The sequence below is a fragment of the Bos javanicus genome, chromosome 22 (assembly GCF_032452875.1).
Source record: "Bos javanicus breed banteng chromosome 22, ARS-OSU_banteng_1.0, whole genome shotgun sequence".
Classification (NCBI taxonomy): domain Eukaryota; kingdom Metazoa; phylum Chordata; class Mammalia; order Artiodactyla; family Bovidae; genus Bos; species Bos javanicus.
This window is the reverse complement of record NC_083889.1, coordinates 45,808,227-45,880,315: the sequence shown is the minus strand read 5'-3', so window position 1 is coordinate 45,880,315 and position 72,089 is coordinate 45,808,227. Positions and strand designations below refer to the sequence as shown.

General features: G+C 41.7%; 1 long non-coding RNA gene across 2 annotated transcripts; it reads left to right on the top strand.

Moving 5' to 3' along the window:
* The first annotated feature begins 35,718 nt into the window (after nt 1–35,718).
* Nucleotides 35,719–51,540, top strand: LOC133235302 (uncharacterized). Of its 2 annotated transcripts, XR_009732527.1 has the most exons (4): nt 35,719–36,258; nt 38,215–38,402; nt 39,252–39,410; nt 47,346–51,540. It is a non-coding gene; the product is annotated as an uncharacterized LOC133235302 (long non-coding RNA). The 2 variants fall into 2 exon arrangements; XR_009732526.1 differs by lacking the exon at nt 47,346–51,540 and having other exon boundaries at nt 39,252–42,338.
* The last annotated feature ends 20,549 nt before the right edge of the window (nt 51,541–72,089 follow it).

Genomic DNA, 72,089 nt, shown 5'->3' with positions numbered 1-72,089 from the left:
ACTTCTCTTTGAAACAGAGACAAGCCAGGTTTCCTCACCTGAAACGTGAGATATATTCTCTACAACAGTACTACTAAATAGAATTATAGTAGAAGTCATGTAAGTAATTTTAAATTTTCTAGTAGTCACATTTTAACAAGTAAAAAAATAGATAAAAAAATTTTAATATTATATTCCGCTTAACCCAATATATCCAAACATTAACATCTCAACATGGAATCAACGTAAAATTTATTAATGACACATTATGTTTTGCACTACATCTTTGAAATATAGGGTGTGTCTTATTCTTAGAGCACACCTCAATTCAGAGGCTAAATTTTCTTCAGTCATATTTATATATATTTAATTTCATAAATTTTATGGGTGAAATAGTAGATTCCTATACCCAGGTTATTCCAAACTTAAAAGTTTTCCAGTATCTGAAATGAGTGTCAGTTTTTAAACTAAAATTTACTAAAATGAAATTCAAAATTGAGCTCATGAATTAGAATAGCCACACAGCCACATTCAAATGCTCCGTAATCACATGTACCTAGTTAGCCATCCTATTAGAGAGGGCAGTTCTGGGCTCTTCTAGCCCTGAAGTTCTAAATCTTGAGAAACCTTGCTTCCATTTCCTACACAAAGATATAAAAATGATGACAGAAGAGGTAGGTGGCTTGCCTGGAAAGATGACAGATTTGTGGTTGAGAAAATGGGCAGAGGTTCAAATGCTCTTACTTGGGTGAATTGGGCAATGGTTTAACCTGTCTGAACTCCAGATTGCTCACACATGAAATGGGGATTATAACACCTACTTCAGAAGTTATCAGAATGGCGCAACGTGAAGGTAATTGTAGAGAACCGACTCCAGGACAGGAATAACAAGTGCAGAATAAAATGCAGCCTAAAAGCTTCTGAACGGGTGGCCCCAAATTTATGCTTATCTCCATTTGACAAACACAAGCCTTTCATAAAGAGTTCATCTTTGATCGCAGAGACAGTGTAATTGCCTAATAAGCCTCTAGTCATGCCTTTGGGACCGTTGGGAAAAGTCCAGTGACACTCTGCAGTTAGAAGTGGTTGCCACTTGGTGATGGAATGAAGTTTAATGCTCTTTTTGATACCAGGCTTTTGCACATGATGTTCCCTTTTTTCTGGAATGCTCTCTCTGGTTCCCTCCTTTCTGCCTGGCAAGTTCTTACTCATTTTTCAGAACCCGCTTCAAGTGTTTCCTTGAGTCTCTTGTAAACAGAATTACTCAGTGCTTTCAGACATTCTCTATTGTTTCATATTGAAAGTCATAACAGCTAAGAGGTTATGTGGTGACAGTACTGTCTCCTTAAATAGGTTCATAGGTGGGCTATGATAGAAGCAGACAATTTACTTCAAATAAAAATGAAATTTTTTTAGGGCAGTGGGATAGTAGCCAAATGACTAATAATGATAATAATGTTTGGTATTTCACATGAATTGTTTTCTCTAATCCTAAGAACAACCTTATAAGAGAGATACTGTGATTCCCCTTCGGAAATGAGGAAACCTGGTCGAGAAAACCTGATTTTAAAGCCATGCTCTTGGCCACCAGGCTGCCCAGACTTGCCGTTTTGGAGAACTTGACAAACATCTGCTGTTGTCTTCCCCAAATTCACCCTTCTCTTCTCCTCATTAGGCGAATCCTAGAGTTGTTTGAGGTATCAGCGCATCTAGTTAGAATCCGCCACTGCTCCAGACTCCCTTGCCGCATGCACAAGGCCCCTGGGACAGACAGCTCTAACAGGCCTTTGCTCCTTGCTCTTTTTCCTTTCTCCAGCCTAGAATTTTCAGTTGATGCCTAGAGGCACAGCAGCCTTCTTGTGACTATTAAGTCATTATTCTAAGGATCACAGGACAGGAAGCTAGGAGGAGCCAAGATATTTGAAATTTTGTCCAGCTATACCTCCCTGGGCTGCCACATCCAGACTTCCCATTAGGTTATCAGCATTAAATCTCTATTCAATTCAGCTGCTATAATCAGATTTCAGCTACAAACAGCCAAAGGTAACCCTCATTATTAATAAAGAGAATTTAGAGCCACCAAGAAACCTAACAAGCTACATCAGACTTCTTCCTCTTCACAAACTGCTACTTGTTAGAGTATCTTCTAATTTGCATTTGCTGCAAGACCTTATCATTTCAACTGAGTGGACAGATTTCTTATCCTCCTTCCACAGACTGGTTTTGTTGCCTCTGTGATATTTCCCAAGAAGGGTATTTTCTTGGCTGACTGGAGTCATTCTTCCTGGACTATCTGCATGCTTTCCCACCAGCAGCACAGAGGTTTCATCTGTTAAAACTGAAAATTGCGTGATCATGGTGACAGGGATTCCTGCCTCCCCCCACACCAAAGGTCAAGCCGTGTGGAAGCTGGGAGTCCCAGTCTCCAAAGCAATCAGATAGGCAACTAAAGTCATGTCCTGGGGCAAGGGATTGGCAACCTGCAGACCGAATTCCTCCTGCATCCTGCTTTTGTGAGGAAAGTTTTACTGAAACACAGACATGTTCATTTGTTTATGTGATGTGTGTAGAAGTCTTTGTCTTGTACTGGCTGAGTTGAGTAGTTTCAACAGAGACAGTATAGCCCATAAAACCTAAAATATTTACTAGCCCTTGACTTCCACAGAAAGTTTATTGACTCTTAGCATAGCCATGGAAGACAGACATATCCAAGATCAATCAGGAATAATAAGAAGAAACAACAACAGTTCCAGCCTCCTTTTATCCCACCAAGCACAGTGCCAATTAAATCCTTGCCTCAATTCTGAAAGGTACATTTGAACTGATAGTTTTGTATATAAGGATCCTGAGGCTTGAAGGAGGTTAAATACCTTCCCTGGAGTCACATGTCATGATTGATGAAGCCAGAATTCTAACCCAGTTCTGTTTGGATCTAAAAATGACAATTTCAAGTATGAATCATTAGCTATCATACTATATTCCTCCTTTTCCGTTTAATCCAGTTCCTATGATAAATACTAAAGGCAATGCAGAGAGTATTTTAAATTTAAAAAAAGATTATGAGAAAGAAGAAAATCCACTTAGTTCAGAAAGGTCCAGATCAGGATATATGTCCCAAGATAGGCAGCAGAAAAGGAGATGTGTGACCCAAAATGGGTGAAATGAAAGTGCCAGTGATGGTGGAGGGATGTTGTTTCTCAGTTCAAACCAGGCCCGTCAGTGTCTGTCTATGCAGATGGTCTGCCCTAATAGCTCGCCTTTCATCAGACCACACAATGTCTGAAACACCACCATTAGCCCTCAGCTGAAAGAAGAACTATCACCAAAGGATGGTGCTGAACTCGCGGGATGCCTCCGAGGACCTAGGTCACAGGGCCCTAGTGCCCAGTCCTCAACCTACTTCTGTGCAAGTTATCAGTGACTCTGATAGGTGTGAGCCCTGACTTCATGCTTGAAAAAAAGAGAAGTGCCTGACAGCTGTTGAGATGGAGGACATATGCTGAGGCCTCGGGATTTAGAGCATATGTTTAGCCTGGGAACATCATACCACAGGAGAACACATATGGAAAGAGCAGGGTGTGTCTGAAGACTTAATGTAAGTCTGATGTGAGCCCAAGTGTGGAGACGGCCACTGGAAAAGCTAATTTGGTCTTTGGCTTCACATTAGTTGGAAGTATGATATCCAGAGCATGGGAGGTGACAGTTCCATTTAACCCACCCCAGGAAGAACACACCAGGATCTGAGAAGGTGGAAATAAAGGATATGAAAGGTCTGGAGATCAACAGCTGATCCAAACATTTTGAGAACCTACCATGTACAGGGCATAATGGTCTTTGTTGGATATGCAAATGGTTTTACTTTTGAGCAGGGTATACGGACAGCAAATCAATGATTACACAAACATGGAATCAGGCCTGCGCCATGAGGGGAAAGGACACAGTGATGATGTAGATTATAACAGGATTCTTAGGTTAGACTGGATCTCTGAAATGGCCTATGAGAAAGAAACTTGAAACTCAGACCTGAGAGGTCAGTGGGAAGCAGCCTTTCAACTGAGACGAAGAGCAATCAAGGCAGAGGGAACAGGAAAGGCAGAGGCCTGGAGTAAAGAGGAGAAAGAGGCCGCAGGGCATTTAGGCCAGTTTAGGGACTGGATTTCAATCCAAGCTTAGTGAAGAGCCCTTGAAGGACTTTAAGCCAAGACAAGATAGGGTCATTCTGTATCTTTACTTTTTTTCTGGCTTTAAAGGCATTTTATCATACACATATATATACATATTTTATTATATATATACATATTTTGTTATATATATTTTAAGTTTTCATTGGAGTATAGTTGCTTTTCAGTGTTATGTTATTTCTACTGTATAGCAAAGTGAATCAGCTCTATGTCTACATATATTCCCTCTTTTTTTTTGGATTTCCTTCCCATTTAGGCCACCACAGAGACTGTTATACAGAGTGAAGTAAATAGGCAAGAAAAAAACAAATATTATATATTAGTACATGTATGTGAAAGCTGAAAGAATTTGTGTACACAGTCTTATTTACAAAGTGGGAATGGAGACACAGATGTAGAGAACAAGCATCTGTATCTTTGCTTTGGCTGCTGTGGGGTTAGAGGAAGAACCAGATCAGAAGGGGAAAGGCCAGCTCTAAGGCTACTGCACCAGTCCAGCCTAAAGGGAATGACAGTAGAGCCATGGATGCATGTCTGGAAGCCCTGGGAATTGAATCCTGGAGAAACAAGTCTTTGTAGGGAATGTAGAACTGGTCTTCCTATCTCCAGACAGCAAAGATGTGGAAGAGGGACTGGTGTCTCTCAGTCCTGCCAAAGAAAGCATCGGTAGCAATGGCAGAAAGCCAGTGGCGGGGCGGGGGGGGGGGGGGGGGGTGGGGGTGGCGGTTTCCACTCAGCCTTGAGAACCTGCAGGCAAGAGTCACCTGGATGCTGCTTTCCAAAGCATACTGCACAGTGGGGCTTCTGATGTCTTGTTCTGTGGCCTTCTAGACCCAAGAAATGCTCCAGCAGAAAAGAATTCCATACCTAATTGAACAAGACATGCCGTAGACTCTGTGTCCTTGGAGAGTCACCTTGTACCTAACCACATTCTTCAGCAGTACTAAGCCCTGCTGCTAAGAAACTGATTTGGGAAAATTTAAACCACTATTTACTAAACTTAACTGCTGTGGAACTAAAACTACCTATTAATACTCTGTGAAACCAGTGGTTGCTAGGACACACTTTGGAGAACACTGCTGTAAAGAGTTTATACACAAGTTTAAGGGTGAGTACTGAAGTTTTATGTCTGCAATCTGATGTTCTGTTAGGCTTTACTTTATTCTTCCAGTTCCCTTTTACAAGGTGGGTATTTCTAATGGGACGGGAGTTACAGTGCTGAGTGGACCATAATGCATGCGAAGAGTAGTCTAGACAAATGTAGATTTAAACCTTGACCCTCCCACTTCCTAGCTGAGTGATCTTGAGTCATCTCTTTAACCTCTGTGATGTCAGTTTCCTCATTTGTAAAACGGGAAAAATGTTAGTGCCAACCACAAAAGTTGCAGAAAGGACTAAATGAAGTACATAAAGGGTAGTAAGCATTCCATAAATGGAAACATAGGGTCAGTCAGGAACGGCCCTGGGGTTTACCCAATGAAGCAGGCCAGTGGTTCTCAGACTTCAGTGGCATCAGCATCATCACATAATCTGGAGTGCTTCTCACCACACAGTTGTGGGACCCCACGCAAGAGTATCTGATTCACTAAGTCTGAGGCCCCCTATTTTGTATTTCTAACAAACTCCCAAATGATGTCAGTACTGCTCGTCCAGGGACCACACTTTGAGAACCATTGAACTAGGTTGGTGTTCAGTCTCCCCTCCAGTTTTTTCTCTATTCTGGAAGACAGGATCAGGCTTAGTTTGCAGATTGTTAATGTGTTTGTGCTCAGTTCAGTTCAGTTCAGTCGCTCAGTCGTGTCCGACTCTTTGCCACCCCGTGAATCGCAGCACGCCAGGCCTCCCTGTCCATCACCAACTCCCGGAGTTCACCCAGACTCACGTCCATCGAGTCGGTGATGCCATCCAGCCATCTCATCCTCTGACATCCCCTTCTCCTCCTGCCCCGAGTCCCTCCCAGCATCAGAGTCTTTTCCAATGAGTCAACTCTTCGCATGAGGTGGCCAAAGTACTGGAGTTTCAGCTTTAGCATCAGTCCTTCCAAAGAAATCCCAGGGCTGATCTCCTTCAGAATGGACTGGTTGGATCTCCTTGCAGTCCAAGGGACTCTCAAGAGTCTTCTCCAACACCACAGTTCAAAAGCATCAATTCTTCGGCGCTCAGCCTTCTTCACAGTCCAACTCTCTCATCCATACATGACCACAGGAAAAATCATAGCCTTGACTAGACGAACCTTTGTTGGCAAAGTAATGTCTCTGCTTTTGAATATGCTATCTAGGTTGGTCATAACTTTCCTTCCAAGGAGTAAGTGTCTTTTAATTTCATGGCTGCAGTCACCATCTGCCGTGATTTTGGAGCCCCAAAAAATAAAGTCTGACACTGTTTCCCCATCTATTTCCCATGAAGTGGTGGGACCGGATGCCATGATCTTCGTTTTCTGAATGTTGAGCTTTAAGCCAACTTTTGCACTCTCCACTTTCACTTTCATCAAGAGGTTTTTGAGTTCCTCTTCACTTTCTGCCATAAGAGTGGTGTCATCTGCATATCTGAGGTTATTGATATTTCTCCCGGCAATCTTGATTCCAGCTTGTGTTTCTTCCAGTCCAGCGTTTCTCATGATGTACTCTGCTTATAAGTTAAATAAGCACGGTGACAATATACAGCCTTGACGTACTCCTTTTCCTATTTGGAACCAGTCTGTTGTTCCATGTCCAGTTCTAACTATTGCTTGTGCTCAGCCATGTCCAACTCTGTGCAGCCTCATGGACTGCAGCCCACCAGGCTCCTCTCTCCATGGAATTTCCCAGGCAAGAATACTGGAGTGGGTTGTCATTTCCTCCTCCTGGGGATCTTCCCGACCCAGGGACTGAACCCACATCTCGTATGACTCATGCATTGGCAGGCTGATTCTTTACCACTAGTGCCACCTGGGAACCCCATTAGGTTGTTAATGAGACAAGTCTAGAATTATCTTCTTCTTACACAGTTTTATTCTTGGGGCCAAAACTTGGCTCTGAAAGGGAGTCCCCTGTCCCACTCCACAGGTGCATTTAGAGTTGGGGTGAGGGGAATGGGAGACACAGGAAGTACAGACACACTCCAGGAGGGGAGAGGATCACACTAGCTCACATGTCTTGAGGGGCCTTTGGAGTAGATGCTCAGATTCAAAGACTGCCTCCAGGCCTTGGCTTGGCTCCTGGAGAAGCAATTAATCTTTGGTTCCATTTTCAACCATTTTTCTCCCAGTTCAGAGCCCCTCTGGGGGATTCTCCTTCTCACTGGAAGCTCCTAAAAAGACAAGTCCATTTTTCTGGCTTGTCTCCATTGTTCTCAGACGTGTTTATATTGGTTAAAAAATATGCCCATATTTTATCCTAGATTCAAAATGTTTTTGCAAGTTCTGACACTTTTCCTGGTACCATGTTAAAGACATCGGCAGAGCAAGAGATGATTACAGTAGAAACAATATTTATGGATTATTATATTTATAAACACCTGACATTTATATAAACAAGGGAACTGGGATTCTTAACAAGGTAACCTCTCCAGTTTGGCATTCAAATGGAAAAACATGCTTTTTGTATTTTTCCTGCACATACAGAATCTCATTGAAAGTACTTGGCACCCAGACAGTATTTTTATAAACAGTGGTTTTAGTCTCTGGTGAATTCTAAATTAGATACAACACACGTGATATTGCCATAGTTAATAATTCTCCCTGGTTTATTTTCATTTAAGGAGTGATGGATGTCATCTCTATGTTGCTAAGTCCCCTTGAAGGACTTTGCTATGCAGGTTGTGATGCTGAACCGAGAAGGGTGCATGAGGAGACAGAGCTTCATGAAGGTCACTGTCTTATCCAAGGTCACAGAACTCATAAGTGGCACAACCCCAACTGAACCAGAGTTTGCCTTAGTCTACAGTATCTTCCACCCAGATTATAATCAAAATACTTTGTAAAATTGTAAGTTCCAATTTGTCTTGTTTTTATTTCCTGACCTTAAACAGAAAAAAACCTTCAATAATTAAAAACATATTTTTTCAGTATATATGTATATTGCATTAGATGGTAGAAAGATACATTTATTAAGCCTCAGACCCTGGTCTCAAATGGAGCCATCACCATCTAGCTAGATGGTGTGTATAACTTGGGCAAGTTGTTTAGACCCGCTGTCTCAGTTTCCTTATCTGTGAAATGGCTGGTGGTTGTGGTAGGTCATGAGGAGAGAAAACACCTTCCTTGGAGACCTCTGGAAGTGATTAAATGAGATGCTGTTTGTGATGTGCCCGGCACGCAGTGGAAACTCACTTCCCTTTGCTATCCATTTTGTTTCTCATTATTCCTCACCGTCTCCCCCTGTGCTCCTATGAAGGCTGGGGTTTTCATCAATGGTTTGCCCCATTCTTTAGGAATGACTTCTTTTCCAAGCTCTGAGGCTCCCAGGAGGTACACAATCCTGTAGCCAAGCACATTCACCAAGACTCATCCATGTGAGTCATAGATTTTCTCTCTAGGATCTGCGCATGGTGAGTTCATTTCAACATCTTCTTAATCCCATGTCACTAACAACAGTAGAATCAATAAAACCCACGTGTGATGGGAGACCACAAATCTATTTACCTGTTTGAATCAGGCAAGCATCTACCCTGTTGGCTCTGTCATTAAACTTCTGGGAAAATGCTTTCCACACCTGGAAATATGAACTGGAAATCTCATCATGAGAGATTTTTCCCGATAATTCCCAGGCTTCACTACATGGTGATTCTCAGGAAATTTTGACCTTGCTTTGTTTTGTTCTGGACTAGAGTCAAAAGCATCTCTTAAATGAAAAATCATTTTCAGAAGGGCTAAAATGTAGGGCCATTCATTGTGATGGCCACTGGATACTTTTCATTCTGATCAGCCTCTTCATCCGTAGCATTAAAAAAAAAAAAATCAATGTCAAATTGACTAGAGGCCAAGTTGATTGACTATGGGGAAAAAGTGTATGAAATAAGAGATTAGGTCATTGAGAGCTTGAAAAAAGTATAGAAACTGAAGGAAAAAAATGGCCTTGTCTATGTGGGGTTTTTTGTTTGTTTGTTTGTTTTTTCCAAACTGAATACATTTTCCAGGCTCACAAGTTTAATTAAAGTCAAAGGAGCATCTCAAAGGCAACAGAAAAAAATAAAGCAGACAAGACATTGAGGTGGCTGGGATAAGAAACTGTGTAGAATGTTATAGAAAAACAAAACCAAAACCTAGGAAAGGAAAGGGAAGATGATGGGAGAGGAGAGGTGGGGGTGGGGAGGGGAGGGGCAGAGGAGGGAAGGGCAGAGAAAGGAGGGAAATACGAATTTGTCAAGTTGACCACACGGAGTGAACTTGGTTTACATCAGCAATATTCAGAGGTCTCTTTTAGGCACTGGTGCTTTGCTTAGTTTCTAGATGGTCACAGAAGCTAAATTATCTGTCTCATCTAAGGACACCCACTAGCAAATGGCAGAGTCAAGACCAAACACTTCTGATTCCAAAGCCCATGTTCTTTCTAATCTAACCCACTGCCTTGGCTTACCATTTATGCATTTCAATTTTTAGTAGTGGAGAAAGGGGTTAAAAACAGCTTTATTTCCATTTCTCCCTATAAGGGCAAATTTAGGTTCACTCAAGCAAAGTCCGTACATATGTTGGTGCAGTGATGATAACAGAGCTCACATGAGTTGTGCTCCTTCCTTGTGCCAGGTCTGGGCAACATGCCTTGAAGGAGCTATTTCATCTTTACAGCTCCACAGTGTAGGTACCATCATTTGGGATCTCCTTTTACATGTGAGGACGCTGAGCCCCGCTCCCCCCCACCATGTTACATATACATGTTCTAGGCTACAAAGTTATTAGAGAGGGAGCCAGGCTCGGAAGCCACAGGTGTGACTTAACCTGCCTGCCTCAGTCATTGTCCCATCCAGGCAGTTCTTACTGAGCAGTCATTAGGAGAATGCTCTGAGAGTTTCTGACAGTACTTTTGTTAAGAGATATTGATTTGTTAATTGTTTTAACTCACTTTTTGTCTTCTCCTTTTATTTACTCTTATCCTCAACTGTCATATCTGTGAAACTATGATTTTGATGTGCTAGTTTCAGATCTTTTAATATATAAGAAACTAAACACACATTAAAATAAATGAAAAAAATGATACAATAAAAAAAAATTCATCTGTGTGCCACCTACCATTAACTTTTATGCTCTGCCAGTGGTAAGAATATAGTCCTCCATCACTGCTCAGAAATGTCACTTATTAATGAGGCAGAAAGAGATTGGACCGTATCCAACACCTCTGAGTGGGGAAGAAAGAGGCAGGACTCTGACCCGGACTTGAGGATTCCACTCCAGACCTTGCCCTCCACACCACCAGCCTCCCTCCTGCACCTCATCTATGTTGCCTAGAAGTCCGGGGATGCAACAGGGAGCTCCAGAAAGCTTGAAGGTACAACCGATCCTGTCGGTCTTTAACATGTTGGTATTTTGTTCATCATGGATGCTTTAGGCATTAGTCTTGATTCTTTAACAAATATTACATGAAAATAGTGTGTGTTTTGATTATTAAATGTATTTAAATGTTTTAATATATAAATATGCAATGCAGGAGACCTGGGTTCAATTCCTGGGTTGGGACGTTCCTCTGGAGAAGGAAATGGCAACCCACTTCAGTATTCTTACCTGGAGAATTCCATGGACGGAGAAGCCTTGGCAGGCTACAGCTCATGGGATCACAAGAGTCGGACACGGCTTAGCGCTGTCTTTTTTTTTTTTTTTAATGTTGTCTTTATACCAACATAGACAAAAACATATTTTAAAATATTTTTTAACAGAGAAGGAGGCCCATGAATGTCACCACACGGCCCTTATGAAGCTGATTACTTCCTACCTCCAACACATCTCCGCTTCTCCCTCAGGACCAAACAGGGTGTCCAACAGCAGTTCATAGCCACTTGACCTTTCAACTGCAAAACATGAATGAATTCTAAAAGCTTTATCTTGCTACATTGTTTCTGAGAAACTCCATTATGTATCATTTTCTATTTCCAGTGACTCACTGATGCTTATAACCCCTCTTGAAATCTCCTCGGCTTTTCTTTCTGCGACACTTGAGTCTCCAACCTTCTATCCATGATAAACTATCCATCATAAGCAAACTATCTAGCCTAAGCATTTTTGGTTACTGCTTTATTTTGTTTTAAGGGGAGGAGGGCTTCCACCAAACCAGATGTGACTGTCTCTAGTTTCATTCCTTAATGTACGAGTTGCAGGTTCCTTATAGAACCTCGGGGTAAATCACAAACAAGAATTAACACATCACCAACCCAACTTCCTCTTCTCAGCATGTCTGTTTCAGGTTAGAGTGAAGGACAGACTCAAATATCAAAGGCATATTGCCCCTAAATTAGCCAATCAGCTCCAAATACAGCTGGAAATAAGAGCAGGGGATAATGTTTTTCAATCAGCGGACAACCCTTTGAAAGTTTAATTATAAATGCTAACCGTTTATTTCAAGCTAAATGAAATTTGCCACTTGTACGTAGGCAATGAACAGTGTATGTCACCCCAGCCCAATCTCTGTCTCTTACTGCCTACAACAAGGGGAGTAAAAATTATGTAGATCCCCATTCGCTGACTTCTATTATTGCATTTTCTTTTAAGGGAATAGAAAATGCTTGCTACACAATTGTTGGAAGAAATCAATTTTCTGAGCAGCTCTTGTACAAAGAAATTGGTCTGGGTTAAACTGACAAGGCAGATTAGAATCAGTGTCCTTGAAATTGGAAATCACATTATCCATCAATGAGGACTGTTTTCCAGGTCAGGGGAAGAAAGGAATGGTCAGTTTGAATGGGTCTCAGGTGTCAGGTCTGGAGAGAAGCAAGGTTGTTATCTGTTCCTGTTAGGGAAACGGTGATCTCCATCTCATGGGTTCACACTCTGGAAATAGTTGCAATGAATCATTTTCAAGGCAAGCCTGCAGAAGCTTCTGCATGGGTGCAGTGAAGTCTTCCTCACCCATAAGACCCCGCCCCACCCACCCCACCAGTCCCAGCTCACATGTCACTTCTCCTCGGGTAGGAAGATACAGTGGACAGGTATAAAGTTGTCTGCCCAAACCATCACCATCCTTAGGAAACTCTTCCTCCCTCACTTCATAGAAGAGCTCCTCCCTTTAGCCTTACCCTCTTAGCCATCACATCATGAGATGTGATGACTGGCCAGCTTGAGTCAAGAGCCATCCCTTGGGTGAACATCTAAGTGAGATTCAAAGTGTGATATGCCCATTGATTTGCAGATTCCCGTGTTCCTTGGAATCAAGTCCAGAAATGGAAATCTGGTGTAGAACTAGTGAGGCAGTAAAGTCCAGCCTTTGAAAACAGAGAGACCTGCCATGTAAGTAGCTGAGTAACTTCATGCAAAGCCTCCCTCCATAGTTCTATTTTTAGAATGGGAACAATATCTATTCTGTAAGGTTTTATAAGGATTACAGTTACTGCTTGTAAAGTTCTGAAAATACTGTGGCTACTAGAAAAAGTTAACCGTATGTAGTCTTACACCAGATTATCAAAACTCATCAGCCAATGATGATAAAGTGGGGTCATAATTTTGTTTCATTCCCAAATGCCCACGATCCTGACTCCAAGTAGTGTAGCACCTGGGTGCCAGTTCTGCCCCTCTGGAATCCCCGAAGTGCTTCCAAGTTTCCCCAGTTGCTGTCCTTTGGTTCACAACATGGTCCGACTGAGACCGTCTCTAGGAGGCAGCCTCTGTTTGGTAGTGTCCGCCGTGTTTCCTGCCCTTCACTGTCACTGCACAGTGTGCTCTTTATTAAGTCACCAGAGCCCAAGCCAGAGGTGCTGGCCCTGATGTCCCCTTGTCATTGCTCCCTGAGGTGACGCAGTGGAGCTGGGTTCTGGAGGCGATTAGGAGAAATGACTCTCCTCAGCTACCTGGACCTCTAATTCATTCTTTATTTCCTGAAACAACTCAGCAAATTTCAAAGAATCAGCAGCACTCAGAAATGATTCCATCTCCATTAATCCACACCCTCCAGAAAATACAATCTACCAAATATGAATTAATAGTTTCAACAATAGAAATAGAAACCTTTTGGGAACTGATGGCTGCTTTTCTCCACGCCTAGCAATACCCCTCACTCCACCCTAACAATTTCAGAGGTTCTAGGGCTCAGTCTCAGCCAGGTCACATGTGGAATCTGAGTCAACTCTTTATTCATCAAAACAAACCCAGAGTATAGACCCCGCCCACAGCCAGTGACCACATGCTTGGAGGACAGAGGACAGATAACATGGGTTTGTAGAGATCAAGGAGCTCCAAGAAAGGATGTGAATATGATTTTCTGGAGAGTATGTAAATCAATTTTTCTCCCTCTCACTTTCTTACATATGCTCTATGATATTTAAGGTTTTCTAACAGTAAATACGTTATGTTGATAACAAGGTCAAGGTACAGCATTAGTATAAGTTGTATTTCAATTTGACTTTATAAGAATATATAGATACTGGATCAATAAATAATTTGTGTGTATTGAAGTATTTTCCATATACTATGTTGTTGTTCAGTCACCCAGTCGTGTCTGACTCTTTGCAACCCCGTGGACTGCAGCATGCCAGGCCTCCCTCTCTGTATACTATGCTATGCTAAGTCACTTCAGTCATGTCCGACTCTGTGTGACCCCATAGACGGTAGCCCACCAGGCTGCCCCGTCCCTGGGATTCTCCAGGCAAGAACACTGGAGTGGGTTGCCATTTCCTTCTCCAATGCATGAAAGTGAAAAGTGAAAGTGAAGTCGCTCAGTCGTGTCTGACTCTTAGCGACCCCATGGACTGCAGCCTACCAGGCTCCTCCATCCATGGGATTTTCCAGGCAAGAGTACTAGAGGGGAGTGCCATTGCCTTCTCCACTCTGTATACTATAGATTAGTATAATATACACTAATGTATATAAAATTATACATATTAGTGTTATATATATTCTTTTTTGTAATTAAATATAAATTTTAGACAAATTTAAGTAATTCTCTATTAATGGAGTGAAGACAAGGGTAAGTGCTTTAGGGAATCTATTCAATTTTTATAAACAAAACACTGATTATAAATTAACATATGAGTTTATCAGGACTTTTTTATTGATCTTCCTTCAAAGTTAACTTTCACTTGCACATACCCAAAATGTCATGCTGTGGTTGAGAAAATCTGCTCACCAGATCTCACAGCCAATTGTTTTCATGCCAGAGGTGCTATGTGATCATATGTGTAAAGGCAGGAAACTTAGGGATTCCAGTGACCTATAAATGGTCTGTCGCCTAGGAGCAAGATTTCAGTAAAAAGCCTGCTTGAAATGAATCTCACACTTAAAACATAATGAATTTGAAACCATCAAAAAGTGGTATGAGGTTCATGACTCTATCACAAGGCTAACTTCAGGAGACAGGCAGACCATAGGAATGCAAGGAAGATTCAACTCATTTTTTGCAGCCAGTTTTTTTTTTTTCTTTCTAGTCACAAATGATTATTCTGTATAAGTGTTCCTGAAAGTTCTCCTTTCTAATGGTGGGTCTTAGCAATATTTCACCACACCACAATTTTTAATGGATCATTACATTGCATTTTATCCTAAGGTTACTTGTCTGTCATTTCTGTAGTTGAGTAAACTAGTATTTCTTCTCTGTTTCTTGTATTTCGTCATCATTGAAGACAGTATGACTCCTTTACCCTTTCAAATTTATGAAATTAGATTGTGTCTGTCCTTAATTATCTTAAATTAAATGGGTAAGACAGTCATTATGGATGGGTGGTCTCTTCCAGACTGCCTTCCACTGTAAAATGACTCAGGAAATAAAGCTCTGAGAGCTGAATCATGAGGTCTAACCAGGCCTGCTGGGCAGGGCAGTGTGCAAGTGGCTGGGCAGCCCTTTCCTGAAAAGCATAGTGGGGGAAATATAGCAAGTCTGGGTGAACCCAGATGTCTTAACCAACCAATTCAGTCCAGGTAAATTATTTAGTAAAACAAAGCCAAATATGGCAGCTCTGTTTTTAGTTTTTTAAGGAGCCTCCATATTGTTCTTCCTAGTGGCTGTTCCAGTTTACATTCCCACCAGCAGTGTAGCAGGGGTCCTTTTTCTCTATATCATCTCTAGCGTTTATTATTTGTACACTTTTTGATGTTGGCAATTCTGAATGGTATGAGGTGATACCTCATTGTAGCTTTAATTTGCATTTATTTTAATAATCAGTGATGTTGAACATCTTTTCAACTAGCATCATACTCGGTGTTGAAAAGCTGAAAATGTTTTCTCTAAGATCAGGAACAAGACAAGAATATCCACTCTTACCCCTTTTATTCAACATCATTTTGAAAGACCTAGGCACAGCAGTTAGAGAAGAAAAAGAAAGAAACAGAATTGAAATTGGAAAATAAGAAGTAGAACCATCATGGCTTGTAGATGACCTGATACTTTGCATTGAAAATCCTAAAGATTCCACCAAAAAACTACTAGAGCTCATCTATGAATTCAGTAACATTGTCGGATACACAGTGAATACACAGATACCTGTTGCTTTCTATATGCTAACAATGAAAGTTCAAAAAGAGAAATGAAGAAAGCAACCCCATTTACTATTGCATCAAAAAGAATAAAATATCTAGGAATAACCTTACGTAAGGAAGCAAAAGACCTGTATCCCAAAAACTAATAAGACACTGATGAAAGAAATCGAAGATGACACAGACAAATGGAAAGATTACAATGTTCTTCAGTTGGAAGAATCAGTATTGTGAAAATTACTATACTACCCAAGGCAATCTACAGAGTGCAATTCCTATCAAATTACCAATGGCATTTTTCACAAAAGTAGAACAAAGACCTTAAAATGTGTATGGAAACACAAAAGACCCATTGCCAAAGCAATCTTGAGAAAGAAAAACAGAGCTGAGGAATTAGGCCCCCTGACTTCAGATATATTACAAAACTACAGTAGGCAAAACCATACAGTACTGGCACAAAAAATGAACATTTAGATCAATGGAATAGGATAGAAAGCCCATAAATAAATGCACACACATACGGTCAATCAATCTATAACAAGGGAGGCAAGAACATGCAATGAAGAAAAGACATTCTCTTCAAAAAGTGGTTTGGGGAAAACTGAGCAGATGCCTATAAAAGAGTGAAAATAAAAACATTCTCTAACACCATCAGTTCAGTTCAGTTCAGTCACTCAGTCTTTGAGACCCCCTGAATCGCAGCATGCCAGGCCTCCCTGTCCATCACCAACTCCCGGAGTCCACTCAAACTCATGTCCATCGAGTCAGTGATGCCATCCAGCCATTTCATCCTCTGTCATCCCCTTCTCCTCCTGCCCCCAATCCCTCCCAGCATCAGGGTCTTTTCCAATGAGTCAACTCTTTGCATGAGGTGGCCAAAGTACTGGAGTTTCAGCTTTAGCATCAGTCCTTCCAATAAACACCCAGGACTGATCTCCTTTAGGATGGACTGGTTAGATCTCCTTGCAGTCCAAGGGACTCTCAAGAGTCTTCTCCAACACCACAGTTCAAAAGCATCAATTCTTTGGTGCTCAGCTTTCTTCAAAGTGCAACTCTCATATCCATACATGACCACTGGAAAAACCATAGCCTTGACTAGATGGACCTTTGTTGGAAAAGTAATGTCTCTGCTTTTCAATATGCTATCTAGGTTGGTCATAACTTTCCTTCCAAGGAGTAAGCATCTTTAAATTTCATGGCTGCAATCACCATCTGCAGTGATTTTGGACCCCCCAAAAATAAAGTCTGACACTGTTTCCACTGTTTCCCCATCTATTTGCTATGAAGTGATGGGACCAGATGCCATGATCTTCGTCTTCTGAATGTTGAGCTTTAAGCCAACTTTTTCACTCTCCTCTTTCACTTTCATCAAGAGGCTTTTTAGTTCCTCTTCACTTTCTGCCATCAGGGTGGTGTCATCTGCATATCTGAGGTTATTGATATTTCTCCTGGCAATCTTGATTCCAGCTTGTGCTTCTTCCAGCCCAGCGTTTCTCATGATGTACTCTGCATAGAAGTTAAATAAGCAGGGTGACAATATACAGCCTTGATGTGCTCCTTTTCCTATTTGGAACCAGTCTGCTGTTCCACGTCCAGTTCTAACTGTTGTTTCCTGACCTGCATATAGGTTTCTCAAGAGGGAGGTCAGGTGGTCTGGTATTCCGATTTCTTTCAGAATTTTCCACAGTTTATTGTGATCCACACAGTCAAAGGCTTTGGCATAGTCAATTCAAAAAGGATTAGAGACCGAAGTGTAAGACCAGATACTATAAAACTCCTAAAGGAAAACAGGCAGAACACTCCTTGACATAAAATCATAGCAGTATCTTTTGGATTTATCTCCTAGTGTAATAGAAACAATATAAGGTTTTTTAAATCATAAAGAAGAGAGAGAGAGATTGCATTTATATAGATATAGATATATTGTTGTTGTCATTGTTCAGTTGCTAAGTCCTGTCTGACTCTGTGCAACCTCATGGGCTGTAGGATGCCAGGCTCCTCTGTCCTCCACCATCCCTGGCATTTGTTCAAATTCCTGTCCATTTAGTTGGTGATGCTATCTATCTCATTCTCTACTGGCCCCTTCTCCTTTTGCTTTCAATCTTTACTGGGATCGGGGTCTTTTCCAGTGAGCAGGCTCTTGACATCAGGTGGCCAAAGTGTTGGAGGAGCAGCTTCAGGATCTGTCCTTCCAATTAATATTCAAGATTCATTTCCTTTAGGATTGCTGGTTTGATCTCCTTTCAGTCCAAGGGACTCTCAAAGAGTCTTCTCCAGCACCACAATTTATATATCCAGCAGCAAAATGCAATCATGCAAAGTACATAAGGCAAAGATGACAAAAATGAGAGAGTTAAAAAGTTTTTGGAGATTTAAAAATCACTGCTCACAGAAACTGATTATTGAATTCAATAAGAATGGACTAGAATATAAAAAATAAATTTAAAATATTTAAAATATACAAGACAGTAATAAAATAATTGACATGCATATAAATTTATATTAAAGTTTGCACCCCAACATAGACTGCATACTTTTTAAAGAACAGATTGGTCATTAAAAGAAATCACATACTAGAGACAAAAAGAAAATGTCAATATATTTCTAATTCTTATTATCAGACAATGTTCTCTAACTACAATGTAATAAAATTTAAAATAAGTAAAACTGAGTTAGCTAAAAATATGAATCAGTGTATTTATAAAGTAAGAAAAACTGAGACAGAAAATTTACTGTAAGGTAGAACTTGGGGAAACAAGGAAACAAAAGGGGTAACTCTATAGTAAATAAAATGGAAGTAGTGCATGCCAACATTTGCTGGGTGTTGCTAACACAGTTCCGAGAATGCAAAGTCTAGCTCTGAATACCTTCTGAAAATAAAGAAGATTGAAAAATAAATAAGCTAAATGATCATCTAAAGATGGGAGGAAAAGGACAACAGAGCTGTTTCAAAGAAACAAGTAACATGGCGATATGAAGATAAATGGCAGCTGCAGAAAGTTGTATAGATGAGGCAAGGAATACACAGTTCCTAACTTATACACATTATCTTACAAATTTGAAAATAGGGGCAGTGTGGGCAGCTCATTTCATGAGGCGAGTATAATTTTAATAGCTAAACCAGATGAAAAGAGTTCAAGAGTAAAAAAAAAGTACTATAATTCAATTTAACATCCAAACTTAATTTTTAAAATCTTAAATAAAATATTACCTATTTATTTCCAAAAGTATATTAAAATAATCCAAGGATGGCCCAACATAAGAAAAACTAGCTATATAATTCACTCTAAAAAACAGAATAAAAGACTGCAGGGTCACAATAGAAATAGAAAAAGCATGTGATAAAGACCAACATCCACTTCTGAAAAAAAAAATCTTAGAAAACTAGAAATGATGTGATAAAATTTATCATCCAAAAATCCATTGAAAAACATCATTTTAATAAAGAAATTTTATAAGCACTTTTTAAAGTCAGGAACAAGATAAAACTTACCTCTGTAACAGCTGCTATTCCAAGTATTTGGAAAAGCAATAAGATAAATGAGTAACAAAAATATTGAATTGGAAAGGACAAGAAAAAATATTCTTTACATAGAAATCCACAGGAACTAGAAGAAAACCTTTCGAATTTGTGAGAGAGTTCAGCAAGCTTTCCAGAAACAAGATTAAGTTATAAAAACCCTTAGTGGGCACCTACTAAAGCAAATTCCTATTAGAAAATGCAATAAGAAAATTTATAATGGCAACTAAAACTGTGAATTATCTACTAGCTAATACAATAAAGATTGCATAGGCTCTTTCTGGAAAGATTTTAAATTTTATTCTAAGATGGTAACAATGACCTATGTCAATGTATATCATGCCTAAGGTTTGGGTCAAGTAAACATTGAAATGATACCAATCAATATACACTGAATTAGTACAAAAATAAATGAAATTCCAATAAAAAAATTCAAGCATTTTTTGGAAAATACTCTCTAAGGTATATATGGATGAGTAAAATTTCTTGAATGACAAAGAATATTTTCAAATAGGAGGGTAGGAAGATTCTTCTTGCCACATATTCAGTTCAGTTCAGTCGCTCAGTCATGTCTGACTCTTTGTGATCCCATGAATCATAGCACACCAGGCCTCCCTGTCCATCACCAACCCCCAGAGTTCATTCAAACTCATTTCCATCGAGTTGGTGATGCCATCCAGCCATCTCATCCTCTGTTGTCCCCTTCTTCTCTTGCCTCCAATCCCTCCCAGCATCAGAGTCTTTTCCAATGAGTCAAGTCTTCACATGAGGTGGCCAAAGTACTGCAGTTTCAGCTTTAGCATCAGTCCTTCCAATGAACATCCAGGACTGATCTCCTTTAGGATGGACTGGTTAGATCTCCTTGCAGTCCAAGGGACTCTCAAGAGTCTTCTCCAACACCACAGTTCAAAAGCATCAATTCTTCGGTGCTCAGCTTTCTTCACAGTCCAACTCTCGCATCCATACATGACCACAGGAAAAATCATAACCTTGACTAGATGGACCTTTGTTGCCAAAGTAATGTCTCTGCTTTTGAATATGCTATCTAGGTTGGTCATAACTTTCCTTCCAAGGAGTAAGCGTCTTTTAATTTCATGGCTGCAATCACCATCTGCAGTAATTGTGGAGCCCCCAAAAATAAAGTCTGACACTGTTTCCACTGTTTCCCCATCTATTTCCCATGAAGTGATGGGACCAGATGCCATGATCTTCATTTTCTGAATGTTGAGATTTAAGCCAACTATTTCACTCTCCTCTATTAAGACATATTAAAAAGCAATAGTAATTAAGACAGTATGGTAATTAAGACAGTATGGCAATAAAATAGGAGCAGAAGAGTAGACCAAGGGAGGAGATTAGAACATCCCATGGACTCCTGAAACCCTTGGGACAGAGGGCATCATATTACAGAGAAGCATTACAAAACACTGGGAGAAAAGACTGAGTATTCAGTAAAGAGCATGGGAAAAGTAGCATCACTCCATGGAAATTTTACTTTAAATTATTTCCTCACACCAAATAAAATAATCTGTACGTGGAGGAAGAACTAAACTGAATGTTAAAAGTATAGAATTAATGAAGGAAATGTAGACAAAATCTTTACAACCTTGAGTTAGGAGAAGCTTCTTAATCCAGATTCCAACACATAAACCCTAAAGAGATAAATCCATGGCCCTGAATGAAGGATTTCCCCTCGAAATTACATCACAGACAGAGTTATCAGGCAGGGGTCAGACTTACTCTTGACCCTGTGATATCATCAGTTAAACAGTGGCACTGTTAATTGAGCAGTTACTATGTATCAGGCACTGTTCTGAGTACTTTATATACCTTGAATCATTCACTCTTCTTGAGTACTATTTTTAACCCATTTTACAGATGAGGACACTGGGTTAGTAAACTTGTCTAAAGTCATGTAGCTGGTAAAGGGTAGAGCTGGGATTTTAACCCTGATAACCTGGCCAAATCCAAAATCTATTCCCTTAACTGTGGTTACACAGCTTTTTAGGATTTCCCTTGCTGACACCAAGGGAAGCAAGTTAGGGAAAAAAAGAGCCAAGGATGTCAGGTACTGCAAGGGTGAGGAGAGACCATTGAATGCAACACTTCAGTGATGTTTGCAAGTACTTTTGTAGTGGAGGTGTGCTGACTTGTGGAGAAGTGATCAGCTAGCAAGACAACGCAATCTTGTACACTACAGCTCTAGAAACTTTGGAAAGGACTTTCCTTTAATCCCAGCCACTTCAGTGTTCTGTGGCTTGCAGTGTAAGAATATATATATTTTAAATTCTTTGGATAATGCTGCTGATTATGAAAAACATGACAGCTATAAAATTCACGATCCTTACTCTCCAGAACAGACTCTCCACAAATTCAGGGTGTCTGGCAAGTTACAGCCAAAGCCTCTAAACAAATTGGTTTTCAAACCAGCATCTCCAGCTAATATTTTCCACAACACGCAATCTCATTCTTGTTTGCAGTAAAACATTGGAATGAAACCATACTCTGTTTGTTCTCCGGCTCACATTATGACCTGCTATAAAATGAATTAATATTCATAAATCTTTTTTACTGCACTAATCTCAATGTTTTAAAGTAGTGATTACCACCTGACATGGGGCAGGCCAATGACTAAAGGAATCTTCAGACAGCATAAGCCTAAGCATGTTTGAAGAGTGAAGCGAAGGAAAAGGTTCACATGTCAAATTTGGGCATAAACACGAACATTTTGAGAAGATTTTCCATAAGGACTCCAGATACTTTGGGGTAAAAATGTCCTGGAACATTTTTTCTGTAGAGTATCTGGGAACATGAGCAAGGGTGTTGGACATGGGTTATGTAACATGGAATATACCACGTGGACAGCCTTTTTGAAATTTTCCAGATGAGATACATCATTTGGAAAGCTTAGAAACACCTTCGGTAATCTTCATGTTTTCTGTAATTAAAGTTTCTTCAGGCTCTGACACACCTGAGCAGTGGATTAACTTTTGACTGTCCATATCTGAAGCTACTGAGAAATCCCACAGGCTTAATAAAGCTGCCTGAGGAGAGGTGGACCTCAGAGCTACCCAACGGGAAACTTGGAACACGCTGGAAACCAAGAATGGCCCGGCACATACAGCTGAACAGAGAAACAGGGAAGAGAAGTAGTAGGTGTGCTTCGTATGATTTTAATTAGAAGAATAAGGAAGCAGGATGGTTTATACTGTTGAGAATACTTATTCTTAGTTTGGGACCTAAGTTTTCAAGAGTAGAGAAGGACTGAGGAGAGACTCGTTCATTCAATAAATAGTTATTGAATTTCTCCCATGCCAGAAAGCACCACGTAAGGCCTTGGGGATCTGATGGTGAACAAATGCAGAGTTTTGAATTTGGTAGTCAAGGTGGGCAAGTCATGAGATGAAGGAAAGTATTAAGCATGAGCTGAGATCAGTGATTTTAAGAAAGTACTAGAGTTTCAAGAGAGCAACAAAAGAGGTTAACTGGGTCTTGAGAATCATGGAGAAACTAAAGAATTTGAAAGCATTCATTCCATGAAGGGAAGCAGCACCTGAGCTCTCTGCCAGAGATACCCGAGAAGGGCTGTTCTCCCCAGCAATGTCAGGGGGAGGGTGGTGGAGGGAGAATTTGGGGAGCAGGAAGAGCAGTAGCCCCCCACCCTTCCCTGAGCATGTTCTCCCAAAGGGATGTCTTGTCAGCAATAGTTTTCAGATACTCCATTGCCAGGAGCATTAAGATTGTGGAAGGACTTTGAAGGGAGCAATGCAGAGCAAGTCCAAGCTCTCACCTACAGAGATGGAACATGTTGCAGGTGTGCTCATCCCTTAGGTCCCACTATGGGCTGGGCCACACCACTCACTTGCTCTTCTGTGGTGGTAGGGCCCAGCCCAGACTCTTTTCAGAACTCTAATCTGTAGTTTTACCAAGTTGTCTTCCCTAAGCTGCCGACCTACAGAGCTATAAAACTATAAAACTGTCTAACGAAAGTTTTATTTGCCTGTGTGTCTCATACGTTTCAAGTGAAAAGGGCCCCAAACTGGTCTTGCCTTTCAACCCTAAATCTGCTTATCCTCTGGTTTCCCATCCTGGTGAATGTCACTCAGTTACTCAAATGTAAAACATGGTGGCCAGGGCATCCGTCTCAATACCTCCTGTCGGCTTCATCCCCTCCTACCAAGCCAATCAGTGAATAACTTTCAGGTCTGCCCACTTGACTTCCTCCCACCTCTGCCTGTGTCCAGACCACATCACTTCTTCTCTGAAAGACTGCAGCCACCCTCCAGCTCCAGCCTGGTCTCCCTGCTGCACTTCCTGCCCATTCCCTCTCCCCACCTCCCACCCAGTTTTCAGCAGAGACATAGAGAGAATCTTGAGTGTGTGAAGCTTCAGAGAGAGAGAAAGCATGACTGCTCCCATCCTCAGGCATCTCGAGGCAGCCCTCCTCATGCTTTGGGGAACAGGGAAATCTTTGAGCTTCCATTGACATATGGCAGGAGACCCATACAGAAGGCTGGTGCTTCAGAGGACAGGCCATTACTGTGTGGACTTTAGGGAAGATGAGTTCCAGGAAGAAAAGGCCTGAGGGAAACTGGCACTGCGCATGCTCTAAAGCCTGGCTTTTCTGTTGTTAATCCAGAAGGCTTTTCTACAAAAAACAGGAGTATAATAACCCTGACATCACCACCGCTAGTATGCTGTGGCAGACATGGTCGGTGTCCACCATCTTTCCTTGGATCCTGTTATCATCCCTTCCTTTTATTAATTCTGTACACAGTGTCCCGTGTACATCCCCAAACCTGCACTCAAGCCTCTTTGTCAACGCTACCTTCCACTTCAGCGCTTGGCCACTTGCACTAAGATGCCGCCTCCCTCTGAGGCGTGTCCACATTGTCTCCAGAGCTCCGCGAGGGATCTGGTCAATATTACCCTTGATGCAGCTCTGCTTGATGTCTTTGCTCAGCTTCCTTTCCCTCCCTCTTCCACGTTCCTGTGTTGTTTGCTCCTGATGATCACTTTCCCATGAGACCTGGTCTCAAGTTCTGCTCCTGGAAACCCAGACAGAATGGGAACCCAGCTCTCTGCAGCAGGCATAGGCTAAGCACTTCTATGCATTCTTTCCTCCAACCCTCAGAATAACGGCTTGAGGTCAGGACTACCCATAGCTGCATTTTACCAATGGCAAAACACAGGATCAGGGACATTTGGTTTCTGTCACACAGCCAGTGCCGAGGAGAGGCAGGTCTGGCCCCGCCCATGTCCATCCCAGCTCTTGACCATTTTGCTGTACTGTGAAGTCACAGCCACTCCCCTCCATCTTCCCCCACACAAAGCAGTGTCTGAGGAAAAGGATTCATTGTGAAGAGTGGTCCTGGGAAATGCGCAAGGAGCAGAAAGAGTACACCAGGGCAGGGGAAAAGCAAACCAGAGGGTGTGTTCCAGCTGCCTGCATGGCAGGGCTTGATCCAGTCCAACCCCTAGAGCTGTCGTGCAGAACACACCTCAGGATTGTCTGCCTGAAAAATGGAAGGGGGAGTGTTTCTTTACCAGCTCTGTCCCCGGCTGGTTAAGGGTTCCCAAACGTTTAAAGTCTGTGCCACTAACATCCGCGTCTTGTCAGGGGAGCCCCCAGAGAGAAGCGCTGTCAGGCACACCTTGGTTGAGTGGCTGCCATGGCACTGACTGGTACTGTCTCATGCAATCCCTGCCTCTCAGTAGGAATCTGCCTGTGTTGAGCATGCTGTGTGCCCAACCCAATGCCAGGCCCTTCTTATGCATCAGTTTGTTCACACCTGGCCACACCTGACTGGGCAGGTACTGGTGTTGTTCTCATTTTACATCTGTGGAAACTGAGGTCCTGAGTGGTGAGATGACTCGCTCCTGGTGTGTGGCATTGCAGGGGCAGGGACTCCTTGGCCCTCTCTTCCCAGGTCCTGCTCGCACCTTCACTGGGGGCTGCTCTGCAGGGCAAACCGCCCCACAGGCCATGGCAGCCTTCCATGGGCTGAGCAGGCCCCAGCTCCGGGCCTGGTTCTTATTCGGGGAACCCAGCCAGAAATCCAGCCAGGGACCGGATGGCGTCTTATAATTTCTCTGTATCCCCCAAGCTGCCTAGCACTAAATAAATACTTGCTGACTGATTGACTCATACTGGCCTTGCTTCCAAGTTTCCCTGGGCCCCTTCACTAGGCAGCCGGCCCCCTCTCTGCCCTTTCGGAGTCCCCCATTTCCACCAGCTCCTGAAGTCTGAATTTGAAAGTGTAGGGAGTGTTGTGTTTCCAGAGATACGAGCTGGTGACAGAAGGGGCTTAGCAGTGAGGGTGGGCAGCAGTGGAGCCATGAGAGGAAAAGGTTGGGATGGGATAGGAGGGGTCTTCACACTCCCTGTGCTAGAGGGGCCCCCAAAGCAAATTGCAATCAATAAAAATGTGCACTGACCGCTCTGAGAGATATTCCTGGGAGACCACAAAATTTAGATAAGGACGCAGGCTCCAGACCAGGCCTCCTGGCTTCAAATCCTGGCTGCAGCTGTCACCTTAGCTCCCTGTGCTTCAAGAACTTCCACTGTAAACTGCGATGATAGTAATAGTAATAACAACAACCACCTTAGGGTTGTTGCTTGGGTTAAAATGAGATTACAGTGTCTGGCTAGTGGTACGTGCTCTGTGAATATTAACTGTCATGGTTGCTCTTCTTATGTAGCCAGAGGTTAGAACCCTGCAAGCCACCACTGTCCTATTGATGTAGACACAATGCTTAGGGAAGGCAAATGTTCAGAAGCACCACCAGTTTAAATCCAAATGCAGGTCAGATTAACTCTGAAGTCCAAGTGCTTCTGTTATATCAGCATGTACACATTTCAGTCGTTTATCTGTTGGTTATTATTCTAGTGTCTGTGAGAACTATTTATCATTTTGCCCATCACATTTTGAAAATGTCTGCCAGGAGAAAGTTTCTTGACAGGGTAAAGAAGGAATTGAGCAGTGCACAAAGGAAAAGCCATTCAGCTTTCATAATCGAATGGAAGGACAGTCTGGCTCAAAGTAGCCTCAGTTAAAGTCAGCTCAGATATCACATTTTTGCTTTTCTTTTAAAACTTGTTCATATGTTCCAGTGTCATCCTTTCATAAACCTACAGGACTTAGTACTGTTTTTTTAAAATCTCATTCATAACAGTAAAATTGTTGAGGTTTGAAGTTGTGTCACCATATGATCTTTGAGGTCTAGTTCTAGCTAAGAGGTGTGTCTTGTCTATGTCAAAAGTAGCCTGGTTAAACTAGCTGCCCGGTTCCTTGGAAGTCAGTTGACCCACAACATCTTGGCTACAACAGGAGCATACTATGATGGTGCCTCCAGATTTACCATCATGAGCATTCTGCTAGTACTTTTACCTGAGGGACTGTTACTACTCCATACCTGCTCCTATTCCTAACTTCAGTTCAGTTCAGTTCAGTTGCTCAGTCATGTCTGGCTCTTTGCAACCCCATGAATCGTAGCACTCCAAGCCTCCCTGTCCATCATCAACTCCCAGAGTTTACTCAAACTCATGTCAGTGAGTTTGACTCATCATCGAGTCGGTGATGCCATCCAGCCATCTCATCCTCTGTCGTCCCCTTCTCCTCCTGCCCCCAATCCCTCCCAGCATCAGAGTCTTTTCCAATGAGTCAACTCCTCGCATGAGGTGATCAAAGTACTGGAGTTTCAGCTTTAGCACCAGTCCTTCCAATGAACACCCAGGACTGATCTCCTTTAGGATGGACTGGTTGGATCTCCTTGCAGTTTAAGGGACTCTCAAGAGTCTTCTCCAACACCACAGTTCAAAAGCATCAATTCTTCCACACTCAGCTTTCTTCACAGTCCAACTCTCACATCCATACATGACCACAGGAAAAACCATAGCCTTGACTAGATGGACCTTTGTTGGCAAAGTAATGTCTCTGCTTTTGAATATGCTATCTAGGTTGGTCATAACTTTCCTTCCAAGGAGTAAGCGTCTTTTAATTTCATGGCTGCAGTCACCATCTGCAGTGATTTTGGAGCCCCGAAAAATAAAGACTCGTATTCAAAGAACACCAACTATTTGCTCCTTGTGTGACTCACTTTATCTTCAAAACAGTTCCCTGAAGTAGAGAATTTTATCTTCATTTTACAAATCAGGAAACCAAGGCACAGAAAACCATAGTAACTTTTCGATGATCACCAGTCAGTGAGGTGAGCAGTCACCTCAAGGAATCTGTCTGGACTGTCTGTGCTTTCAGCCACTACCCTCAACTACCACTTACTCAGAGCATGAAAATGGGCCTCCTTGTGATCCCCACCAGCAACATGGGGATCATGCTCAGGGAGTGTCTTCAGTGGGGAGGCAGTGTATATAAAACTTAACCAAGAAAGGACAGGTTATGTAAGGGAATAGTAACAGATTCAACTCTGTTCCTATCACATACTTGCATCTTTCATGTATGCATATCTGTGTGACATTTGTAAAACTCCAGAAAAATAGAAATTGTCCACGTTGATGACAGTGGAAACCAAACCTCAGCCAAGGTCACAGCGTTTGGCCCAAGTTCAGTCATTCAGTCGTGTCCGACTCTTTGCGACCTCATAAACTGCAACACACCAGGCTTCCCTGTCCATTGGCCCAAACCACTCAGTGATGCATATGATGTGGCCAGGACTAGGTTTCTTGACCTCTGATTTCAGGGCTAGTTTTATTCTAATAGAATTCCTTGAGGCTCCAAAGGAAGCTCATATATTTACGTAAATATACTTATTTATCCCACCTGTTTAGGAATATAGGTTTCATTATTATTCAGGTATAACGAATCAAACAGATCAGGATACAGCTTCCATTGAAAAGATAGTTTGTTACTTATAGTTCCCAAGAGGAGGGACATCCCACACCATGCAGAGTCACACGGGGAAGCACTGGAGTCTGTCAGGAGACAGAAGGAGGAAGAAGAAAAAGTGGGCAAAAACCTGATTGGTGTCCATGGGAAGGAGTGGGTGAAGCACGGTAAGGAAGCTAAGTGGGTTTGACTAATTCTGGTTTAGCCCTAGGGCCCCGGGACTGCCCCTAGTTGTCTGGTACTTGGCCCTGGGGTGATTAGGGCAGGAGGATAGTGTGACAGAAGTGGTTGAAGTAAGGGCTTCACACTGGTTGGTTTGCATATAAAGGTGTCCTTATGAGTTGTTTAAAGTATCTAGGGATTATCTAACCCATGGAGGAGCAGTCTGTTCCAGTGTCAACGAGGCCCCAAGATGTCAGAGAATCAAAATTAAAAGGCATGCCTAATACACCACCTTAGAAGAGAGTAGACTTAAGGGTGTCCTTGTAAGATGAAACTGAGCAAAGAGAGCACAGTTTGGTGAATGGATGGGTGGATGGATGGATGGATGGATGATCAGATGGACCAATGGACATGTAAGCTTTAGTCTCCTGACGCCCATGACTCTAGTCTAGCAGTATGGTTGTTTCCGTGGAAATGTCTCTATTGAAGATCAGGGATAAAGCACAGTCACAAAGCAGCATTCATGCAACCCTTGGATAGATATTTCTTTCACTGTTTCAAAATGAAGACCCTGACAAATAATATGGAGGGAGATTATAGGAGCGCGGCTGGTCATCTGGGATTTCACATTACTTGTTATTCCCTGTAACTCTGCCACTGAGACACCAGAGCATGGCTGGTTACAAACAAGAAGTCAGCTTCCTTCCGAAATCAATTAAGAGACTTTTGACTGGGCTATCTGTATCTACTTGGAAAGAAGAATAAGGATGCAAACTTAGAAAACCAAAGCTAGAGAATAAAACTTTCTGAATGGGTGCTTTCATTGGTTTGTTGGCAAGAAACGCATTCAAGGAAACAAGGTTGATTCTCAATTCCCTTTTTCATAAATGAAAAATAGCTTCTTCTGATACTTAGACCCATGGGTCCCAAATGGCCAGGATAATTCATTAGCTCAGATGGAGAAAGCATATTTCTCCTTCAGTGAGTTTTACTCATCTCCCTATGACCTCAAAGCTCATAAAGACACTGGAAAGAGCTGTGTTTCAAGCCAGTCTGGCTGAATTCAGAATTTGACTCTCTGCAACCGATGCTTTTCCTTGCAGGACCTTTCTTTGGAAACTCATCCCTGAGACTAGCTATTAATTGAAGAAAGTTTATTTATCTTGTAGGTTTGATAATCAATCATCGGATTTCAGCACTTGTTTTGTGGGATTCCGTTTCATCACTTGCTACAGTATATATTATTATTCAGTACAGGAGTTTGTTAACGGTGTATTTATTTGAATGACTCTCCCTCTAAATAAAGGGGCCTTATAAAGTTTTTTTTTTTAATAAAGGTTTATTTTCACATCAGCTATTTGCTTTCCTAAGCTAAAACCTCAGTTGAAGGCTCTGAGCAGCGTACAAGCCGAATTCCTGCTTTTCTGGTCGGGATGGGGCTGTTGGAGGGTGATAAAAGCAGCAGCTCAGGCCCTTCAGCAGATTTGGGTTTTCCAGCCCTGTCATTCACTTTACCTTTGAGAGGGGAACAAGACGGCTGGTAGAGATTAGGAATGGTAATGTAAAAGTGTCTACCTACTGCATAAAATTCTTTCAAATTAATGCAAGCATTAAATTGTCAATGATTTTTCACATAAAGTAGATATTAAACTGTGCATGCCCGCTGGTGTTGGTATAAATTTTTGTCAGCATTTTTGGCACACGAGGTCTGAGCCTGGGGGTCAAGAAATGTTTTTAACCAAACTTTGTTGTTTCAGTTGCTTTTTTTGCACTCGTGTGTTGTAACTCAAACATCGAATCTTTTCCCAAAAATGAAATTTGGCAGGCCATTAGTCCGTAATGTGGTCTAATGCCTGTGGGTATTTTTTAAACATGTAAATGGCCAAGATATTTAGGTTTTTGAGGTTGAAGAACCGTGCATGCACTCTTAACAACTTCTTTTTCAGCTACACTTAGTATGCATATTTATCTCACATGTGTATTATGTAGCACACCGATTAGACTGGAGATTAGTTGGGAAAATATACAAACGCCTCTTCACAGGAGGAGAATGTCTCTCAGAGCGTGAGTTGATATGTCTCCTCTTTTTACTAGGGAGTAAAAGGTAGCCCGCGGCACACTCGGTCACCAGGGGTCTGTCCTGAAGTGAGGCCACTTCAGCTATTCCCACTCATCCACGGTACTAGAAGACTGAAGATGGGAGCTGTCCCCAAGCCTGCTGACTGACTCCATAGCCAAGTAACGTCCAAAGAAGGAGGGTGAGCATCTTACCTCACGGTTCTAAATCCTGTCTCCCGTCTCATTGCCCTAACCTGTACCAGTGCCCCGTGGACACGAATGCTGGGCTCGTCCCAACACTGCAGGATCTCCACACGGAATCCAAAGTAAATACTCAGAGCATAAAGAAAACGCATTACAGCCTAATCCACTGTCCAGATCATTGAAAACTAACAGTTATTACCTCATTTGAAAGTAATTTTTAACAATTAGCTTAGGAAAGTATTTCATAATTTTTTGCTAGCCTTACACAAACTCAAAATTTTTCATGTAATCAATTAAATCTGGCAGCATAGCATCAGGCACTCATTAGGCTGGGCTGCTTGAAATTCATGTACAATTTCTTCCTTATGCTGATCCGCAGGAGCTTTTAAACTTGCTCTGGGATGCTGGCAACATCCCCCAAACATCTCAGACACATTGTCTCTCTGAACCTGAACTTTTTAAATGGTGGTTAAACATGTTGTCTGCTTTAGTTTCCTGTCTATCTTCGTCATGAGCTAGCACCTGTTTCCAATAAATTATACGCAGAGTTGTATCAGCAACACCTTGGCAACAGCTGCCACCCTTAAAAGCGGAGTGCCCTTGAGGACAATACACCTGTGAACACATAGCGTGTTTATTTAGCTGAAAGCCAAAACTCCAAGTTACATAAAGCAATTATCTAAAGCCTAATGTATGCCCATTATTAACACAAAATAACCCTGTTCTTAAAAACCAATAAAAATCTATTTAAAGGATTTTTCCAAATCCCACTGAAATTTGTACTCAACTAGAGACCTAGTCTTCGCCTGGGACTTAAAATTCTAATGGTGGGCAAGGGAGAGGTTTGTATGTGAGTTATAATTTTCTTAGTTCATGCCTGGAATTTGGGGCCTGAGCATGTATGGGTGGTACAGTCAAAGCTTTTGACTGACGAGAAACGACATGCTTATTAAAAATAATCTTTGTTACAAGTCATTTTAAAAAAAAGTTTGACTATGGTCTAGAGGTTGGAAAAAGAAGTGGATTGTTTCAGTTTATATTTAAACGTAAGAATAGTTCATCCCAGGATACCTTTCTTTATTTGTACAACCCGCCTTTACCTTATAGTTTATTAGCTAATAGCATTACCCTTAGGTAATGGGGTTAGCCATATACTAATGATGTAAATGAACCAGCGTTAGGTAAAGAGCTTCAAACTTCCATCCTGTCACGTGAAATAATTAATAAAGAAAATTCTGGCCAATTACAGTGCTGTTCTTTGGAAGGAATGATGCTAAAGCTGAAACTCCAGTACTTTGGCCACCTCATGAGAAGAGTTGACTCATTGGAAAAGACTGATGCTGGGAGGGATTGGGGGCAAGAGGAGAAGGGGACGACAGAGGATGAGATGGCTGGATGGCATCACTGACTCGATGGACGTGAGTCTGGGTGAACTCCGGGAGTTGGTGATGGACAGGGAGGCCTGGCATGCTGCGATTCATGGGGTCACAAAGAGCCGGACACGACTGAGTGACTGAACTGAACTGAACTGACTGACAGTGCCTGCTGCACCGAGTTCAGTTTCCAGAGTGTTTGACCTGAGGCCCTTTCAAGAAATGGCACCATGTATCACATATTCTTGAGCTGTATGTAAAAATAGAGAATAGCTATTGTGTCTCCCACCTTGAGGTCTCTTGAAATCTGAGTGATTTTTTTGCTTAGGGTTTGTAATATGTTAATCCCTGTCGGATACTTCCTGTTGACATTTAACTGATGGACTTATAGTCACTTAGGTGCGAACGTGTTTTAGCACTTCTGTTTGGCTGAATGCTAATACTGTTGGAAGTAACTGCTGATGAGTATTACAGCTCCCAGCTTGGCCCCCATCAGTGTCGCTGATGGTTCACTTGCAGTACACATGAGTGAGTGCCTGAAGCCTGAGAATTGGACTTTGGAAGGAAGTTTAGAAACTGCAGGCCTATGACTTATGACAGAGCCCATAACACACCAGGGCGGTCATGCTTTCCTAATACTGGCCATGTGAGTGACGATGAGTTACATTGCAATAGGTGGGGGAGAGACTTAAGAACGTGGCATACCATGGCCATAACTACTTTATTCTCCTTTTTGCAAATTGCTGCTGCTTTCATTTATTGAGCAACTGGTTTTCTGGTAACTTATTCCAGACTGCAAGCTGGGGACACTAAGATGCATTAGACAGGTGATTGTCCCTCTTGCTGAATTGCGAAGACCTCTTCTGTGTGTTCGAAACATCTGTGATGTGAGACCAAGGTTCTAACTGTCATTCTGTCACCACTGGTATAGTTGGCCTGGAGCAAGCCAGTTGACCCCTAGCAGCCAGTTTCCTCCCTTGTAAAACATGAAAAACAATTCCTGTGGCATCTACATCAGAGAGGTGACATAAAACTCAAACATAACAACTAGTGCAAGTATATCCTGCAGATTTCAAGCTCTGAGTCCTTTTGTGGGCCCTTTGGTTCTTGAACTTTACTAGCCCTGAAGTTAATTCTTTAGGTGGCCTATTGTGAGTTTGAAAACCCAACATGAAACTCGCAAAACGCTGCCACAGCAGTGGTTTCATTATCAAAACTCTAGCAAGCATTCCAGCTGGACTAATTCCCCACTTGATTCACTCAATGTGTAAGGAGATCTTTCAGCCAGACTTCAATGGGGTTGGGGGGAAGAAATATATATATATATATACATGTGTATATATACACACACGTACACATATAAAATTAGGAAAAATATGTTTTCCTTTCCTAGTAAGTATAGCATTATGTTAATTCAGTGGTCTCTCTATAAAGATATAAGACTTCCTCCTTTGATTTATTTTCATGATTAGGGGCCCTCACAAACAACTGCCTGTAAATGTGAGAGGCACCCAGGTCAGGAGTAACCCAGGAGTAGATTTTCAAAGGAGGGCTCAATCTATCCCCCCTGGAGAATTTCTCTTTATTAAAGGTCAGCAAATGTAGAGCATGCTTTGCTAATTCACCACGTGTATGGGCAATAAGTCATGAGTACAAGTTTGCACAGAAGATAAGATTTGCTATGTTTTAGATAAACTCGTTTTTGAATATTGAGAAGGTATTTCAAAAAACGTTTTAGAATCCTATTGGTCTCTCTGCCTGCTTGTCAGATTTCCCATTAGTGATGAAGCCCTGCCAAGTATAGATTCAGTACTGGTCATGAAACTAGACCTAGGTTTGTGGTTGCTTGATAATAACTATGATAATAAATTCATCCATTAATTTCTTTCCTGTTTCCCTCCATGGGTAACATTAAACTAAGATGTTATGCTATTGGGTGGAGAAAATCACTTTCACTCACTCACACACATCCTCACACACAGACACACACACACACACACTTTGGAATTCCATTAGGCGGCTAATTTCCAAAGACTATAGATGTCCCTCCTATACCATGATGGAAGAATAATGCAAAAAATTGGAAATAAAATGCCTTGTGACCTGGAACTATCAAAAGCTATTAGACAAAGTGAGAGGCTCCACGGAGATGGACAAGTGCTTTAAAACTAAATTCATAAAGAAAATAATATAGTAGCCTTTATATGATTAACCAGGCAAAACTTGTCTTTGCTACAAGCTGTCCTATAAATAAATGGAGCCAGGAATAGCAAGTGAACTGTTGTGAGGTTTTCTTTTGTTTTTTGATGGGAGGGCAGGGTAGGCTAGGCTAGACAGGGAAAAAAAAAAAAAACTCTCTCTTACTTTCAGCCTCAGAGAATTTGTGCACCTCCTTGGGGCATCTCGATGGACTGTTTTCCTCACAAACAGATGAGTGTAGAAGTGCCATTTTATCAGATTTAAGATTAGGCTTCAGATTTAAGTCTGTCCCATACTTGGGTGGAGTCCAGCCTTTCTGCCTACATGCATTGAAACAAATCAGTGGATCAATGATGATTTCCTCTTCTTTTCTCACCCTCTTTACCTGGAAAGCAAGGTAGAGGATGAAGAAGAAGCAGAGTGATATTCAGGTGTCATCCTTTTGTGTGAGGGTGAGTTTGAGCAAGCTCCAGGAGTTGGTGATGGACAGGAAAGCCTGGCATGCTGCAGTCCATGGGGCCGCAGAGTCGGGCATGACTGAGTGGCTGAACTGACTGACTGACCCCAAGCTTGAGGTTCCAAGAGAGGACAGACCCCAAAAGAATGATTCTAGAGTTAAAACTATACTTGCTTGTATGGGATTTGATTTAAGCTCTTTTTGAACTGACAATTCATTGTTTAAAAATGCATATCTGCACAACCAGTTGTGGTCAAGAAGTTGATTAGCAAAAGAATGTTCTTCAGTTCCTGGAAATCCTATATTAAGAACCATCCTGGTATTTGTTAAGGAAAAGATTACCCATGAGTTACTAAAATGCATCGTGTTTTAGCAAAGAGATGGTTTGGAGAAGGAACTCAAGGATGGGAAAAGGATCTAAGAAGAAATCTAGAAACATCAGGATTCTGAAAGAAATGTGTCTCTCAGGAAGAACTTAGAAAGAGATGAGAATTCCTAAGATTAAGAGGATCCTTATTATTTCAGTATTGAAGAGAGATGCAACCCCTGATACAGGAGAATGAGGTGCTAGTCACAGGGATAAGCTGAATGCACGTTTCCTAGCATCTTCACTTGCTCCCTGGGTGTCTGTGGGCAAGTTATTCAACCTCTCTATACTCCATTTTCTGCATCTTTCAAAATGAAGATAAAGTACCCATCTCAAGGGGCTTAAATGGAGATTCAAAGAAATAATGTATGTTAAGTGGACAAAGTACTCGGTATAGTGTCTAGAATATTCTAAATGCTCAATGAATGATAACTTTTATTAGTTTATAAACTAGAACTTCAAGCTTTATCCCTGGAGTAGAAATAGGCATGTCTGTGGGATTTGAGAAAGACAGGGAGGGGCATGTATCATGGACAAGAGTCTCTCAAACCCATGGGCAATACCTGACACATAAGAGGTGTTCGGTGAATTTCTCTCAAGGGATGAATCACGAAGATCAGGTGTTTCAGTTCAATGAGCTGAGACTGATCTTCACTTGCCAAATGTTTTTTGACTGCTTTCTGAAATACCCAGTAGAAATAGTAAGGTTATCCCACTGTTCTTGTCAAACCAAAAAACACAAGTGAACAAAAAGACATTCTGGAACATTGGGATATGATCAAATCAGTTTTAGAATGTCACTGTGCACCCCTTCTCACTATGTAACCTGTGATCTTGCCCAAAGCTCCTGCAGGGATTGCTCTGATTTGGCCTGTTTATGTCAGACTTCCTGAGCATGAGGATAAGTCAGTAATGAAGGTTGTAATGCAGGACTGGGCAGCTGGCTTCTTTGCCAGACTCCATACGGACATTCTGGGGTGGCAAGGTCAAGGGAAGGATACAGAAACATGAGTAGTAAATAGACAAAATGCCCCCATACTCTCTTGGCTTTGTCCCCTGTCACTGGCATGGGACAGAGAGCTAGAGTCAAAGCAAAGGATGCATGCCATTCAATAAATAGCATAAGGTGGGGAAAGAAGGAAGAAGGGGGGAGGAAGGGAAACCCACTATTACAAAGTCAAGCTCAAGTAGTGTACTCAAGCAATGATTGTTACCTGAGTTGTGATATAATCAAAGACGCAAGAATCATTTAGTTCACTGTGACTTTATGCCATGAAACTTCATAAAAAATGGATTGGATAATGAGACAGGAAAAGAAATTATGGAATGTAAGTCATTCTTCCTATCTATGAGCCCCTGTTCTGGATCTAAAATATATGTAGGTCTATCAATGTAGAAAAGGAGCAATGTCAAACCCCTCCCAGGAGTAGGAGGGTGCTAGGATATACAAAGTGGGATGTCCACGTTAAAAGACTTGGCCAGGCTCTACTTCTTAGGATAGGGTTTGGGGCAGGCCCCAGATAACCTTCGAGGAATATCTGGATTTTGAAATGTAGACTTGAGTATAGTCAGAATCATTATAAATTCCAGTTATAGTTATGCTGTGGATTTAAGTTGTATCTCATTGTCTCTAAATGCATAGAATGATAATTAAGGGGAGGGGGTAATATTGTTTTTAATATCTTTTGTGTGCTTGGCACTGTGCTTTTGCATTTCACTTAATCCTTCCATATTACTAGGAAGTAGATATTATTCCTTATTTTACACATGAGGAAATTGAGGCCAGAGAGGGTCTTGCTGAGAAGTCCTGCAACTACAGAGTTGTAAAGCTGAGATTATGAACTGGTTCTATGTGTTTTTTCTTCCATACAAGAGAGACTCAGAAACTGGCTGGGGAGGGTATAAAAACTGAAGTTGTGAGCATTATTAAAAGCAAAATGTGATATTGTCATGTGGACATATTGTAATTAAGCACTGAAAATATTATTCATTTATGAAAAAAATGATCTAATTATCCATATTGGAAGTGTACATTTCTTGCATGAACTTTGAAAATATATGTTCTATAATCTAGAAATTTTACTTTGCATCTCAGTATTTACTGTACAAAAAAATTTACAAATGAGTACAAGGAAGTATGGCCAAGGTTGTTCATTGTCACATTTCTATAAGAGTAAAAACAAAGCTAAATCAAACCAACTAAATAAACAAAAACTCTTATGGCCTGTTGATGAGAGAAGTAAGAGGGGAAATTTTCAAAACAATATGAAAAAATTCTTAGATCTGTATAATGAGTTTTCGGATTGAAAGGGACATCTGGTGTTCAACCAAACGAGTACAAAATAACTCATAACAAGGTATATTATCATGAAGTTTCAAACATCACAATAAAGAAAACATCCTACAAGCTTCTGGACAGAATAATGGGTCTTATGTCAAGATTCAGGCGTCAGAATGGCATTGGTCTTCTGAAAGCAGCATTGGAGGATTAGGTATCAATTTAGCTGATATGCATGGCCACGTTGAGAGAAGGTAAAGTGTTCTTTTAGAGAGTTTGAGGATTAATTGTTGCTAGGTAGATAAGAAACAACAGATAAAAGTGAGGTGCTTTTCAATTCCAAGAAAAACAGAATTCTCTAGAAAATAAAACACATAATCATAGTACCGCATGTGCTATCAATGAGGAGCACTTAATAACATTAATAATATAATAAATGTATTTGTGCATAAGTATTTATACTGTATTAGAGATTTGGGGAGAAGAGAAATATACGCATGTAAATGGGGTGACTGGAAAAGGAGAACTAAATCTTCATCTCTCTAAAAAGTCAATGGATAATATGCAGCATGGAAAAAAAATAGCTTTATATTTATCTTATTTAGAACACCAGAAGAAATTATTTCTGTGGCAAGTGGGATTTGGGGATGAGATGGGGAGCTGCAAAAGCCTACTGTCTTTATCTTAAAACCTTGGGATGCTGTTTTACTTTTTAAAATATGTGCATCTATTAGTTTGAATGTTAAACTTAAAATCAAAACTTTTGCATGTTTCCTGGAAACATTTAGAATGTAAAAATATGTAAAAATTTAAACAAGATTATTCATACTTTATCACCCAGATATGTCCACACTGTTAGTACTGAAAGTATGATCTTCTATTCGTATTTCCTTTCTGCTGAAACACACTTTGATGAAATCATACAGCATTTGAGTTGTATATGCTTCTGTTAGCATACAGCTCATTTATTCTCTCTACCTCTCTTTCTCTCTCTCTGCCTCACTAGCTTTGAAGAGTTAGGAGACCTTGCTGGGGAACTGCACATGGCAGGGAACTGTGGGCAGTCTCCTGAAACTGATGACATTCTTGACTGACAGCCAGCAAGAAGCGTGCAGTCTTATCAGAGGAAGGAATTGAATTCTGCCAACAACTTAAGTGAGCTTAGAAGTGAATCCTTACCCAGACAATTCCCAGGTGAGATCACAGCTCCAGCCAAAACTCTGAAGTCTTTTGAGACTCTAATCAGAAGATCCATCTAAAGCCATGCCTGAAGTCTTGGCAAACAGAAACTTCAGGATACATTTGTTGTTTTGAGCCATTAAGTTTGCGGTGGTATAATTACATAACAATAGAAAACTAACACTTGTCCCATTGGAGGAATTCAGAATTTGAGGAAACTCTTGGGAGCAGACTATGAATAAGAATGTATAAAATTGGAACACCCAGCATCATACTGCTCTTGCTGGGGATGAAGGTCAAGGTACACGGGGCACTGGCTGCAGAGAACAGCCCTGACCTTTCTGAACCAGGATCCTCTTGTTTTCACTCTGTGGAAGTGCTGACATGTCAGCTGTTTTTGCATGTGCGAAAAGATCTTACACAGAGGGCTCATGTCTTAGAACACGCGCGTGGTGTTTGTACAGCAAAAATAATGTTGGTTTGCAGAACCTACATATATAGGATTTTACTAGAGCAGAGAGGCCTTGGAAAAACCTCCCAACCCAGCAAGCTTGTGTTTTCTTTTCAAAGAAATACCAACCAAGCTTAATGTAAATCAATAGAGAAGGTAACAGTGAAAGGGGGTGGGGGGAATTACATAAGCACAAGATAACAAAAAAGAAAGTGGCAGACAACGTATATGAACCTGGAGGAGTGAAAATTCAATGAAAATGTAAGTGTAACTAATTGTTTCTCAGAAACGAGGCTGATTTACCTCCCTATTAGAAGGAGGCCCTAGCTGAGTGCCCTTTAATTGAAAGGAAAGAATGTACCTTATACATGTCACAGTCACTTGCTTACTAAAGGTTACTGTTCTCTTTCCAGCACCTGTGGCAAGAATTGGGATATGTCGAATTGGAAGAAGAAAAAAAAAAAAAAGGCAAAAATATTAGCAAAATAGTTTAAAGGAAAAGCTATGAGAGAAGATGGAAACAACTTACAATGATCCAAAAGGGAGACATTAAGGCAAGAGGAAATGTTAATGTAAGCTAAAAACACTTCTGTCTGGGAAGAAAATGAAAAATTCCCCTAAAGGGCAATTCAAAAGCAATAATAAGCATAGTGAAAGTACAATGCACACCTATTGAATTAAACAACAAGAATATTGAAAATGATTAGTTAGCATATGGAGTCTTCCTTGTGCCAAACTTGTATTCATTCAGCAAATATAAGCATGCACTAACTCTTTTATGGGCTTCCCCAGTGGCCAGCAGTAAAGAATCTGCCTACAATGCAGAAGACACAGGAGATGTGAGTTCAGGCCCTGGATCAGGAAGGTCCCCTGGAGAAGGGAATGGCAACCCACTCCAGTATTCTTGCCTGGAGAATTCCATGGACAGAGGAGCCTAGCGGGCTACAGTCCATGGGGTCGCAAAAAGTCGGATGCAACTGAACACACACACACACACACACACACACACACACTCTTTCTATAGGTCACTGCAACTCCATGATGTTACCATCCATTTTACAGACAGGGAAGCAGGAAAAGCTTATGGAACTTGCCCAAATCACATGGCTAGAAAATAATTTGTAAGCTGGATTTTGATTTCAGGACTCTCTGATCCTAATTTTCTCGCCTTTAATATAAGAAATCTGAAGGGCCATGGTGGTACTAGAAAGGAGACATAGGGCACAACCTGTCTTGACAAATGCCACTTGCAGATGAGGGAAAAGACAGCTCTTTCCCAAGGATTGAGGAGCACAGTGATTGCTGAAAGTGCCCCGGAGGACTGAGGCACCAAAGTTAGAGTGTGAGAGATGCACTCAGAATGAAACAATAAGAACCATGGAAGGTAGATCCCCTGTTCTTTGACTTTAAAACCACTCTGCCAGTGCTGGAATGAATTAATGAGATCACCAGAATCACCTGGGAATCCTGTCACAGTCCAGATCATTGCACCTGACTTCAGACATTGTTAACACGCCTCCATTGACTGAGCTGCACACCAAAGCTGGAGAAAGCTTCTGCACTGAGATGTGAGCAGAGGATGCCACCCACCTGTAGTAATGGCCATGGTGACGGAGTATGTTTGAGTAGCACCGTCACTAAGGTTAGCTCACTAGAGAGCCCATCAACTACTTATCTGGCCCAAATCCATGGCTTGGGTAAAATTGTTCTTAAAGATCATGAATAAGGTGGTTCCCTCACTCCACCCTAAACAACCAAGCAAATGAATGAATGAATGAATAAGACATAATATAAGCTACCAACACGTGCCCCTGGGCTGGTCCCCCTGGGTGAAGCTGCACAGGGTGGAGATGAATGCTCTGCTGAGCGTCCACAGCTGGATCACAGAACTAGAGGGCAGTGCGTGTTCTGCCAGCAGTAGGCAAAGCCATAGGGAAGGCCGGGTGGATTGTCAATTTCAGAAACACCTGAAGATGTCTGAAAGTTGAGGATTTCTAGAACAGAAAAGATTCTGTGCTTTTTTTTTTTCATCTCTACCTGTTGGGTGTGGCTTTTGTTCATATTCTACATACAGTGTGACTTCTGGTACAGGCTGTTCAAGAAGTGGTGAGTTGCTCATGAGATTGTAGCCTGCCGTCTCTGCCTGTTCTAGCTAGATAAAAGCTGTAGAGCACTGGATTTCACCTTCTTCACTTAAATTTTTTTCCAGCTATACTAAGATATAATTGACATACAACATTGTACATGTTTAAGATGTACAGTATGTTGATTTGATATAATTAATACATTGCAAAGTGATTACCACTGTAAGCAAGATACTTCCATCATGTCACATAATTACCATTTCCTTTTTTTGTGTTAGAGACATTCCAGTTCTACTCAGTTAACAGCTGTCAAGAATATAATATGTTATTGCTAACTATAATCACCACGCTGTATGTTAGATTCCCAGAGCTTCATCTTCCATCTAGAAGCCTGTATCCTCTCCTTCATTGATTTTTTACTTCCTGGTAAGTGTAGATGAACAGAGTTTAGATGAACCGGAGAAATGACTTTTTAAGGAATCTAATGGACCCTTTCCTCTCTGCCATTTCTGTAGAAAGGTTTTATTCCAGCATCTGTATTTTATCCCAGCTTCTTATAAATCTCTCTTAATACAAACCATCGCCTGAATCCTTGGAGCCCTTGTATTTCTAAGGTATCCCTGTGGTGTGTTTACTGTTATTACTGTCGCCAACAGATTTGAAACCAAGATGATATTTCTAGAAATAAAATGGCTCCTTGTTTCGCTACCTGTCTCAGAATTATACTGAATCCTGAAACAAAGCCGGGAACACCACTCATGGCAACTCCCTAGCTGCAAAAGGAGATTTGTTTTCAAAGCGCCTGACAAGCTGCATCCGATTCATCCTCAAAACCGACTTGTCAGGGGAATAAATCCCAAGTGTCGGAACTTCCCGAGAAAGCTAGTGATGAAAAGCCCTTTAACGATGAACAAATTAAATTCAGTTCTAATGCCAGGAACAGACAGAAGGCAAAATGAAGAGGCGCAGAAGAGTGAGCCCAGGTATGATTTTAGATAAGGCTGGAGATGAGTTTGTTAATGAAAAACAGATAGTGGAAGGCTTTTCCAGACAGCAGATGCCCGGGAGAAGAAGGCTGATCCGGGAATGTCTTGCAGCCAGGAGAGTACTTCGGTGCTGGCAATTAGTTAATTTTTTAATGAAAACATCCCCTCCATGGACATTCGCTGGAAAAGCGTCTTTACACCTGCTTCTGCCACTCATGTCATTGCATCTTTTCCCAGACCTTCTATCCCATGGCTGGGACGTGCACTTCGTGATTTCTTTGTCTCATTTCCACCTCTGCATTCCTCTCGAGTGCTGTCAGATCAAATAAACATGCTCTAAGTGACCACTCAATACTTCAGGCTTGAGGCTTCTCAAAGCCAACATGTTAGATGAGCCCTAACAGTCTAATGGTGTGATGGTTTCCATTAAGCACTGAATCTTGCCCTGTAGGGATGGAGCTAAAAAATGCATAAATTATTTAATGTAAGGGCTTTGCTGATGACTGATAAAATCAAATTAGCTGCTCTGGGCTAAGGATGAATTTGAAACAGAATTTCCTCCTTTGAAGAGACAGTGACAAATCTATTTGATAGGTCTGCATGTCAAGTGTTTTTGGTAGAAAATTTAGCAAAATCCTTTGCTAGGCAAAGTGAAAGAGACTGGCTTAGGTTATGAACTAGTTTTTTTTTCCCATAAGTGTTTATTTTTGTCACATTATTAAACCCACGCCCACCCATAGAAGTTTCATTTTTAAAAGTAACATTAAAAAAAAAAAAAAAAAAACTCATTCCTACCTCTAACAGTTCTATAACACTTGACATTTGGAGTATTTCCTTCCAGGCTTTTGTCTGTGTGAGTGTATAGTATACATATTTTTACACAATCGAAGTCATTTTATAGATATGGATATGTACTTTTTTACATATTTATTAAAACCTGATTTTAATAAGTATATAATATGCCATATCCTGACTCCATTTCTGATTGTTCCTTTAAGGGAATTATTCCACCAAAGGGTACAAAAATTTTAAGGCTCTTGATACATGTTGCTATGTTATTTTCCAAAAACTCTGACTCAGTTTATAGTCCCACCAAGTAATTTATAGATTTTTAAATTTGGGGAGCAACCTAGAATTCACTTCCTATGTGTAGATAGATACTTTCTAAAATATTAGCTGCTTTGCTTGATGAAAATTCTCTCCCATCACTTTTTTAATTACTAATGAAACATATTACTTTTTAGGCTTTAGAGTTTTCCAGCTGTGCTGGGTCTCCGCTGGGTGCGTGGTCTCTGCTTCACGCTCTAGAGCGTGGGGCTCTGTGCTCGGGCTCTGTAGTCTCGGAGCACGCACTCCGTAGTTGCGGCATGTGGGCTTAGCTGCCCTGTGGCATGTGGAGTCTTAGTTCCCCCACCAGAGATGGAACCCACATCTCCTGCATTGAAAAATGGACTCTTAATCACTGAACCAACAGGGAAATCTTTAAAGTTACTTAAAAAAAAAATAAATGTGTGAAGTTTTTCTTTGTTCTACTCCTTCCTGGTACGTGGTTTCCTGAATCGCTGTGTGTGTAATTGTGGCTGGTGTAACCAAGAGTGTGTGTTTTGAAGTAAAAAGGCATCACTTTTTGTCACCTGACTAGTTCCTTGGTCACATGTGATCTAATCCTAACGTGATTTCTTGTTTGAACAAACATGATACAAAAGCCAAAATTAACAACAGTTTTTAAAACGTGTATCTGACTTTGTCTCTCTTAAAGAACATGTTTAAGATCTGATTTATACTCTGTGCTTTTACTTTTAACATTATCCTGCTTATTCGGTTCTTTTTTACCCCTGGTTGCTTGAAAACTCCCTCCCTCGCCCTTTTCTCTCTCCTTCCATATTCTCCATCAAAAACTGTACCCAGCATCCTCTTAATCCTTGAGTTTTATATCACATCCCCTTTTCTCCTGATACTCTGGTCTTTATTTCCACTACCCAAAGTCCAAATCTGGTATGACAGAAATCTAGATTCACGTTGCCACAGAACTCTGATGGAATGATAAGACAGCACACCCCGTGCTGACTTTTCTTTGTGCTGGCTTTCTGAACCCGCCTAGCCGTCAGTGTGTAGCTGTCAATATGGCAGCTTCAGACTTTTTGATATGTTGTTTAGTCACTAAGTCAAGTCCAACTCTTTGCAAATCCATGGACTGTAGCCCACCAGGCTCCTCTAACCCAGGGGATTTCCCAGGCAAGAATACTGGAGTGGGTTGTCATTTCCTACTCCAGGGGATCTTCCCAACTCAGGGATTGAACTCACATCTCTTGTGTCTCCTGCTTTGGCAGGCAGGTTCTTTACCACTGAGCCAGTAAATCCAAATTTTGGATTTTTCAAATGTGGTTTTAGTGTAGTTAATAGAGGTACTACAAAAAAAAAAAAAACACCTTAAAAATGGAAGACGTGTCCATGACATCCTTTGTTTACACAATATCTCCCATGGGCCAGGTACTGTGCCGTTCGTTGGAAATATCCTTGTGCACACAGCAGAGATGGCTGTTGCTTTTCTGCAGTTTCCAGCGGGTATATTTTGTGAACTGACCTCCACTGTGGTGCTAGTTAGCTTTGTTTTCCATTTCCCTGATCTTTCATCCTCGTGTTTTCTTTTTTTTTACGTACTATATGTTTCTTTGTAAGATGCCACAAATTCCTAACACAGAGCTGGTTATAAACAACAAAAGAATGTTTCTAGTTAGTCATGTGCCAGCATTTTTTTGCCTTGAACTTGATTAGCTACTTGAGGACAAGGTTTCTGTCTCCCTAATTAGAACATAGTATTTGTTTTTGTATTTGTCTTAATACTCAGCATTGTATGCAGTATATTGCAGTGCTTACCAATAACTGTTTGTGGATATAATTTATCCCACTAAAATAGTTTCTATGAGCACTGCCCCTGATTAAAACAACAGTTCTGCATCAGTTCTACAGTCACTCAAGCAAGAGGCGTTGAAATATCCAAAACAAAGTATTTGCACAGGAAATATTGGGTTTAAAAATCTGCAGGATTGTGAATAGGTAAGAGTCACCAAAACCAGCTAGTTTGATTTTCAGGGAACAAACAGATGGCCAAGAGTTTATTACTATTACTGAGAACCAAGAAGAAAATGGTCTCACTCAAAGGAGAAATTTTACAGACGCCAGCTGAAGTTCAAGATCAAGAGGGAAAGTAGGGTTGTTGAAGGAGTGAACTGGATGATATATCTTGCCCAGTTTCCATTTGACACCCAAAGGGAAGGAAATTAGAAATGAAAAGGTTTGGCTTTTCTTTGGAAATGATCCTTCCCTAGTTGGACTTTGAAGGGAGTGTTAATGAAGTGATTCCAAGTGGAAAACACAGGCGGCTGACCTGAGACCTGATCAACACAGCATCTATTCTGTTTGATGCAGTGAGCATTTCCCCTGTCTGTTCTGTGTAAGACAGTGCCCCAGGCAAGATGAGAATGTGAGGGAGATAGAAGAATGTGGGGGAGGCAACAGTGAAGAAATGCACCAAAGAGGTGAATTCTGGCCCTAGGAATTGGGGAGGAGCTCATGGTGAAGGCTTTGGAGGAGGGCTGAGTCAGAAAGCCAGGCAGAAATGGAAGGATGGGCATTATTCCAGGAGGAGGAAACGTTGAGTACAAAGGCATGGTGATGGAAAATGTGCTCTGTATTTGGTAAGGGGAATTGAATGGCTGGACAGTTGGGATGATGTCAAATTACCAAAGTATCAAAATATTTGGAGACATATGGGTGACCAAATTACATGCTCTGCTTCCACATAGATGTTTGGAGTCCCGTACAGCCTGATCCAGGCCAGGGAATGTTATCTCATGCGTTACATGTGGGTACTACAGGGACCACGTGGAAGTTCATCCTTTTCCACTTCCTCCCTCCACCCTCAGCTAAGCCAGGACTGTTTCTACAATCCTCCTGGGAAGGGGAGAAAACTGTGATGTCATTCATATGGATGAGTTTTTCTTAAGAAAAGATACATTCAGTGCAATCCTAAGGTTCCTTTGGGAATATCTCAGGATTCCCCTGGAATGCAGAGGGACAAATATCAACATGAGGGGAGGGCATACAAGCAGGCCCTGACCCCATTACAAATAGAGCAGATCTGTGTTGGTCTGTTTTACATATTAGCTCTCTGAAAAAGACTTTATTTGCAAAAAAAAAAAAAAGAATTCTATGCCAACAAAACAGGAATAAAATACTTTTATATCTGAATAATCAGAAAACCACAGTAAACCTGTGGAAGTGGTAGGAGGCAGGATAGGTGAGTTCAAGGAGGAGGGACATAGAAAGGCAGGCAGTGATATTAATTATCAGAATAATCTATTTTTTTAATGTTAAAATTGATTTGAATTTGCTGGAAGGGGGAAATTTCAAATCTATAGCTGAGTATAACTTGGAATTGTATGACTTTTACCTTTCTGAAAGAAATTAAAGAATTTCCTGCATGGAGAGAGAAAATATATTTCTCTTGGTGTGAGCAAGTTACTAAAGGACAAGCTTCAGTAATAATATCTATATACATGGAAAATTTATGCCAGCCACCATGCTAAGCATTTTTATGTCCATTCTTATCTAGTCTTTATGTCAAATCTATAAAGTCACTATAATTTTCGTCTATATTTCTTCATAATAGAGAAATAAGGCTCAGAAAGTTAAGTATAATCCCCCAAATTACATATTTAATAATAACTAATACTAAGGATAATTAATAACAATAGGAATAGCTGAGGGAGACCATGTAAGAAGTTTCCAACTCATCCAAGTCCAACTTTAAAGACAAATACTGACTGTGAGACCCTAGGTCACTTGATTATATTGGAAAATTCCACAGGAAGAAATTCATCTGGCTGCTACAGCTACTGCAGTCTTTGGATCTTCTGTCTTATGACTCTTCCTTATCTCTTGTCTCCTTTCCTCTCCTGGGCTATAATACATTTTTTTTAAGCAAAGAGATGGATGAGATATATGAAGCTTTCACATGCAAGATACGTGATTTATGCAGCTATAATGGTATCAGTTATTATCAAAATTTTCTTTTTATGACAATCACCCTTAAAGCTGCAAATAAATGTATTTTAATGTTTTATCTTAATTCTATTACCAATCAAATATTCCATTCCAGACATTTCAGGGCCAGTGTCTCTCTAGTTCTTTCTTGTGCCTAATCTCTTAGTTTCAGTGTCTTATCGTTAAATGGAAAGAATCGGCTGTGTCTTAAAGAGTGGCGTGACAGTCAAAGGTGACGTCCATCAATGTCTCCTTTAGAGCCTGGTCCATGATACGCACTTGGAATTGCAATGTTGACAAGAATATTAATGCGTGTGTCTTTCCTTTACTTGGGGAAGCTGTCCTGTTTAGTTGATAATTATTTCACTGAACTGTGTCTGTTATTTTACAGGTTCTGTATATTTGATGATCTAGGATTTACATCCACACCACTTCTGTTACCGAGAATTAGAACAGAGGAGGCTTGGGTCTTGCTGGTGTGGACATCTCCTAATTCCAAACATCTCCTAAATCCAACAAGAAGAAAGAAGATGAGAAGGTAGAGCGAAAAGAAGGGAGAAAGGGGAAGGGCGAAGGCACAAAGGGAAAAGCAGAGCCAGGCGGGCTCTTCGCAGGCAAGTTTTCTCCCGCCTCCTGCGTCTGCCACAGGCTGAGCGCAGTGCCCCTCCTTTGCTCTGTGGGTTCTGCCATGCTTTGTGCTGCCCACCAGGCTGGATCTGTGAGTTCCTGCCAAGTGGCAGAAGGCCCATCAGTATCTGCTGAACTAGAACCGCTAAAAGGTTCCACGCTTCTCACACACCCACGGTGTAAACTGAAGGGTATATACTCCTGGGGATGACCTCACATCATCCCAGTATATGCACCTGACACCAGCACACCGGTTAAAGTACGTCCTGGTGATACCTTTGTCGTGTCTCAGAATAGCTACAGTGATTGTGAAAATCTGTCTTTTGCTTGCCGTGTTGTGAATCAGTTCAGTTCGAGCAAAATTGAAGCGCACATCCCAGAGACGGTTGTGGAAAGCCCCAAATCTGTTTATGCAAGTCTTCTTCAAGCTCCCAGGGCTCCTGTCCAGCTGGTCTGCCAAGGCCAGGAACTCTGCAAGTTGGCAAAAGTGAAACCTCCAAGCTTCTATTGGAGCAGCTGTGCTGTAGAATCCCTGGGTACTAATCCCTTGTCAAAAGGCGGCAAAGTGTGCGGGGAAGGAGAGCTAAGCACTGTTGGTGAAGAGAACAGGCTCCTCCTACAATGTACCTGCTGCCCTCTCACTGTCTGCTTTACCGACACCCCCCCCCCCTCCCCCGCCCCCAGAGTAGGGACCAATCAGATCAGGGCTCTCATTACCACACCAGGCTCAGCAACATCTGAACAGCAGCAGCATTACGGCAGGAGACTTGAAGAACTTGACCTGAACCCGCTTTGTTTGTGGAGGAGGGGCTTAGAATCTGGGTCCTACAGCTCTGCAAGTACAGTAACAAAGATGTATTTGGAAGGTCCACGGGGCCTCTAACCCCATAGGTAATTGAGTCCAAAGGGTTTTTGAACTGATAACTGTCAATGGAAAGCCTCTTGGAATAACTTCCCTGGAGCTGCCCTTTAAATTAGAAAATCTGTCTAAGGAAGATTTTCTCAAACTCTCAGCAAATGCTTTGTTGCAGGGGCTCTCCCATGCATCCTGGGGTGTTTGGCTGTCTCCCTGGCTTTTATCTCCTAGATGCCAGTAGCATCACCCTCTTCCTCCCAGCTGTGACAATCAAAAATGTCTCCAGATGTTGTGTGGGGAGCACAATCGCCCCCAGCCACTGGTGGTAACTCACATGTCTAGCTATAAAATGAAACCTTCTTCAAATACAATTTAAGCTACCTTGATGATCTCCAGTCTAGCTGTGTTTCAAAAGACTTGAAATGGGTACCCTAAGCCTGATGCCAGTTCAGCAACTCATTCTCAACTATCCAAACTCATGGAATCCAACCACCCCAAGGGCTCCCTGGGGGAAATATTGACATACATGAGAACAACTTCTTCAGGTTTGTTCATTAAATCAACAAATATTTATTAAACAATATGCCAGATCATAGAATTTGGAGAGATTTTCCTGAAGTTTCTCATGAGGTAAAATCCCTTTTCTGTCTCAAAGAAAAGAAAAAGTGTAATGATGCTTTTAAACTGCCAACTTCTGGACTGTTTCTGGACAGTTTAATCAAGACCCAATTATCCTGCCTGTTTAGGGCTTCGCTTCCTCATCTCTGTATTAACAGGAACTCACCTTGATGCTTTGCAGTTATCATCACTGACAGCCTTTCCCCAGATAGCGGCATCCAAAAACCAGAAACAAGGACAGATCACTGATGGAAGGCCTGTGGTTTGCCAGATTCTCTTCTGCACGAGCAACACACCAGCAGCGATTTTGATCCAAAGATAACATTAGACATAGGCAAGGAAACTGTAAATGTAATCATGCAAAATACAAGAGAAATACAAGCAGAATGAGATGGCCACCTGGGAAGGCAAAGGACAGATGTTAAATAGTCAGAGGAGGTCAACCGATGACATATTTAGAGGACACATCTACAATTTAGGGTGATAGTAAATTTGAATAATCTGGGAAGTGACCCTTTGCCCTTAAGAATTACTCTTTCCTTCTTCTGCATCATGTTAGCACTTTAGGCACGTCTTCTGTGGCCTTTACACATGCTGCGTTTCCCAACCAAGAGCTTTCTTTGTGTTTTTCTTCCCCACTGGTCAAGAGTGGGCCCTTGTTTATCCATCTCTGCACATCCCCAGGGGCAGTTCTACTCTCTGCACACTTGCCAATGCTCAGGACTAGTGTCAGGCTCCATGTCACCAGTAGGTAAGACACCTTTTATGCATCTTATTCACTGTGGTTTTCCCACTGATGGTCTTTGCCTCTCAGCTTCCATCCTAACTAGGGTAGTTCCTCAGCCATTCTCTAAATTGGTAAATCAGTGCCCTGGAGGGGAATACAGTAGAAGATATAAGCTCGACCATCATTTCTTAGTTCAGGGCCAGTATTAATCCTAATACGCATTTCATCATAACACGCTCCTCAAGCATAGAGTCTGTTGGTGTGACTGGGAATCAGAGGGTCCTCACACAGTCCTCAAGAGAAGGATGATAAATAAAGTGACGGACAGAAGACAGAATGCTCACACCTGGTCCAGGCCCCAGTCCGGTTAATATCCTGCCTCGTCTTTCACACCACGCTTTGTACTCCCTATAGAGACATGAAACAGCATATGAGGCAAAATGCCTTGGGTCAAATAAAACAGCATGGATAAAAAGTCCTCCTGTGTGTAGACCCATTCTTCTCTGAACCTTTGCTATAAATCCAAATAATAGCACCTGCATGTTTCCAATGCGAGAGGAAGTTGTGATGGTCAGGAACCAACTTAAGAGTTTTGACCTCAAGAGGCACTTGCTACTTAGAGTATTATTGTCTTACTCATATAGTCAACAGTTATTTCTAAGTAGATGCTGTTTTGGGGGCATAGTGCTAGGTGGGCTTTAAGGAGGACACACAGGTTAACGAGACCTTGCCCTTGACCCCGAGGGGCTTACTCTGAAGCTACTCAGAGGGGGCTACATGGACTGTGCCTGACCCAGGGGTTGTTTGTGACCCTCCAAATGGACAAGAAGGAAAAAGTAAACTTGTACAGCAAATAATGTCATGTCTGTTGAATCTGATATAAGTCAAATTGCATTTTATGTCTCATTTTTAATTCGTTTTCAGTACTAATTATGTTATATAAATGTAAGGATCTACAACAGGTCAAAAACTAAAAAACAACTTGTCCTTAACTGTTTACAGTTTCAGCAGCACTGGTAAAATGTATACACATGACTAAACTATTAATATAAGACAGGCAAGGATAAATGTATGAAAAAAGCTGAAATACTTTAAAGAGGGGGACTTCCTTTGTGGCTCAGATGGTTAAAGAATCTGCCTGCAATGCAGAAGAGCTGGGTTTGATCCCTTGGTCAGGAAGGTTCCCTAGAGAAGGGAATGGGTATCCACTCCAGTATTCTTACTAGAGAATTCCGTGGACAGAGGAGCCTGGCAGGCCACAGTTCATGGGGTTGCAAAGAGTCAGACATGACTGAGCAACTAACACTTTCACTTTCACAAATAGAAGGAGGAAGATCCTGAAAGAGATGGGTGCCAAAGCACAGAAAGCCTGAGAAGTCACAAATTTCCCCTTTCCAAACTGAACAAAATTCATCAAACTAAAAAAAGAAACAAATTATTATTGACACTACGAGGAAAAATAATCTCCTTATGATGAATGATGAACTAAACTTTGTCATACTTTAAATATACAGAGATATCATTTAGGTATGAAACTTGGGACCAAATGTATAGAAGATCTGGAAATCTAAACAGAGTTTCTGGAAGAAATGAACAGAATGGTTGAAAACAAGCCAGAGATTCTCAAAACTACAAAAACGCCTCAGACCAGAGAAGGATTGGTTCTGCGGACATGGGAGACCCCAGAGTAAGTTGCTCCGTGTTCCTGCTAGAGCTATCTTTCTTCACCAGATAAACAATGTTCTGATGCCACAGAGCTGAGGTGGGGTAAATAAATTTGATAATGGTTTTCTGTAGTCTAGCGGACTGCAGAAGGCAAGTAAGTAATGATAGCCTAGCAGCAAGTGTCTCAACCAAGGCCTGGCGACAAATGAGGTAGATTCAAAGGAGGACCATGCCTGTAGCCACACCAAACCCAGTGCTTGCTAGCTAGCGGGTGTCTCCAAAACTAGAAATCTATACAGGAGTCCACTCACACCAGACAGGAAGACCTGAAATCTGAAGGATACCCACCCGTGGAGATGGAATCCTCTCCCGCTTCATTGAGATGTTTTTTGGAAGTTCCACTGAAGTTCCAACAATACTGGAGATGAATTAAACAGAAGCAAACTGGCAAATGGCCTTGGCTGCCTTTCTTGGGAAGCTGAGAGATCATCAACGTCTCACTGCAAATCTCACATTGTAAGAGACATGTCATAATGTCTACATTTGAGGTGGACATTATTTCAGGAAGACAGACTACCTTAAAAAAATGAACAAGAGAAAAAAGAAGGCAAGAGAATTGGCATGTTTCAAGCATGAAAATTCTGTCCCCAGTCCTTTTTTCCTTCCCCCACCACCAGAAAGAAGGGGTGAGAAAGGGTGGACAGGTAGGGGGAAGAGTGAGAGAAGAAGGCTTCATTTTAAAAGAATCTCAACTGAAAACAAACATGACAACTGTACTGAATTCTCAAATTCTAAAGCACATGGACAAAAAGATGGCCAAAATATGGTAAGAAAACATGATACAAGGAATGGAGATTTAGCAGAACTTAGGAAAGCAATTGAGGAGAAAAGCAATGCTTTTAGAAACATAAAGCTGCTTTGATCAAAGCATGGAGCAGAACCATTGCCACAGGAAACAAGATTTGAAAAATACATGAAATGTAGCATATCATGACAAATTAATAATGTAAAAAGCAAGAGTGGTAGATGTGGAGATAAAGACAATATATATATATAGATACGTGTATTCTATATCATATATTATGTTGAATAATACTTTAATGTTATATGAACTTCTAATCTGACAAGTGGATAATTGGTGATCATAAAGAAAATTAAGATTTCTATTAGAAGAAAGCAAATATTCAGATGAGGAAGTCCTGAGTCTACACACTACAAGGGCTCACAGAGCCTGAAAAAAATCAATAAGCATCAAACAGTGCTGAGAGAAAATCAGTAAAAATACTGTACTACAGTGATAAAGAGAGCATTCTGCAAGTATCTACATAAAATAGGCAAGTTACTTAAGAAAATAAGAGGGGCCAGGTTGGATTTCTCATAGCATTAGTGACCAGAACATAATGATAGCCATAGGTTAAGGGGCTTTAAGGAAGGCACGCCTGGCCTGGCCATTCTTTTGCTGTGTGGCCTTGTCCTAGTGCCGGTTATTTAAACTTTCTGGTTCTCAGTTTCCTCATTTCTATGGAAAGAGGACCCTGTCATAAAATTAACCACTGCATGCTTTTCTAACTCCAGAGAGGTCAGGAAGAGGAATAAGACAGAACACCTATCAAAATATGAAAGTCAAAGAAATCACCTCCAAGGCACCATAATATACAATGTAAGAAGCTACAAGAAGAATTTCTGAGAAACATAATGGGGATGGTGACTTTATTTACCTTTCTAGTCCTCGTTAGGTCAAATAGAAAATGAAGTCAACAAGGCAGAAGTGGCTTTAAATTACATAATCAGTTAAGTAAATATCTGTTTTATGTCTCACAACCAAGAATATATATTAGTGAGTTTAAGAGGCATTTATGAAAATGTTCCAAACTACTTCAAAAATAATTCCAATAAGTAAAAATAGTACAGGCTGAACGCTTTAATCACATGTGCAGCAAAACACAAAATACATAAAAGAACAAATGCTACCAGCAAACTCCCTGCCCAGCAAACGAAAATTAAAAAAAAAGAATCTCGACATTTCTAATGCTAAAGAGAAATCGAAACCGCAAATGCAAAACATATGGAAAACTAAATGAGAATATTTCACCCCAAAATCTCTCGGATATGGCACAAACTAACAAGGTACAGATTCACCTTCACACACATTTGTTACTAAAATAGAAGTGTAGCAATAGTAAGATGATCATTTTCTCAAAAAAAATCTAGTGAAAACACTCAAAAATAAGGAAGCTGAAGGGAGGAAGTCATAAAGGTAGCGTGTATTTACATGCTAAGTCTCTCAGTTGTGTTTGACTCTTTGCGACCCTGTGGACTACAGCCCGCCAGGCTCCTCTATCCATGGGATTCTCCAGGCAAGAATACTGGAGTGGGGTGCCATGCTCTCCTCCAAGGAATCTCTCCAACCCAGGGATCGAACCCAGGTCTCCTGCATTGGCAGGTGGGTTCTTTACTGCTAGTGCCGCCTGTGAAGCCCATAAAGGTAACAGAGATGGATAAAACAGAAAACAGAAAGAAAAAGACTGAAGGACTTTGGTTCTTTGAAAACATAGTAAAACAGATAAATCAGTAGCTGGTCTAATCCATGACCAAAAGCAAGACTGCTCAATACTCAAAATTAGTAATGAGAATTACTAATTAGTAATGAGTAATGAGAAAGAAAAATCAACCACAAATTTAGACTATTGTGAACCAACAAGCATATGGAAAGATATTCATGCTAACAAATAACTACATTAATTCTGATTTCAAAGCAACGCTGAGATAGTATTTATAGCCATGAGACTGGCAAAGACATGTCTCCGTTCAGCTTAGGGGAAGATGGGGGATAACGGCTCTTTTTCTGGACTTGATGATGTGAAAATTCATACATACTTCCTGGAAAAGCATCTTGGTAATCTTTGTCAAACTTTTGAGTGTGTGTAGCCTTTGACCAAATAGATTCACGCACGGAGATATGTTCTAAGTAGATAATCAGACACACACATTCATGCGTATGGCACAAACAGCAAAACATATTTTATGTCCAGTAAAATGCATGCCTTTAAAAAAAATATGTTGTAACTGACTTGAAAAGATGTCTACAATATGTTATGCAAAAAGAATCATGTAAATGGGAAATTATAAATTCAAAATAAGGTATTTGAATACCTACTCAATGCCAGACACCCATCTAGACTATGTGGTTGGAAGCAGTAAATAAAGTGGAAAAAGTTCCCGCCCTCATAGACATTGGAACAAAAGTTAAACCACCACTAATCAGTTCACAGGGTCGCAAAGAGTCAGACGTGACTGAACTACTGAACAGCAGTAATCAGTTAACATGACAAAGGAAGATGGTCACTGTGTATGAATAGGAGTCGTCTGTATTTAATATGACTTAGGGAAATTTCTACTTTCTTCTTTATTTTTCTGTACTGTTTGAAATTTTAATATGGATATATCTGATTATTTTAATCAGGAAAAGTTATTTTCTGAAAAATGTTGAAATGATCTGTGGTTGAGGGCATGGTATAATTGACATTTAAGGGGGTGCTAGAAAATAAAGGTCGAATTTGCATTATTCAGATTGCAGTGGTATGATTATGATCAATATATTATCAGTGTTTATCAAACTTAAAATAAGAACAGTAAGCTTGTTCATATAAATGCCCAAAACTCACAAAGTGACATGTCTAGATTTAACAAATCCAGAAAGTTGTTCTGAGTTTTCATTATCCAAAGAGGAATACAAAATCAATTAACTACAGTTCTTATGAGGCATTAAATGGTCAGAATTTCTCAGAGATGAAAGAGCCAACAGGAAACTCCTGTGTGGCTCCAGGTGGTGGTAACTCTACCACAATATTGGAAATTTCTTAGATTTTCCAAACCTCTTCTCATTTGAAAAAGCAGTAAAATATTTGAACAAGAAAAGAATGCGTGCTTTAGTGCAACTTATTTTTCATGTTTGACTTTAATTTGGGGACTACACACTCGGCATTTTGATATTGACATCTGTTTTATGTTTTGATTATTCTTACATGGGCACTTCAGTTAATGTGAACTCCTCAACTTTTGGGTGACGTCTGTCATTTGAACCGCAAAACTGTCTGCGGCTTCCCCAGGAGCCCATCATGGGAATAATGGTGTTCATCGCCTTCCCCAGTACCACATTCATTTGTCTTCTTTATAAGGTTGACATTAGTGTTGGAATCCCTGCCCACCACTGTCTTCTGGAAACCATCTGAAGCTACTTGGCTTGGGTCAGCAGTGTGGCTCAGGGCAGAAGAATCTCAACAGCACCCATGATCCTGTGCCGCACTGGAGCACCTCTGTTCTATGATCGGAAAGCAAAGGCCTCACATTCAACCCGTCTGTCTGTCATGATAGAGCTCCCCCATTCATAAATAAAAAAGAGGGTGTTTAGGAGGGATATGTTCCATTGATGCTTTGGAGTAAAAGTTGAGAGAGGCATGAGGAAACAAACTGTAAAAGCGATGAATTGTATTCTAATGTAACAGTTAAACCTGCATAAAAGGAGCTTCTAAATAAGAAATTGCAAGCTAGAGAGTCTAGGCACCTTGACAAAGTTATGAGACACTATTCTGTCAACCCTACCCTAGGATACGCTCTTGTCCTCATGGTACAAGAAGACTGCTGGAGTTCTAACCATCTGATTAACATTCCAAATAGCATTAAAAGAAGGAGAAGAGAAAAACTTTTCCTCCCTTGTTTGGAGACTTCCTTGCAAAGCCACACAATACTGCTGTCTAAATTCCAGTTTAGTCATTGGCTTCCAAAAACTACAAGATAAGTTGCTTCCTTGGTGGTTCAGATGATAAGAATCTACCTGCAATGCAGGAGAACCGGGTGCAGTCCCTGGGTTGGGAAGATCCCTTGGAGAAGGGAATGGTTACCCACTCCAGTATTCTTGCCTAGAGGATTCCATGGATAGAGGAGCCTGGCAAGCTATAGTCCCTGAGGTTGCAGAGAGTTAGACATGACTGCTTGACAAACACTTTCACACTTTCAAGCTCAAGGAAGCAGGGTTTTTGTTTGTTTTGTAATGTTTTCCTAGGTGGTAATGAGCCAGCTAAATCACAGTCCTTATTAATAGGGAGAATGGATAGGATATTAGGAGGCAACACAGAAGCACACACTAGCACAGGCGTACACAATTTTAATAACTGTTACCAAATTATTCTTAGAGAAGGGACTGCTACTACTAAGTACCCTGACACATTACTTGGGTATGAGAAGATAGGGCTTACGTCAGGATCTACAGAAAGAAGGCAGGTGTGAAGTAGGACTGAATTTCAAATGAGAAGATTCTGACTTTTGTTGCTGTGCCCAAGAAAGAAGATAATAAGTGACGAGAAGATAAGGCAAAAATAATATGTGAAGGGGCCAGAAAAATCAGAGAGATGGGGAAGGAGGGGAAGGGAAGAGAACGGAAGGATAGAAAAAAATACATAAATGATAAAGGAGCCAAATGGATTTGTATTATAGAGCAAGAATGGCCAATATGTACACTCACCTGCCCCTGCCCAAACTTACTACATTCACAAAGGCCATGTGCCATGGGAAGAGGGTGTTCCTCTAGAAAAAAAGGCTAGGAGGATTCTTAGCCAGTCAGTGGGCCCCACGTGGGGCAGTGGACGTGAACATGAAGTGGAAGCAGCAGTTCTGAGATAAATGTGACTGAGAATAAAAGACTTGCCATGAATCACAGACATTTTGGAGGCTCTTAAAACAGTGGAAACGGTGTCAACTTTATTTTTGGGGGCTCCAAAATCACAGCAGATGGTGACTGCAGCCATGAAATTAAAAGATGCCTACTCCTTGGAAGAAAAGTTATGACCATCCTAGATAGCATATTGAAAAGCAGAGACATTACTTTGCCAACAAAGGTCTGTCTAGTTGAGGCTATGGTTTTTCCAGTGGTCATGTATGGATGTGAGATTTGGACTGTGAAGAAAGCTGAGTGCTGAAGAATTGATGCTTTTGAACTGTGGTGTTGGAGAAGACTCTTGAGAGTCCCTTGGACTGCAAGGAGATCCAACCAGTCCATTCTGAAGGAGATCAGCTCTGGGATTCCTTTGGAAGGAATGATGCTAAAGCTGAAACTCCAGTACTTTGGCCACCTCATGCGAAGAGTTGACTCATTGGAAAAGACTCTGATGCTGGGAAGGATTGGGGGCAGGAGGAGAAGGGGACGACGGAGGATGAGATGGCTGGATGGCATCACTGACTCAATGGACGTGAGTTTGAGTGAACTCTGGGAGTTGGTGATGGACAGGGAGGCCTGGCGTGCTGCAATTCATGGGGTCGCAGAGTCAGACACGACTGAGCGACTGAACTGAGCTGAACTGAACTGAGGAGTAGACACATAAGTCATGAGAGGATATTGAGCCAATTCTCTTTAGAGCTTAAAGGACACTTCCATGCGAGTTAAGTTGCTGTAAAACTTTGTTCCTTTCCATCAATCTCCCAAAGTAAGGGGTATGGAAAAATGTTTGAGCTTTAATAAAATGTTTGCACTTTAGTGAAATGTTTGAGCTTTATAACATAGTGAAACAAAGTTAAATGCCATATAGCTGGTAAATGGTTCAAGCAAAACCAGAGCCTGTGCTTGTCATGGCCTTCTTCCTTAGGAAGGAAACACGTGTCATTATCTAGTCAACTGAGAGTCTGGGGTGATGTGGTCAAATGCATGGCTGAGTCTAGGCTTGGCAGTGCGAGTGCCCTGATCCATTCATAATCCCTGCTCTGTGCTTTGCATGTGTGGTGTCAGCTACCGCGCACTAGATCTCTTGTCCTCCCTAGGCCATGATGACCCTCTAAATTGCAGAGATTTACAGGAATGCCTTTGGGTGTAATAGATATAATAAGTCATGTGTGTTCAGACTTGGCAAGAAAAGGGATTTTTAAATCACATAATTTTTAGTAAAATCGTGTCTAAAGTGGGACAGGAAATCAAAAAGACGTCTATAGATTGAAGAAACCCTAGTTTATCTAGTTCAACCTATGATGCGATACTTCAGCTTCTTCTAAAATAGTCTGTGAAGAATCCAGCCATCATTGGGATTCCTCACGGGGCTGGAATAATGATGACTATGGCAATGGTAAGTAACATGGGCAAGTCTCCTACCGTGTGCTGCATGTTGTGCTAAGCTCTTCACAAAGCACTATCTTACCTAATTCTCTCAGCAATCTACGAGGTTCAAGGCTACCATTATCCTCACTTTCTCGATGAGAAAACCAACATCATAGGTTAAGAATTCTGCTTAAGGTCCTACAGCTGGTATGTGTTGAAATTCCTCCAATCTGGAGGCCTCTTGCCATGAACTGAGTTGGTAACCCACATCCAGGAATGAGCACAGGGAGGCCAAGCAGAGCATCACCAACTCCCAGGAGCAGGAAAAGATTTTCATTCCTCTTCTGAGTGCTTCCCAGAAACCAGATCAGTGCCGGGATGAATTAATATTCCTAAAAGCAGCTGGGAGGGTAGTGAAATGTTTGTTCTCAGGCGTTTTATTGATTTGGTTCCTGTTAAGAAGGAAATCTCACAAGTGAAATCTGGAAGAACAAATACTTTTCTGAAAATATTTTCTTCCCCACAGCACTCCAAGAAAGAGATCCAATGTCCTGCAACTAGAATTGGATTATAGTAACAAAGGCCTCTGAAAAAATAATTTAATGCACTTTCTCTCTGAGAGACAAATTAGGAATTTATTGATGCTTCTCCTCATTAGTGTTTTGGTCAATAGAACACCATTTTGACCCTGGTGGGAATTTTCCAGAATGATTAGTGAAGACAAATCCATGGACTCCAATCAGTGGGAGGTGACTGCACTTGGCCAAGGGAAGGCACAAGGTCTTAGGGTGTATCTGTCTCCACCTCTAGATTCAGTGGTGTGGTAGGTAAGAAGTGCCTGTCATCCATCCCCTACCACTGTGAACTCGCTCATTCATTCCTTCTCCCTCTCCTCTAACATGGCAGCAGACGTGATGCACCAAGTCTTATTTTAGGCACTGGGAAGGCATCAGTGGATGAGCCAGGTTATCAGAGGTTAGAGTTCACAGGTTCACTGGAGGAGATGCAGACAACCACACTGACCAACACCACGGATAAGAATTTCAGATGGTGAAATAGCCACAAGGTGGTAAAGTGACTCTCCGAGGAGCTCCAAGTCCCTCTACAACGATGTGTCCTCCTGACTGGAACATTCCTCAGAATAAACTCCAACAAGGTCATGCAAAGCCCATGAATTGTGACAACTTTCTTCCTCTTAAAAGTGGGTCGCATACTGTAGGATTCATCATCCAGTTTCACAGTCTCTTTTCCACCCCGACCCAAAAGGAAGAAAACTTCCATCTGGCCTGGCATTTTAAAAAATGATGCCATCATGAAGAATGAGAAGACAAAAAATAATAAACTCCAGAGACTGCCTTGAGGATAACATTTTACCAACAGGATGTGTCGTAAATATGAAATGGCAAAGAAAGATGTTCCAGGGTTTGTCCTTTGTCCTTTGTTAGCTAGACAGATAATGAGTTACCATCAGGGAATTTCTTTTTTCCTCATTTGAACATGAGCTACATATAACTTCCATACTTCTGTGAAAAGGGAGCCCATAAATCACAAGTTATTGTTTCCTAGAAACTGGGATTATACAAAGGAGAGCCAAACAAAACCCTTTGTTTCATGAGCTTGCAACTTTTTAATTAAATACCACTTTAAACTCACACATGCAGAAGCCAAATGTTCCCAATCCAGTCTGCTCTTAAACCTGGTGTCCAAGCTTTCCCTTCCATCCCTGTTCTGTGATGGTGATAAGATTCCTGCATTTTACTGGTTTCTAATTTTTTCCATTATCAATTTCGGTGGAATTAAAAGCATAGATCACAGGATAAGGACTGGGTCCTAACATTTCTTTTGTAGATGTGATGACCAAAGACTGAGCTATACATGTAAGACTATAAACAAATAATAAAGGGAGGGAAGGAGGAAAAAGTGGAAGGAAGGAGACTCTGTAGCCCAGGGGCTTGTAGACAAAAAATGCTGTATCTGGTCCGCATAGATCATGAGGCAGAATCTGATTAGTTCTCCACAGTATCCCTCTTCGCTTCATCTTCGGCATGCTCCTAAAGTGCACTTCGCATTTCACGTAAGGACGTGCGAGGAGCACCCCGTAGAATGTGGGCAGAGGGGATGTGCATCACTTCCAGAAATGGCCCTAAAACCTGCCCTGTTACCCACATTTGCTCCTTGCCTTCCCGCTGGCTACCTGTGTAGCCCAAGTGGAGGTCTCTGAGGCACCAAAGACGGCGGAGCCACGTGATGCAGACGACTGGACTCCTGCACGGCTCTGTGGAGCATGGTGCTCCCCGTACTGGCACGAGAAAGAAAGGTAAGAACCGATACACACATGGGCTGTTTCTACACAGTAAACCAGTCCTAAACGACACACTCCTGTCTTGGTCTCTTAGGGTTGCTATAACAGGATACCACAGGCTGCGTGGGTTAAACAACAAATATTTACTTCTCAAAATTCTGCAGGCTGGAAAGTCCAAGGTCAAGGCGTGGCAGATGTAGTGTCGAGGAGAGCTCCCTTATTGATTCATTGGTGACCTGGTGACCATCTTTTCACTGTGTCCTCACGTGGCAGAGGGCATGAGGGAGCCCTCTGAAGTCTCATTTATAAGGGCACTGATCCAGTTCATGCAGGTTCTGCTCTTGTGACCTCATCACCTCCCAAAGGCCCCACCTCCAGACACCATCACCCTGGGGATTAGGATTTCAACCTATGGAATTCAGTGGAGACACACACAGTCTATAGCAACTTCTTTGCTCCATGGATGGAATGGTTACCTAGTTACCTACCTAGTTACCACTAGGCAGGTAACTCTAGTGGAATAGCCTGTGGGTAAATTATCTTATCCTGTCCTCAAACACGTATGCCGTGTCCCCTGGTATCCCTCACTTCATGTCCAGAGGACATCCAGAGATCTTATCCAAGTACTTTACTACTAAATTTATATATTTTAGCCAGTTTGTAATCTACCCTTTCACTATAATTCCTGTCTTAAAAGGCCTTTAAAGAATGAGTCCATGATTCAAGACAAGATGAGAAAAGTTTTCTAAATCAGAGGTCAGCATTTTTTTTCCCTGCATAAAGGGCCAGATAGTGAACTTTTTAGGCTGCTTGGGTCTCAGATGCAACTACTCAGTCCCGACCTTGAAGCACAAAAGCAGCTGTGGACACTACACACGAATGGGCGTGGCTGTGTTCCAATAAGCTGTGATTTATAAAAACAGGCAGGAGGCCAGATATGGCTGTGGGCTGTAGTCTGCTGACCCCCTGATTTAGAGCTCTAAATCATTCTTGTATTTTCACTGAATATGAAGGAGCCACATGTAAATTCCAGGATCCATTTCAATCCCTGTGACATTGGTTTATATTTATTTGTTTGTTTTAAGCATCATGCCTTAAATAGCATCAGCTATAACAAATGAAGTTGTAAGACATATTTAATTCTTCCCTCAGCCCCAGGATTGCACTGTGCCTGGCCCAAGGTAAAATGTGATAAATTTTAGTTTCTTTATAAGCCTAGGTATCCAAATCAGTAAAATGAGGCTAACAATATATAATTCACAGTATTTGTTGGAGGGGGAAGAAAATAAAATAATGCATATATTTTGTGAACTGTGGAACCCAGTACAGAGATAAGAGACTATTATTATAAGCTGCCTCTCCCTTCCTTGATTCTGGATTTATTTCTTCCCACTCGAAACGTGATTTCCCCCCCCCCCCAATGAATCCCAAGGGGGTTCGCTTAAATCCCCATTTAGCCCAGGCCAGGAGGCTGTCAGGGTCCACAGGCCAGGAAGCTCTTGGGGTCCACAGGCCAGCTCCACCTGTGTTCTGATTGCCTGCCAGAAACCTGAGCCTCCTTCACAGAACTAACTGGATCCAGAGAAGGCAGCTCCAGCTGCCAGAAAAGGGTTGTTGCTTTAAAGAGATAAAACGCAATAAAGATCTTTCTGTAATGGGCATTCTCAGTTTGGTTTGACCGGCCAGTGACACAAGACACTTGGCCTTGGACCCAATGTTATGTGCAGTGAACTCTGGAATTGAGGTCCTGTTCTCATCAGAAAGAGCAGTGACCTTAGTCCTCCACAGTTAAGACCTTAAACCTGCAAAAATCAGGACTTTTTTTTGGTCATGTTTTAAAATGGTGAAAAAAATAGATTTGTGAATAGAATATTTATCCTGTTGTTGCAAATTTTCATGGCCATCCATTCAACTGGAAGTTGCCAGGTGTATAAAATTTCAGACTCTAGAGTAAAGCCTAGTCTTCCCACCTGAGGACATCTGTGTATCATCTAAGAATAGTATACATTCATTACTCTGAAACAGACAAAATGCTTTTTTTTAAATAATGGATTTTTGTATAATCCATTGATTATACTCGCACTAAAACTTGAAGGAAAGCATTATAATTGGTTCTTGTCAGCTCGTCATTCAGCATGCCATGACAAGGTCTAGAACAGTGCCTGGCAAGAGCTTCAGCACAGATCTGCCAACGGGCCAAGCCCTGTGAGCTGGGCATTGTCCTATATCTGGTAAGGCTGGAATGACAAACATCCAACAAATGGACATAACTCCTCCACCGTGGTCATGCAAGCATCAGTCATCACTCAGGCTGGGATTTTCCTGATGACCCAAAACAGAGCAACAGTAACATCTTGGCAGGGGCAGCTTTTCTATGTAGTCATGCCTCCAGGATGGTGGTTCCTCAGTTATTATTTTGCCTCTTCCCCCTAAATCAGATCCTCCTTTAATCTTAGCTAACCTTAGAAAACTGATCCACATATCCACTCAAGAATTCAAACTAAAAACGTGATAGAATGCTTGAAAAATCCACTAATAGCTAACCAGTCAACAAACTCTATGAACTCTAATGCCCAGAATTTCTTCTTTTCAGCTCCATCATTATGGACCTGGGCCATCTTTGGTCTCAACTGTTTCAATTGTTTTTGAAGTGCTTACTAAGCTCTGTCACCCATACAGATACCAGAGGACTGTTGTTAAAACTTCAAACAAATCATGTCAGTGGCTCACTGATGGGCCACATAACCTGCAGGATCTAGCCCTTCCCTTCCAGTATCAGCTCAACTCATTCTCCTTCGCTCCCTGCAGTGCACTACAGCTTCATTGACCTTTCAGTTCTTGGACAACGTCTGGGCCTTGGCTCCACTTAAGGCCTTCAGATTTGTTTTGTTGTAGGCCTGTCAGTCTGCTGCCCATGATCCTCATGACTAAGATCTGAGTTTTAGGGTCACAACCAAATGGCCACCTCCTCAGAGAGGTCTTCCTCTCTGTCTTCTTCAACTGCCTTCTTCTCTGTCACACTGATGCCCCTATTTCTCTGAGTGTATTTTCTCTCTGAAGATGTGGACTTACTGGGAATTTACATACATGGAAGTTGCAACTTTCAGTAAAAAAAAAAAAAACAAGGAAACATTCATGAAAACAGTATCATGGTCATTTCCAGGAAATTTCACAATGTGTTATTTTTTGTTTTTATGCCACTTCTCTTACCTAAATGTGGTAAAGCTCTACTGGGAGTATGGACAGAGTCTTGTCACTGCTTGAGAAAAAAAGACATACAAAAAACCAAGTATCTCTGTTTTCTTTGTGTGAAAAATTCTAAACCATATTCTTAGACAGGCTTTGTGGCATCTACTTTGTCCCAGCGGTTCCTTTTCCCAGGCAATCCATGTACATGCTGAATGAACCACCATGCCTGAGTGTAGACCAGATGGCCTTGTTTGAACCATCCTCACAGTCCATCCTCACTGTCTGAGCTTAATATTTGCCATCAGTTGTCTTATCCAGGGTATCTTGAGGGCAGGATCCCATGGACTTGCCCATTTTTGAATCCAGCAACTGTGATTAGTGGCTGTTTGAAATCTGTGAATGGACAGAACTAGGAATTGACCCAGGCATCCAGGTTTTGTTCTTTGGGTGGCCTGCATTTGGTTTAGGCTCTAGGAATCTAATAAGGGGACACCCAGAAAGATGAAACTATTTCCCTAAATGCTTATTCATTCAATAATCCTGAGATAATTTCTAATAAAGTTAGAAACAAAGGACAATTGTAAAGGGTCTTTGTCTGCCCCACCCCCACCAAAGACAAGCTCCAGGGGCAGTTTTCGGAGCTTTGGATGAGGTTTGGCCCATGTAAATCCCATTGTTTGTGGTTCCATTGGGAGAGTGGGTTTCTTCCTCCAGCCCCTCATGCAGCTCTTTGAAAATGGCACTCAGTGAAGGGCGTTCCTTGCTGAGGAACTTTGCCCTTAGGGGAAAGTTCCAGATGACAGGTCATAAATTTAGAAGGCCCTGGTCTCAGAAGGTACTCTGAATGATTTCAATAAAGTACAGAAGGAGATGGTTATTTTTAAAATGTTCCACCAGAGATTTCAGAAAGAAGAGGTCTATGCAGGAATACAGGCCAATTTACTTCCTAAACCACCCACATATTTTCCGGTCACCCAAGTCATATACCTTTTTGCATCAGTAGAGAGGATGTTTATCTACCTATTTGACAGATAGGCACACTTGAGTCTGGTGAATACAGTGCAGGGGAGTACCTTGTAAGTGAGATGCCCAACTGGCCAGGCTCCATGGACCCCAATATTTGCTCTTTCTCTCTATGCTCAGAATCTGAGACTGACCAACATCAAAGGTGCTCAGCCCAACAAATGGAGACTTCTTGTCTTAGATAAAATAGATGCATTCAGAGTGAGAGCAGATTAAGTTGTGACCACCATAATAAAGGGAAAGAGTGAGACAGCTCAAGTACTTTGGGTAAGATGCATGAATCCTGCTCTAGTTGACTTTTGCATCTATCAGCTCAAAATTTAAGGCAGAGAAGTTATTTGATTTCCTTTTAGATCCAGGGATGGCTCAAATCATTTTCGTTGTTAACCATTTTCCTCTCTGCCTCACTCTCTTCATAGCATCCAGAATAGTTTCTGACACCTAGTAAACACTCATTTAATACAGTCATCCCTTGTATCCATGGGGGATTGTGCTTCCAGGACCTACCCTGGACACCAAAGTCTATAGAAGTGGAAGTCCTAGAGTCTGCCCTCATGGTCCTGCATCTGTGAATACAGAGAGCTGTGTGTATTTGTGAAATTACTGTTAATGAATATACCACTCCACTTTGGCCTCAGACATTCCCTGACTTTCTGGGATTCAAATCACTGTTCTAAAAGAGATTATTTTTCTTAAGCAGTAAGTCAACCGTCATTTCTGCCATTGAAAGGAAGTGTTATGTGAGACCACCTTGGTCCCAACCTCGAGATGACTCTTGGTCTCTCTCAGGTGCATCGTGCAAACACTGGACATCACAAGCTCCCCCCGCACCAGGTCTACAGGATGAGGCACCAACAGCTGAGAATACAAGTCGTGGACCAGAGCCCAGTGAAGTCACTGCTTCGGGGGCCCAGAACTGTCATCACTGTCCTCGCAGGTCCGCGCTTCTGGATGCTTGTGTGGACTCTGCACACCTGCGGCATCTGGCTCACGGCTGACCGCCGCAGGCCAGATTCACATTCGGCCTGACCGTGGGACTGTGGGCGGCACACTGAACTTCTCGGAAGCTCAGTTTCTTCGACTGTGAAATGGGAGAAGCCGTAACCGCCTCGGGACATGGCCAACAGCAAAGTCAGATGTGCAGACAAATCGCCTGGGATCCTGTTAAGATGTGAGTTCTGACGGCAAGTCTGGGATGAGGCCTGAGATCACGCATTTCTGGTGAGCTACCAGGTGACACGATGCTGCTGTTTGGGGACCACAGTCAGAGTAGTAAGTTCATGGGGAATTATATAAGATAACAATCGAAATAAAAGATGATTACGGAGAAGGCGATGGCACCCCACTCCAGAACTCTTGCCTGGAGAATCCCAGGGACAGAGGAGCCTGTTGGGCTGCCATCTATGGGGTCGCACAGAATCGGACACGACTTGACACGACTTAGCAGCAGCAGCAGTGTTAATAAGCATTATAAAGAAAAGTATTAATAATTATTATCGGGAAGAGCATTTTGATTAAAACGCATGAAATTACCACCAACCAGGTTTGAATTAGACTCTTTCTGGCCCCAAATCCTTTTAGGCAAGTTTCGTGATTCCATCTAAAACCTTCAGACCCTCCTCATAAGCCATAATGTAACTACAGAAGTCAAAGGCACAGCGAGAAGATATTTTATTACCGATGTATTTATGTATGGGTTTTGGGGGTTTTAAAACTGGCAATTAAAACCTTGTAAATTTGTATTATCAACAAAATAAATGTAGAAGGGTTAGTTACTCATTGCTAATAAATTTGATCATTCATTTATAAAACGAGTGTTCGCCCAAGAATCACAGAGCACTCTATAAATATCGCTTCACTAAGCCACAAACCAGCTCGACAAGGAAGGCACACAGCACCCCTGAGGGGTTAAACAAACCCTCCCGGGCCTGGGGTGGGGGTGGGAGGACAGCATGAATTCCAGACCTCCCATCCCCTTCCCACACTCAGGTTCAGCTCCTGCCCCATGGGGGCCAACTCTTTGAAGCATGATATCCGTTTGGAAGCATTTCAAATCAGCCTGCCTGGAGGCTCCATCCCCAGATAGCCCCAGGAACCTGTCTGTGTGAGTCAGGAAAAACCATCTTTCTCTCATTTGTGAGCTTGAGGAGGACTTTGCCTCCCTCGTTCCTCTTCCCTATTATGTGCTCTGGGCAGTTGAGCTACTGTGAAAGAAGGAACTCTCAAGCCCACTGGCCCAGCTGTGGAACTCAAGCACAGAACAAATAGAACTCCTTTAGTACAGATTTCCCATCCAATATGGCTCTTCAAGCCTTTCCTGGCTGAGGGTCCCCTTCACCTCTCTACCATCAAAGAACTCAGTAAACCCTTCTGCCATCGTGTCCCGGTGCCCGGCGTGGAGTGGGGTTTTGGTGTCCGGCATCACTGGGTGTGAATAATTGCAGCCCCACGACAGTGGGGACCAGAAATCTCATGTTCCTTAGCCGTGAATTGGGTTTTTACAGCCAGTGTGAGCTGGTGGCTGGTTCTGATGTTCTGAGATGATGTGTGAGCGGGACTGGGCTTGGGGAGATCCCTGTTAGTGCAGATTGTCACTGCTGGTGGTGGTAGCGGCAGTCGTGATGTTGCTCACAGAGCAGCACCAGAAGCAGAATCTCCAGGCACACGGTGACTTTTAGAAACCCTAAGCAGTAACAAGGACGTGGTATTCTGTTGACCACCCCCCCTCCACACACACACACACATGCACACCTCCCACATGCACACATGCTCACATACACCTCTGCTCCCGCGAAGACTGACTGTGAAAAGCTGTGGGTCTTCTGTTGTTGTTCTCAGCCTCCATCTACATGCCCCACTGCTCTCACTTTGCCTGCACTCCTGGAATATCTTCACGCTTTTCTGCCTGGAGCACCCCAGGTGACCTCAAGGATAACAGGTTGGAAGCTTATTATCATTCATTATCTCCTCAGTTACCTTCCGATGTCTTTTTCACTGGTGGCTGTATCTGTGTCTCGCTCCGGATTCAGTCTCTGAAAGAAGAGGACTCATCCATGATGAACTTGAATTCATTCCTTACTTTTAATCTTGTCTTATGTAGACGTAGGAATTTAAGGAGAATGTGAGATATATTCCTCATCACTGCCTTTAGTGAGTCAACAAAGAAAACCATTCAATTTTTGAGCAGAGGATCAAAAGCAGAAAATGTATAGCACATTAGGCTTGCCAATACATGTCTGTCGAGAAGATCTGGAAAGCAGATTAATATATCTGTCTGTAAAAGGGTCTGGTTTGCCCTGGGCTTGAAATGAATCATCTCCACCAAAGACTCTAAGACAGTCATCGTTCCTGCTACTTGCCCATGTGGAGGTTCTCCACTGAGAGGGAAATGTCTACTATTAGTAATAAAAACCCTACCTGCCATTTTATCAGCCGAAGTCTGGCTGGCTTGTGACCACCCTGCACCAGCCATCCAACTGAAGAGAGAGGTCGGATGATTACTGAAAATGGGTCTGTGCTAGGCTTAAGTTTTCAGTTAATGTTTTATAAAGTGTTACTAGCAGCTACCAATGTTACCAGGTCCATATTTAATTTCTTAATGGAAGCCATGATTGATGCATTCTGCTTGCAAGAATAAAGGTTACCTACCAACGTATCTTGTAAAGTGAACTTCAATGAACTGTTTTGTTTTCTTTTCACTTCTACTCTGTTATCCAAAAGCTATATATATATCTGAGAGTATTTGTTAGTATGGCTAAAAAGTACAGTATGATTTCTTTGTTTAATTCAAACAATGTTGGTCAGTGTTTTCTCTGCCTGCCTCTTCAACTCTTGGAGCTTGGCTCTCACTGTTCCTTTCATCTAGAATAATAACCTTCCTATATATGCTGAGTCTGTTTCATTCCTTAAGGCACAGTTGAAGGCTCTCAACCTTTAAGGTTTAAGTGCCTCATTCTCCAGTCTTTCTTTACTTCTCTACTGAAGGTCTTCTCCCCCAGTTCTTCTCACCTTCATGTGAGAAATAACAAATATCAGGTTCATTTAGTTTTCAAAATAGAGCATCTTGGCAATTCAGACTTGGACTCTTTTTTTAAACAGTTTTATTAAGATGTAGTTCACATATACTGAAATTTACTCCTTTTAAATGAATAATTCAGTCCCTTTTAGTGTATTTACTGTTGTCTAACCATCATCATAGCCTAATTTTAGAAGATTTCCATTACCCCACAAAGAAACCCCATACCCAGCACACACGAGCAGCCACCCCTCTCACCCATCCTCAAACCCTAGGCAACCATATAATCTACTTCAGACTCTATGAATTTGCCTATTCTGGATATTTCACATGAATGTAATTGTACAGTATATGACTTTTTGTGACTGACTTCTCTTACTTAGCATAATATTTTCAAGCTCCTCCATGTTCTAGCGTAGCAGGCCCTCACTCCTTTCTATCTTCTGCGTGCATGTCCCTCCCTTTGTTATCCATTTATAAGTTGCTGGACATCTGCGTTGGTTCCTTTTCGGCCATGGTGGATAATGTTGCTGTGAACATTGATGTGCGTGTGTTTGCACAGTCGTGTGTTTTCGTTTCTCTTGAGGACCTGGGAGTGGACTTTCTGGGTCATATGGTAACTTTAGCATTTTGAGGAACTGCCGAACTGTTTTCCAAAATGGCTGCACCAATACCACCAACAATGTGAAAAGGTTTCAATTTCTGCATATCCTTGCCAACACTTGTCATTGTCTGTCTTTTTGCTTTTCAGGCTTTCATCCTTAATCTGAAGCTTTATTTCAGAAAACAAGTTGGAAGAAAAGAAGAGTATCTAGAAAACTTATCTCAAGAAACTTTTTCCTTAAAGCTCTCATTGAACCTCGAGGTTCTGAACAAACACAGCATCTTAGAGGGAAGACGCTGCCGAGCCTGAGAATGATGAAGCCCCTGTGGTTTCCTTTTTAGCTCCTTGCTTTACAGATGATGCACCTTCGGTAGGTTATTGTCTGACCCTTCATTGCCTCACAGGTAAAAGGTATTTCTCTTATTCCTTAAATGAAATGAGGCACGTGTATGTGAACCTGTCTAGAAGCTTATGTGGAATGAAAGCAACAGACTTTCTAGAAAGTTTCTTTTAAATGGTTCTCCCAGAAGTCTTGTACTTTTGTGGCCGTGCCTCCAGGTCCACCAGCAGATGAATGGGAATTCTTGATTAATTTTTATAAATATTCCACATGTGTGACAAGAATAGATGAACTCTGTTGAGTATAAGGATTTTTATATACACTCACGTCAAGCATGTTAAAAGTATGTCAGATGCAATTTATCTTCACATATTTATTTTTTGATCTCCTTGGTTGGTTGGTTTCTGAGGAAGTCGTGGACACTTTCCCACACTGACTGTCTATTCATCCATTTCTGTAGTGTCTTTACAGCAGAAACTACGGTCTCGTCCTCTCCTGGGTGTTCTGGTCCATTGCCAAGTCCTCTAAAGCCTGACGATACTTTCCTCACAGCCTGAGAGCAAAATAACATGGTGTGAAGGCCCAGGAAGCAAGTGAGTATCGTTAGAGTAGAAACTTCAGAGACACACAAACCTGATTTCAAATCTCGGCCATCATTTCCCAGTTTATGAACTTGGAGAGCAAACCTGACCTCTCTGAGCCGCAGAGTTCCTGTCCATGAAATGGGAAGATTAGGAATAATTTCCACTCTGCAAAGTTGAGCAAACTCAATGAGATGACGAATATAAAGCACTTATCACAAAGCCAGGATCAGGAAACTGTTAAGGGTTTAGTGAACGCCAACTTTTGTGGATAACAATAAATAACATCAACAACAGCAGTAGCTGCTAAGCTCCTGGAGGGCTTAATATGTCCCAGGCACTAAGCCAAGTGCCTCAGACATATCAGCTCATTTAATCCCCACAGGAAGCCCCCGATAGCAGTGTGATCACCATCACCATGTCACAGACGAGGCCGCTGCCCAAGGTCACTGGCCAGTGGGGGATCTTGAACTGCACCTCCAGCCATGGGAACCTGGGCTCATTTTTGATTATAAAGTGGGCCATGCAACTGACAAAAAGACAGACCACAAAAGGGCCTGTTTGTGCCACATCCCATCCCGTGGCCTCCCTGAAGCGCCCTGCAGCACCAGGCTCCGCTCTGGGTGGCTACTACTGAGGTTCTTCTTTTGTGTCTGAGAAAGACCAGCATTCGATAGGATCCAGCTGCCAGCTTCCCGCAGCCCTCCTCGTGTGTGTGCAGAGCAGCTCCTGGGTCTGGGACTACAGAGCCCTTGCAGCTTCCTTGTTCCAAGCACAGTTACAAACATCTGAGAAAAAGCTGGGATGGAAAACCAAGTGGACCTTTAAAACATGGACAATGAGAAGGCCCTGTTGGGACACATTTATGGATACCGTGCTACACTTTCAAAAGCTAACACTCTTGGACACAGCCCCGTTTCCCTGTTCAAGTCCTATTTTAAAAAACAAATGTACAGTACATAAATCTATTCCCACTGTTAAAAAAAATAACAGCAAAGAATAAGTATGATGAATAAAATGAGAAAGTTGCTCATCATTCCCCACCTCCACCCTGAACCTGCATCTCTTCCCGGTGGTAACTGCCATCAGTGGATTGGCTGTGTCTCTTCCCACGCCTTTTCCTTTGTATTTGAATGTGTATGTATATGCATAAATGTATTCCATTTTGGAAAAATATTCTGTTTCTACATAAATGGTGTCACATTTGTTTGCAGAATACCCTTGTTTGCTTTATTCATTCAACAATAGTGAAATAGTTTCAGAAATGGTCCCAAGTCCATGCACACACGTGTGTACATCATTTTTCATTAACTACTGCGGTCTTTACCATGGTGTGCTGATACTGTAAATTATTCAGCCTTGTCCTTCTAATAACATGTGGGTCGCCGTGGCTGGCTGACTCTAAGACAGTCTGCAGTGATCTCTGCCTCCTGGTATTCATGCCCCCATATATTTGCCTCACCCTGGGTGTGGCTTGATGATTCATTTCTAACCAAAAGAATAAAGC